General features: G+C 31.6%; 4 protein-coding genes across 4 annotated transcripts; 2 read left to right on the top strand and 2 right to left on the bottom strand.

Moving 5' to 3' along the window:
* Positions 1-5,767: 5,767 nt before the first annotated feature.
* Positions 5,768-18,806, top strand: LOC132952086 (uncharacterized). The gene is made up of 3 exons (XM_061024232.1): positions 5,768-5,944; positions 7,943-8,789; positions 18,005-18,806. Exons 2-3 carry the CDS (start codon positions 8,281-8,283, stop codon positions 18,024-18,026), a joined length of 531 nt encoding a protein of 176 aa, XP_060880215.1. The 5' UTR covers positions 5,768-5,944; positions 7,943-8,280; the 3' UTR covers positions 18,027-18,806.
* On the bottom strand, positions 10,697-11,633 carry LOC132952354 (uncharacterized). Its single transcript, XM_061024636.1, has 2 exons — positions 11,299-11,633; positions 10,697-11,215 (listed from the first exon to the last, which is right to left on the bottom strand). Exons 1-2 carry the CDS (start codon positions 11,512-11,514, stop codon positions 10,697-10,699), a joined length of 735 nt encoding a protein of 244 aa, XP_060880619.1. The 5' UTR covers positions 11,515-11,633.
* An 8,188-nt stretch (positions 18,807-26,994) lies between the features above and the next one.
* On the bottom strand, positions 26,995-31,118 carry LOC132953061 (uncharacterized). Its single transcript, XM_061025610.1, has 3 exons — positions 31,062-31,118; positions 29,073-29,386; positions 26,995-27,895 (listed from the first exon to the last, which is right to left on the bottom strand). The coding sequence occupies exons 1-3, from the start codon at positions 31,116-31,118 to the stop codon at positions 26,995-26,997; spliced, it is 1,272 nt and encodes a 423-aa protein (XP_060881593.1).
* Positions 31,119-40,490: 9,372 nt separating this feature from the next.
* LOC132952884 (isoinhibitor K-like) lies at positions 40,491-56,177 on the top strand. The gene is made up of 3 exons (XM_061025370.1): positions 40,491-41,153; positions 52,405-52,665; positions 55,878-56,177. The coding sequence occupies exons 1-2, from the start codon at positions 41,051-41,053 to the stop codon at positions 52,587-52,589; spliced, it is 288 nt and encodes a 95-aa protein (XP_060881353.1). The 5' UTR covers positions 40,491-41,050; the 3' UTR covers positions 52,590-52,665; positions 55,878-56,177.
* Positions 56,178-60,948: the final 4,771 nt, after the last annotated feature.

The raw sequence follows: 60,948 nt of genomic DNA, 5'->3' as shown, positions 1-60,948 counted from the left end.
ATTGTATTAATATTTAACTATTATTATATTATTTTGTATATTACACATAATAGTACGAATATCGTATATGAGATCTCGAGGTCCCAAATAACCGGGGGCCCCTGTGAATTGCACACCCAACACTCCCGATAATTGAGCTACTGCAAGTTACCCTGTACAGTGGCCAATTAAAGAGGTCAAACATTTTTTTTTGTCAACGTAAAGATATCCATTTAAATAAATAGTATAACGCAGTTTAAGGCGTCAAAATAAGTTCCTTCCTTTTAAAAATCTAAAGAATATAAAACCCGTATAAAAACTGTTTTCAATCCTTTTCCTAGTTAGTACAAATATTTTTGAAATTTTTTTTGCAAAATTGTTACTAGACGGTGACGTAAACTATCTAGTTTTGTTTTGAAGTTCGCTCGGAAATCCTTCCACTACAAAATTCAAAAAAAGTAAAATTTGTATTAAAAAAGCCATCAACAGGTATGACGGCAATACATAAGTTCGAAAAAAAGTAACATATTTCAAATTTTCTGTCAACGTAAAGATCTCCATTTAAAATAAATTTTAAATTAAATAGTATAACGTAGTCTGAGGCGTCAAAATAAGTTCCTTCCTATTAAAAATCTAAGGAACATAAACGTTGTATTAAATACTGTTTTCAATTCCTTAATAATTTTCTATTTATATTTTTTCCTTTAAAAAAAACTGTTGTTACAATTATAAATTATTATTTATTTTTTAACTAATTTATAAAAATAAAGATTTGTGTTTTTAAAAAATAAACTATTAGATAAATTATATTTTGATAATGCTCAAACATTAAATTAACAAAAATACGAGACCCGCTGATTGAATATTGGTATTTTGTATTTTCTAATAAATGTTTGTAGGTGGTTGAGTCCTCAGAATTATTCTCAGCAATACATATTTATTTGAAGATAGCCGCCACTGGTCAGTTGTATACATAATTTGGCACTCGGACGGTTGACGCCAACTGCCAAGAACAGGAAGTGACAGTCGACGGACATCGCACACGTAGTCATGTACGAGCTTTGGGTTTGGAAATTGAATTCGGACTTCGGAGGTTGCTCTACATTATTCGAAGGGACATATTTGAATGCGTACTTAATGTGACACCTGCAGTACTGCGTCCGTGGAAAATCATTTTTAGAAAAGTGGAAAACTTCCGAAGTTTTGACACGCACACATTTGGCACGCGCATTGTCTGCCAGTGACCGATGGTACCTTAGGTATTGAGTGGTTTTGTGGTCTTGCCACTATTTACACTACTGATGATAGCGGGCCACGATTTCGTCATGTGTACACAAGCTCTCGCTTTTGTTGTAATTTGTTTATTTCGGTTTCGTGTACTCGAATGAATAATAAAATGTTGTACAAACATTGAGCATGATCTGCACATGTTATAGCAGTGAGTGAAATCAAAAACCATATCGTGTTCTGTGAGTGCGAAATTTTCAAGGATATACTTAGGGTAGCTTTATAATATTATAATTGATATATTAAGTCAAAATCGTTGTTTTAAAGAGATTTAGGGATTTCTCTAATCAAAAAAATAAATTATTTCAACATTTCATATATGATTATAAATGTAAAATGTTTGGTGCTTCATAATAGTTTAATGCCACGAGTTATTTTAATTTTAGTAATTTAAAGCAATTATGTTAAATCATTTTAGTAAGCATGCATAGTTTTTGTGTATTAGGTATCTGTACCTATTATATTTACAACATGTAGGTACTACATTGTACATAAATATTTATGATTTTAAATTTAACTGAAGAGCACTTACAATTTTGGAAATATGTGTACTAATCTTTATTAGGTTCTGATACCTTAGCATTAAATATTTTTAGAACCTACCATTTAGCAGAAGTGGAATTTTATTTCGTCAAATTCTACAGGAATTAATTTTATTATCGTTTATCATCATAGTAAAATAATATAAATACTAAGTGTTAATTTAGTTTAACTTTTAAGACTGGGTAACTATATACACAACACACTATTGATTTATATACTTGAGTGAACACTTTACATACTTATTCATTTATCTGCACGATAATGCACGTAAGTACCTGCACAGTATTATAGAAAGAAAAAAAAATTCGCAATAAGCAATAACTATATTTAGGATTTATATTCTATGTTAACTGTTGAAAATCCAATTTTGAATAGGTACACATGGCATTAATTAATATAACTTTATCAGTAATATGTGTTTATTTTGAAGTGTCCGTCGTATATAGTGTGCGCACTAGGTCTGCATTAATTGTCTTGGTCTATCACTCGTACATCATATCGATATCACGCATTGTATCGAGAACAATTATTGTTAAAAATAAAATTTTTGAAGATTATTTGTTCATCAATCTCTTGAGTCAATTGTCAAACAGGCTGAAGCGTCTATCAATATTGCTTTTCGAAATGCTGTTGAAAATGATTAATATTTTAGTGAAGTTGTTTCGCCCAGCTTGGAATAGCTCTCCCTATAAGTTATTTAAAATGTGTTAAACCGAAATATTGCGGGGTGACAAATGTGGTGAGCACACCAATTATTATTATTTGAGTACCTATACTGTTTCAATAGTTCAATATAGTTATTAAAACGTCATATTGTACTTACCACGTAGGTACCCATACTCATTATCTTACTCAAAATAGTATCCGTTGATAACAATAATTTACATAATGTAAAGCGGTAAAAAAATAGCATAACATATAGGTATTTCTGTGCTTATAAAATATATTATTTTTAGAACTGATATAATACATAGGTAATGATATAGATATTAATTGATATTGTTACATAATACCTACACATAATAATCTAAATAATATCGTTAAAATACTGATATATTAGATTTTAATAGATTTTATATTAATTTAAAACATGTCGTCATGGTTAAGTCAAACTATTGACTACACTATAAATGTTAAGTTTTTACGATTGCGTTTTTACGATTGCTACCCTGTTATCTACTTGATTAATAAATACAATTATTGCATCGTTTATTTTTTCCAAGGTCGATCGTTGATATCCACTGGAAGTGAAATAGTTTTACATACGCAACAATCAATTTTATTCATCTGTAATAGTCAATAAAGCTAGTAGCTAAAATATAACGAATATTATAGTAGGTATTTGTTTTTAAAATTTTATTGATTGTAAGTGTGATATTATTACATTTGCAAAAATCACAAACACCGCTATATGCCTACATGTAGAGCCTAAACCTATAGGTGGAAAATATGTAATTTTTTTTATAAGTTTCTAAGCTTTCTGTTATTTTGACCTATACCTACCCTAAAACATTATAATATTGATCGATTTCAAGATCCAGTTAATCGTGAAATTATTAATAATTTGTTAACATATTAAATATGTTTTTGGGCTGGTCGCAGATACATTTATATAACATATACGTTCGTCAAATTTTTTTTTATCAACGTTCAATCACAAAAGTACAGTAATAATACGATGTTTTTATTATTTCTTTTATTTACTATTTAATAGTGCCACAATCATCTCAAACACATTTGTGGACTTCAATATAGCTGTAATTATAAAATTTGATGTACCTATGTATATCACTACCTACTGCCTAAGCAGTAGAAAATAAATTGTTAAAATACTAGGTACCTATACTGTTATAGCAATATAATAATTGTCAGTGGTCTTGTACGAAATAAATTGTGTTACTGCAATACTTGATAACGCTGGGCACTGTATTATTCATACTTAATTTTTATAAAATAATATTATCCATAGTAGTTTTCAAGTTATTCACACTGCGAGTATATCTATTTCTTATAAAATATTTTACTGTCTACCGATGTGTTAACAAATTTTAATAAAAATGGATAATGTGTGAATATTTTGGTTCACTCTGTATATTGATTAGTAGGTATGACTACTTGAAAATCGAAAGTGCACTTGTATATCCCAATTGACCGAAACTGTTACGAATGTTAGGAGTACTTATACCTATATGGATGTATCAATTATCTACCTATCTATTATGCTGATTCCACTCTGGCTAGTATAGATATTTGACAAATGTTTGCCACTTGTAGCGATACTAGAGCAAAGTGTAATAGTAGTAATATATAGACATTATCGACAAACAATATATATTCTTTTCTAAAAAAATTTTTGTATAGTTGACCCAAATGTAAAATTAAAAATATGTGTTAAGCAATGTTGTAAGTGGTACCTACGTGCGAAAAGGGACTTTTGTGGTGTTCTCTGATTCAGTATATACTGAATAAGGCTTAATAACTAATGGTCGACTAGGGAGCTGGGGGGGGGGGGGGGGACATGATTTATTTGTCTATGCTTACCGTAGGTGTAATATATAATAGCACACAATTATTCTCGTTTTTATCAAAATATGATACGTAGGTACTTACATAATATAATATGCAGACATGGAGACAAACACTGCACTGTCCCAAAAGGCCAGAACTGGTACATGTGCGATGTATCTACTATAGCTGGGTTTTTTGTATAATGGTAATGTATAACGAAGTAGGTATACCTATGCAAATCAAATTAACAATTTTTTTTTCAACATGAAAAGAAACTCATTAGCCGTGAGTTGATTATACCTGTGTTATACGTCATAACGCAAATAAGTAACGCGTTATGTACCTACGTATAGTAGTCGGATTACAATAATTTAACATTTCAACTTAATTTTTAATGTTTAATTCGTTTAGTTTACTCGCTCGCAGGCTCGTAGCTTTTTGCATTTGTAAAGTATACCGGGCACCGGCCACTTTGTATATAACCACTGTAGATGAAGTACGTTTCGGGGGGGAAATACAGACCGCCAGACCGGAGTAAAAATGTTTTTTGTTAAAGAATAAAGAGACTGTTTTACGACACGGTGTCGTGCATATTTTTGGCGAATAAAAGTGATCAAACAAAACGGTATGATAATGTAACGTCGCGGTATTACAATATTATATTACTATATGCTTATGCGATTAAAATAGACCTGCGGTACACATAATATGTCTTATTGTCCACCGCGGTGGCGAATTTCTTTTCAATAGATTTATACAATCCAAAATGCGTTTTACACGACAGACGTAATATATTATTATGACATCACATGGTGCGGCTGCAGAACGTACTAGAACGTATTGTAAAAAGTCATCCTGCCCCACAATCGCGACGACGACACTTTCGCCTTTCGGGCAAATAGATGGATTTAAAAATTGATTTATGAAATGTTGCAGCTGAATCGCTTGCAGTGTGCATCCATCGTAACGTTTTCGCATCGTCGGTTCGTGATCATAGTATTTTTACACGTACGTTTCTCTGTAGAATTGTGATGCGCAGTGAGCTGCGCGTGTGTCGTCAACCGTGTACGGACCTACAGGCACAGCAACAAGTTTTCGTAACCCTGGACCGTTGACGTCGCGCGGCGGTGCAGGCCAGTGGGCATCTGTCGCCGGTGCAGCGGTCGTTTCTCTCCCAAGTGTATAATATACATACCTATGACACACGAGTATAGGTATTATTGTTATGGGACACGACGAATGCGCTGCAAACGGGTTGAATAACTGGTGTGCGCGATGATAATAGTAATAATAATAACAATAATAGTAAAAAAAAAAAACCCGAGACGGAATGCGGCGGCGAATGCGCTCATCCGCAGTGCACTCCGTTGCACGTCGACGGTTATTACGTCACGACGCGCTCAAAACGACAATAATAATATTACAGTCGAACGAAGTCGGCCGGTCGGGAGCTGTAGGTAGGTGCGCAGCATCGGTCGGCCGACACGATTATCGTACGTGGAGGTACTTACTGTGTATTGTGATGTCATTATAAAATCGATGTAAAGTATATACGACGCGGTGCAGATGACGATAATCTCCGTGGAGAATATTCTCGGTGAAAACGGAGAAGGAATATTCGCGGTGGGTAGGTAATTTTATCTTTTATGTCTTCGGCCATTATAATAGATATCACGAGTTTTCATAAAATTGCATATTTCGCATGATATACGTTTGCCCGAAAGACGCGTCGAGTACCTATTATACGCGTCATGACCGCGTACTTTGATATCGCCGTACGGCTAAAACGCATTATTTATATTGTGAATAAGCAAAGACTTTTTAGGCGCCACATTATAATATATATATGGACATAATATGGTAGACGTAATCATACAATATATTTTGTCACGCTGTATAGTGTAACTGAATGTGTATAATATAGAGAACGAAATGAGTCATACGTTGTCTTTATAGACTTTATGTGGGTGCGAAATATAAGCGAATGTTTAACTTTAGTGCCTATATTGATGTGCTAATCAATACTAAAGTTTGAAGATCAGTAAAAATAAAAATAATAGCCATGTTTGTTCTTTAGTTTTCAATCAAGTGCAAAGTATGACGTTTACACGTAGGTATTCTTAAAAAAACTAGTGTACGTTTGGTTTCGAATGCGGTGTAGATATCAAATCGTTATCGCACCAGTTCCAGTGGCATATTTACAAATATGGTGGATGGGAATGGGTGGAGGGTAGTTCTCGATTTAGTCGTCTTGCCTAGGCAGGCAGTTAATAGATATTATCGCCTAATTATTATACCACAGAACACATTATATTATATTATTATTAAAAAAGGACAGTGGCCCCCATATTATCTGGTCTAAAAATAATTTAAAGTCGAACTTTGACTAAGAAAAGGACGCTGTGGGAAAAGTTTCTTACGAAAAGGATGCCGCGGGTCGAAAAACTTTGGGAACTACTGACATAGAACATAAACAAAAAATAATCAATGAGGGGTGAGCGATACAACACCCAAAACTTCCCCTGGCCGGGTCACGCTCGTACCTACATCTCATTTCTGTATTATAAATTGGATGCATAAAAAACACATATCTCACAAACTAAAAAAAAAAAAATCGTTTAAAACTCGGTGTCGAGAATATTCCCGGCGAGAGAATTCTTTAGATAACGTTCTTTGCTCACTTCATAGCTTTTTGGGTTTTCTTAACTGGTGGTCCACGAACTCTCCTGGGTGGCAGGTGGTTACTCGGAGGGGGGATCCAAGGACTAATTTTTGGATTAATTGGAAACACCTATTCTATGACTCAGTATATATATATAATGTAATTACGTTCGTAGATCAAAGATTTTACCTATACAAAAGCAGAATTATGGATACGTATATCATAATTTTTTAATAATTTTTCCCCTATTAACAGAGCACTAGTCTCCTGTAATAACTTACAAAACAAATTTGATATTTTTCATTCCTCTCAAAAAGCGTTACAAATTAGTATATTTTCTTTCCAACAATTTTTTCTATTTAATAATAATTTTCTATTGTATATTAAATGATGAAACCAGAGTATGAACTTAATATTGTTGTATTTAACGCTATAACGCTTTATCTATGTGTATATTTTTTGTCGCACTAGTATCAGTATTTAATTATTCTGTACTGATTGCCCTCGGGTGTGTATTTTAAATAAACAAATGAATGAATACTAAAAAAAAAATTTTTCTTGTGATGTCAACACTATATACCGATGATAATATAATTTATTTATAAAATCAAAATAAACGGCACACCAAGATTTTTGTAATCCCATTCGGTGACATTGACATCTGCAACAATCTCTATCCAAGGCAATGCGAATTTTGATTCCAATCGCCACTATGTATTGTGTATTTGTGTTATAGTATCTCTGCGCGAGTCTGGATTTTTTGTCGGGTAGGGAGGTTGGATATCGTACCTACTTGGTATCTCATAGTGGTCGCTATGTACCTACCGGAAAAGGTTAAGAACCCTTGCCTTCTATTATAGCATACCATTTTATACCACGTATAGCTGCGCGTGATTATCGAAAATCGACCGAACACAGTTTACCATAATTTATTTTATGACTATAATATTATGTACGCTGCAGGTCGCGCCCGACCGTGACCGAGACTTGAACGTCCGCCGACTCGCGGCGACAACACACAACAACAACAACAACAACAACAAACACCAACAACAGAAACACCAACGATAACTGAATAACTGAATACGGCTACGACATAGTACGATAATAATATAACCGTTTGGCGGCGGAGGCGGTGTCAATATCGTCGCGGTCGCGGCAACGGCAGGAACAGGAGCAGGAGCAGTGTCACCGCCGCGGTCCATTGTCTGCGCGCGTTCATTGTGTCGTCGACCGTCGCCGCAACGGTACGCACATCATCATCATCGTCGTCGTCGTCGTCGTCGTCATTCGGCTCGACTATGGAACCAGCGACGGTCGCGTTACTATTGTCGTTCTCGGCGCTCGCCACTGCCGCCACTGGCAAGCCGCCGGACGGCCGCGGCGCGTTCGGTTACCCGGACGACGAGCACGTGATCATCACTCAGTACGGACCTATGCGGTACGAACCGGTCACCGCGGACCAGATGAACCGGCCGTACGACGACGGCGCCGCGAAAACCGCGTCGTCCGGGCGTGGCTATTACAAGGCCGAGGTGATACCGTTGGACATGAAAACCTGGAAGCCCGCGGCCGGCGCCGACGGCCGTTGGGTCGGCAGAGCGGCCGCCGGTGGCCGGGTCGACTCGTTCGACGTGCCGCTCCGCGTCGGCTATTCGGTGCGGCCCGCGGCCCGGCGACGCCGACACGACTACCTGTTGATGGGGCACCGGCCGCGGCCGCAGCCGCCGCAGTGGAACCATCGTCAGCCGGTCGCCCCGCGCCGACGCATCGACACCATCGGCCCTTTGGAGGTGCCGATCCGACCGCGGTAAGCATATTAATAATAATGTCATACCACACAATAATAATTCAAAGTGGACACGAAAAAGTCTTGACCAGGTAACTGATATGCGCATATAGAAAACAAATTGTTTTAAGTTGACTGAAACAAATATGACTCGCACGGGTTTGCTATTTTGGTGTGCGATCGGCCTTAGACTCGATAGTTAGTACAGCTGAGAACGTCAAGTAGGTACAATAGTATTGTAGTTGATTTTCTGCGGTTAACAAACTATTATAATGTATTCAACTTTAAAGGTTAAATTTGATACGAAAAAATATTAGCCGCGTTAAGAAATATAATTACCACGACTTGGATCAAACATGACCCATTGTACGATTTAAAATTTTTCCCCGACATTCATTTCACCTAATGCACATTGTATAGCCGAATAGGTATTATTCGACGATCACGGCATGTTAAATTTTATTATTGTAATTAAACTAAACTATTAAATCAAAAATAATTAGTGGGTCATTGTTATCTAAAACCATAACTGCGTGTTATAGGTGAATTTTTTTTTTACAATTACCTCGAAAAACCTTAGTCATAACAACGGTTTGGTCCTATACTTAAATTAGTTTGGTCATACAATTAATTAGAAAATCAATAAGTTGTTAAGTTAAAAAAAAATCGTCGCAGGACCGTCGATGGTGTTCAAGCATAAATTTTACTCGGTCAAGTCGAGTGAAAATAATTTCAATATCGCCCAAACCCGTTACTTCATATTAAGATTCTCTGCGCCGACATCACGTTACAGCATTTTAAAATTATTCGCTCAAACGCATCATTATGCTAAATGCATTGCCAGTCGCAATTTTTATAAATTTCGACCAAACACGAACCACCTCCGCAGCTCGGGACCGCTTTTGGGTTCATCACCATTGCTTTCAAATCTACGTCGTAGACGACGAGCCGATTAACGTCCGCCCGACCAGTTCCTGTGTATATTTCACTTTGTTTTCAACCTGAAGCACGTACGCACATTATACTTACCCACTGGCTACGTATAAGATACGGTGCGTGGAGCCCTTCTGATTTGCCCCGTAATAATAATAATAATATAATATAATGCCATAGCGGTTAATATAATATATTATTATTATTATGTTTTGCGGTCCGACGTTGCGTTTGCGTCCCTTCCCTCTCGCGCGGTTGCCCCGCGGTATATTATAAATATGGGTACCTCGTACCTATATACATGAACGTGCGCCGCGAACTCGTGACCAACCGCGGTCCACCGCTTAATTGTTGTTATCGATACAACGCCTAGAGATGTGGAATTTACCGGTAAAAAATGTTCGGTAAATTTACGTAAAATTCAGTAAATTGGTAAATTTTGAAAAACAAAAATTTTAGGTGTAATTTTTTTCAATTTTCAAATAATGCTTAAATACTAAATTTCTTACCTTCTTCAAGTTTTTATGAACTGTTCAAATGTTGGAAGAATATTTATTTTCCTTTTTTACCTACCAGTCTATCAAACCTATTCCTATATGACAATTGAGTAATGAATATTGGTCTATACTCTAGGTATATCTAAAATTTTAAATGGATTTTTGAGTCTTTGGAAAAAAAAAACTATTACTTATTTCATTTAGAACAGAAAAAAGTAAGTAAAATAAATCATGAAACTTATATTAAACATTAAACATAACTTACATAACTATGTTTTATATTTTTTTTTGATAAAATAACATTTATCAAAATAAAACCAAAAAATGTATAGTTTATAATAAACATAAAACAACAAAACAAATAAAATATCTTTTATAAAACAATAAAACTTAAACTCATAACAAAACTGTTTGCAGAATACTGAATAATACAGCAATACATAATAATTGTTAAAAATTGAATCAAAATTCAGAACATATTAATATAATAATATTCAACTAAGCAAGTGTATGTTGAATGGAATTAAAAAAGTCATCGTCACTTGAATCTGTTTCTCCAAACTGATCACCTTCAGACTCTACTATGTCATCAGTATTGTAATCTTCTTCCTCATTTTCACTGCTAGAGCTACAAACCTGATAACTACAGGAAGGCTCTTCATCATCATTGTTAATGGTTAATGATTCTTGGTTTGTTTGTACACTTTTTACTGATTTTGACACTTCCAGGTCTTGATTATTTATATGTTCATAAATAAATAGTAACTTTTTTGCTGTTAAATTTGTTAGGCGATTTCTTCTTTTAGTATGGATAAGTGAATAAGAGCTAAAAGAGCGTTCTGTAGCTGCTGAGGATGCAGGCAAGGAAAGAATAGCAGATGCTACTTTCGAAAGACTTGTGTTTGAACAAAGGCCATTCCACCAGATACGTGCTTCTATACCATCAATATTGTTCCATAAAATATCTTTGGCCCATAATCCTTCATGAGAACGATACTCAGCAAGTTCAATTATTATCTGTGAAACAAAATAAAAATTAACTATACAAAAATATTAAATTATTAATATTATAAATATTAAACACAATTGTTCATATATACCTTTTTATATTCAATTGATGTTAGCAATTTATGAGCAACTTTTTGTATGTAAACAATTCCCTCTATATCACATCCTTGAGGTAAATCTTTCCCTTGATATTTTGGGTCTAAGACGTTAGCTGCATAGTGAATTGGATGAATAGCCATATCAAAACGTTTATCAAATGCTTCATTTAAAATATTTTGTTCTTCTATGAGTAAAGGAGAAGTAGACATTTGTAATGTAAAACTTTTTTTTATATCATTTAAAGCAGCCGGAACCTCAGACAGCCTTGGTATATCAGACTCTAATTTTGTAATCCAAAGTGTTATTGGATTAATTAAAGTAATAATACTTTCTACTAGCTCCCAGAATTCATCTGACAAAATGTTATGTTTTACACTTTTATCAAGTTTTTCACTTTTTACTTTTAAATTAATGTATAAATAGATTATAAACTAAAACATATAATAGTGTTTGCATTTTATTGATGTATTCACGTATTGGATACACTGGCTTTGGGTAAAACCACTAAAACCGTTGATTATAAACACTAGTATTTATAATTATTACCTATGATAAAATTTATTCCACTTGTAAAAACATTGGAAATGAGGGGTCACGCAATTTTTTTCAACGGTAAAAAATTTACCGGGTAAAAAAATACTCGGTAAAATTTACGTAAATTTAGTTTTACCCGTACATTTTACCGGGTAAATTTACCGAGCTCACATCTCTAACAACGCCCCGCGGTCGTCTGGTTGATCGATTCGAAATTAAGAAAAATAACAAACGCCCGGGAGACTTACCGCGAGTTGTAGGTGGGCCGACTGGTTCGACCCTCTTATGCGTTTGATGTGCTATAAATATTAAATTATAATGCTACATAATATATTATATTGTGTGCATAAATGTTCCAATAACCTTTAATGCTGTTGCGATAGCATGGACGGCGCAGCAAGCGTAAGAGAAAACTACTCGGCTTACATTTATAATATGTTCAACTTTATAGATATTTTAAACGACTTGACGTTACCCTCGACTCGCTCCTCCCGCGTTACCATAATATACCGGACCTACCGCTGCGATGCGCGTAGTTACAGCTAATATAGATTCCCCAGAAAACGGACTTGGTAATATTATGACGATGACGCGATGATGGCGCGACGCGATAGAGATAATATAATAAATAATAATAATAATAATATATATAACCTCGTGCACACCAAACGCACTGCTGAAAATTTTTTTTATTTTATAATATTATTATATTTTTAACGGGTTTAGCAGCGTTGTTTGGACTAAAAACCTTTATAGATAGGTATAGGGACATTATATTATAACGATAGTAATGCACTTAACGTAAGGCGTTCATTAGGTATTGCAAAAACTGTCAACGTTATTAAAAATATTTTTTTTTTGCATTATTCCAAGTTGTTAAAAAAAATCTAATATAAATCAAGTCTAAAAAAAATTATATTTTTATCGTCATAATTTTTTAATTTTTTTAGTTTTTTAAAAACAAAATACATTTTTAATTCATTATTCCAATTGAAGTACTTCGATGAATAAAAATCGAATTTGGACGAGTAATTTATAAGCTATAGCCTATAAGTAATGAAAGTTTTGATGAGTTATGTTGATAGTACAGTATACTGAGGTATTCCGCAAAATGTTGGTCCACTATTCCACTCATCTAAACTTTTAATACTTATAAAGTTATAACTAATAAACTACTTGTCCAAAATGTGATTCTTATAGATAGAAATACTCCAAATATAATTCTTTGCTCCGGGCTTCCGGAATATGAAATTAAAAATATAAAGAATTTAAAAAATGATAACAATAAAAAATACATTTGCTTTCTGAAAACTATAGAAGTATAGAAACTCTATATTATGCAAAAGAAATATTTTCAAAAACGTTTGTATTTTCTGAAATAATAACGACGAGTGTCTTACGTTAAATGGATTTCTCGCTCTCCTTTTTCGACTCTGTCAATGATAATAGTATGTTTGTAATGTCTGCAATGGACACCGACACAGGACAATGTTTAATCACACCGATATTCATATTTTATGATAACATAACCATAGTATAGTTGTCTATTAGGATGTTGTACAATACAAATTTATGATGCAATAATATAGAACACCGATTGCCGGTGACATTAAATGCCGTCGAAAAAATTGCGAAAAATTATTAATTCATTGTATACCGCCTATCTGCAATAAATTGTTGGTTATTAATTATCAGTTTGACTTGTTCTTATTACCTACGTATGATATTATAATTATTAATAAACAATATATGTATAATAGTCTCAATGAAATAAATGCAAATCGTCAAAACGTATATTAACGGCTGTTTGGCGCGAAAACGATTACAAATCACGGGGTTCATTGTGTGCGCCGAAATTAATTAATCAGCTTTTGAAAGAAGAACAATTTTGAGGGGAAAAAAACCTTACAAAACGATTACCCATTGTCTTGTTTTTCGTTGTATCAAATGTATGGTGTCGCGGGGGGCGGGATCCTCGAAATTCCATTAATAATACATTTCGCGGCCGAAAGCTTTGTGCTGTAATACCTTTGCACCAACCTGCGGGAATTCGCAAAAATGGACAAAACGATTCATTTGTTTAGTCAAGTTTGGGTTTTAAATGTGTCGGCAAAGGTCGGTACAATGGGCACATCTTAAATTAAGACACGGATATTATGATTAGCGGGGTGAATAAGGTACCCATAATATAATACACGAACTACTGGAGTTGTCGAATTAGTGATATCGCGTCCGTTAAAAGAACCAAAAGCGACGAATCACAAAGGCAAAAAGCGTGTAAGTGGATGTCACTCTGCTGTACAGTAGATCACAAGTGGGTCAATGTATAATGGATCGGATTAAACTTGAATTCAATGATATAACATCATTGTATAAGAAAAACGATTCTGAGCGGAGACGCGGTTTGTCAGTCTGGATATTTTATTTTGTTATTATTTATTATATCCTGTAAGTTGAATTAATAGTATACCACATATAATTTCTGTATTCGTTTCTATGGTGATAAACAAAACGTTAGAAATTAAAATCCCATTTTTAGCGGTTTTTCGTAATTTGTCGGTAGTTTTTCCCGTAACTATTGAGAAAATCGACCTCTCTAAAGTAACATCTTGATCCAATTTGCTAAAATATAAGGTACTATATGTTGAAATCGAAGCACTCCTTCTGGTAGAAATTTTGTATACAGGATATAAAAAAAAAAAAAAAAAACACCATTGTAAAGCCACTAGTTTCCTCGCTTCGCTCAGAATCTAAAAAAATAAACACAATTGTAATGCCACTAGCTTCTTCGCTCCGCTTAGAATCTAAAATTATATTATCACAATAATATAATTTTGCATATTATTGTTATTACTTATTTGTTAATAATTAGATGGCCATTATAGATGGCACGTTTTACGATTGGTTCGTAGATAATATAATATAATATATTTTATCGAAAGTCTGCTGACAAAGTGGTGATTGCTGCGATTCGGGTGCCGCATGTTTATAATAATATTGTTTATTCACCCAGGAAACGAGGATGTCAAATTAATCAGAATCTAAATTACGGTTTTCCTGATTTTCTCTTTTTTTTTTCATATTATTTTCGAGCGAATAACATTAAGAGCCGCGATGCTTTTTAGGCTATTCAAATTAATATTTAATTTATATTTTATGCTACTTATATAGACATTTTGTGCTCTATTAATATCGTTACTACTCACAAGTCTCATAACTTATCTTTCATTATTGAAAAAATTTAACTAAAATATCATAACGTCATTTCAATTATAGTTTAGTTCCTGCATTAGGTAAAAATTAGAATAAGTATACTTACCTACCTGCCTATATACCTATTGTTTAATATTTTTTAAAACACATTATCAGCTTTTCATCAATAAAGCCTTTGACCAACAATCGGAATTATATCCATCACGCATTATAATACAAGACTATAACAATGTCGATCGGCATAGTAAGTTTTTTTTTTGTATGCAATAATGAGATCTGCTCATATAACATTACTATAATAGTATTATGAAATAATGACGTGCCGCATAATATAAGTACTGTTACGATTTAATTTCCATTGGCAATTATTGCTTGCCTACAGCGGTACATACACTTGACTCGTGATTTGGACATTTAACATTTAAAATCGTTCGTGACGTATTAAAATGTATTGACAATAATATTATATATTAATATTTTGAGATTGGGTCATAGAATTTCACTATTACAGTGTACCCATATTATCAATAGCTTTAATATTACGCCATGATTTCGGTTACGTGTGCACTACATTCGCAATCGTAATAATAATATAACATAATATTTTACTCGTATAATAATATAATAATAGCTTTAGATACGCGTAACGATTCACATCAGCTGTATCGTAGACTAAATTATTTGTATTGCAGCAAAACGTTCGCATTTTCCCGCGACTAGCGTTGTACCTATGCATAGATTCGATTTAAAATCTCAATAAAAGCTGCCGACGACGGACTTTCGTAGAGCACTCGTCCGGCTTTTGGCCGGAAATGTGCGTTGGCGTAAAAAGAGATGAAAAATCGAAGTTAAACGATTTCGCGTGAGGCCGACCCAGTTATCGTTCGTATATAGGCGATGGGTACGGATTCCTCCTATATATATATTATAAATTTATTTCTACGGTTGATATAGGCTGAGAATACTTCGAGACCGCTTTTACCCAGTGTCTATATACCTACCTATACCTCCATAATATAATATGACGATCGCGTTTATTAATTATTAATCAGACGTATTTTAATCCGATTCAAAACCCATCGCTAGGCCCGAGGACACCTGCTGATGATGACGATGATTTTCTAGCACGCCTGAGCGCGCACTGTGCATAAATATGTCATATCCCGTCGCTTACCTTTACGGCCTTTGAGTGTGTGTACACACGATTAGACGAATTCAGACGTTTGCCGAAACGAACGTATAATATTCTTAACGTTGTTATCAAAATTATATTGTATTTAATCGAAATTAACATTATGATAAACACGTTCAAAGAATAATATTAATGTACGGTAACCGGGTTTTCTATGCGCACATATCATACGCGTGCATAGTCAGTATAGTTACCTCGCAGGCTATTATTATAATAATATGCACACACTCGGCGAGTACTTATATAGTTATAGACTAACTGAAAATACAAGACTTAATTATATTAAATTATTATTCTGAACAGTTTTGATTTACCTGTATACGCGGAGTTCAATTTATAATATAAAATATATTATGATGTACCTGCTACGACATATTGTAATACTGTGACGACAGTCACAACCACGTGGTGTGAAGAGTATTTTTTTTTATGGATTATTATTTATTAAAGTAGATATAGTTCGATGTTTATTCAGCTATTCCGATTATAGTAAAATCATAATAATATCTAGTGCACATCATTTTAAGTCTTAACCAAATGAATAAAACCCTCACCATAATGATAATACTACGATCGCGTTTATTAATTATTAATCAGACGTATTTTAATCCGATTCGAAACCCATCGCTAGGCCCGAGGACACCTGCTGATGATGACTATGATTTTCTAGCACGCGCACTGTGCATAAAATGTCGATCGGCTTCATATCCCGTCGCTTACCTTTACGGCCTTTGAGTGTGTGTACACGCGATTAGACGAATTCAGACGTTTGCCGAAACGAACGTATAATATTCTTAACGTTGTTATCAAAATTGTATTGTATTTACTCGAAATCAACATTATGTTAAATATACGTTCAAAGTATAATAATAATGTACGTTAACCGGGTTTTCTATGCGCACATATCATACGCGTGCATAGTCAGTAGTCACCTCGCAGGCTATTATTATAATAATATGCACACACTCGACGAATATACTTAAAGTTTTAGGCTTACTGAAAATACAAGACTTAATTATATTAAATTATTATTCTGAACAGTTTTGATTTGCCTATATACGCGGAGTTCAATTTATAATATAAAATATAATATGATGTACCTGCTACGATATATTGTAATACTGTGACGACAATTATTTAAAAACCACGTGGTGAAAAGAGTATTTTTTTTATGGATTATTAACGAAGTTATAGTTCGATGTTTATTCAGCTATTCCGATTATAGTAAAATCATAATAATATCTAGTGCACATCATTTTAAGTCTTAACCAAATTAATAAAACCTTCTCCATGACAATAATATATTTGTATTTAAATTGTAACTTCCTATTTATACTTATTTACTCTGACCCGTGATGTGAAAGCTAATTAATTCAATACAAAACATTATATTATTATTTTATCATGATTATTGCTGTATCAGTTGACTTATATTTAACTTTAAAACATTTTGTTTAATAAACATAATATTATACGATAATATCAAATACTGGGCATATTTCTTTTTAGGTCTACTTGATGTTTTGAAGTGTACTAACAATTAACATACTTAAAATAATAGTTTTTATGTACACGCGGCTCAATAGTTTTGAATATGCGACGAGGTACCTAATATTGTACTTACGCCATTTATTCCACGTCTTCAGAGTCTTCTAGAAAAATGGCATTATTATTATTAATTATTATTATCATATCTATTAATCATTATTATTAATTATTCGTCAATGGTCTTCCACTAATTTGAATATTTTTATTTTTAGGTTTTTTGAAGGAAGGGCCTGAAGCCTAACACAACGAGCCAAGAGAACTATGTGAACGTCATGTGCGGATAATATTATAACATATTACGACTTATGTGTTGATTCTGTGCAGATAAAACTCTTTACTCATTCCTCGTTCTGTATACCGACGAAGTAAATATTATGTTAGTGGTACACACTATGATATTGTGATTTCACGTCGATATTCTGATTTTCATATTAATAATTAAGTGTTTTTTTATCGTAATATATCATATTTTCGTAAAATGGAATAATATGCTTAACAATGAAAATAAAATAAACAACTTCGTCCGAAATAACACAATAATATGTTTCAATAATAACAATAATAATATAATGATTTATTATGCTAATTGCGTCTAAAAAATAACACTGTTGTACGTTTAAGTATAAAATATGTATAATATTATATTTTATTGTTAAAATACCTAGTAATAATAATACCTATATGTTGATGTCAGCAGGAGTGATCCAAATTATTTTAAATTCAAGCTATACCTATGTTGTTATTGTTGTCGGAGTACCTACAATAGAACCATGTCGTTGACGTTAATTATTCCTGACGAATATTTGACAATAGCTGATATTATAACTACAACAACTTTTCCCCGATCAGAAAATGTTCAATTTCCGCAATCCTGCTGCAGGATAGGTTATTAATTAAATGATGATTTTTTTCCATTTTAGTAAACACTAGTTTTGATAATATTTATTTATTACGGATTTATGTCTGCGTGCGAATAAAATATTTGTACGTAATATAATATACTTTGTATTTATATGTTGTGGTTATTTATTTATTTATTATTTTTTTTTTACTAATGACATATTTCGTGCGCGAAGATAACAGAATATGGATGTATAGTTTGTTTATAATATTTTGCCATCGACATTGCGTTTGATTAGATTATCATCGTTACACGCGTGCGCTTGTCGTCGACGAAATATTATATAAATGATTATTCAATTGTACAATAACTATTCTATTATATAATATTACCTAATTATTCCTATGTCATATCTTATCTTTGGTGTACCAGCAGGAATGTATAGGACGGCATATAGGTACTCGTGTATAGAAATGTATTGCTCATTAGGTAGGGTATACTCTTTGATTTATTCGGACGAAAAAACTAACAGAAAAATTCACAAAAAAAATAAAATTTCAGCATTAGGAATAAATAAACTAAACTTAATAAATAAACTCGTCAAATCGTTCCAGTTTTATCTCATAATGATAATATGCTGATGGAAATAATAAAACGCTTCATCGAGGACGGGGCGAGCAGCTGACATTGTTGTTACGGCTACAACAATGGCGACCGATCGCAGCAAACTTCTTTAGCTTTTCGACGCAATTCTAATGGTTCATACACACACACACACACACAAAAATAACGATTTGTCAATAAATCGATTTAATGTGGTGACGATTTATGAAGAGATACGTTACGTCTAAAATCTTAGATTTGGATGTAGTTATCGTCCAGTCGTTTGCGTTTTCACTGCAATAAATGTTTTCTATAGTGTCGCCGCCGCATATGATGATGATCAATGGTTACGACTGAACTCCCAACAACATAATATATCACAACCGCAGTCACCGTATAGCCCTCGTTTTTTCGATGAAAAAGATGGTAAAAGCTGTAAGCGTTTATTTTACCGAATACGTTATTATCGTTAAATTATATATTTTTACGTCGAGAGTTCCGTTATTATATAGGGTTATCATATTTTATTTGACCAAAACCGGGACAATTTTTTTTTTTTTTACCGACGATTTCTTTATTGATTTTTTGATTATACAACTATTTTGAACACTGCAATATAATATAACATTTTAAACTTTAAAATTTAAAGAATAGACAATAAAAGTAAAATTATTAATCTGTGTCCTGCAATGTGTTCTCCATCGGCAGATTAGTCCGAGTTTTCTAGTGCCGCCGCATATGTCGATCAATGATTTTTGGTACTTAGTTGAAGTATTTCTGTTGAAATTAATCTGTCATTCTTGAAATTTTGAAAGGAATACTTAATTTAAGTATATTGTAAAATTTTAAGCTGTGGGTTAACCATTTATTACCTACCTTGAAATCGTGTATGGGACACGCCCGTATCGCTTGAAATGGGTTGCAATTTATTGGAAGTTTTGTATAGGGCCAGTACAGTGGCCAAAAATTTGAACCTAACCTAACCTAACCTACCGGGACGCCACATTTAAGACCGGTACTCGAGGGTACCCGGTACATAAGAACCCCTAACTCTCTGAGCTCCGATATAACTAGTTATGTATCTAGCACAAAAAAAATAAAAATTATAAGAATATTTTATTTATATACAAAAATATTATATACATATACACGTTATTTTATGTCAAGTTTTTTTTGCTCAGAAACTGCTACACACTGGAGGAAAAACGTTTATTCAGCTACAATTTTCGTCTGAAACGGGAATGGACTGTTGGCGTCGTTTTGTGTTTGTTCATTTGTTGTTATATTGTCGTTGGCTGTTGCCAAAATACAAATAAACATAATTTATACTATTTTTGATACATGAATGAAAAATGACCGAAAAGCTTCCGTTTACATGATAATGACACGAGTTTGTTTTTAAGATGTGCATAGTAAACAAATTACTTGATGGTACTAACGATGTGTATATTTGATGTTATACATTTTAATTTGTCTTAAATTATTAAAACTATTATAAACGAAATATATAATACATAGGCGAGTACGAGCAAGTTTAACTAATCTTATATAAGTCTTCTATAGATAATATTATAGTGCCTATCATGTTTATAATACGAAAAACTTATTATTATCCCGTTCGGACACGACGTATTAACATAATTCATAAAATTACTGTCTGCACATATATTTGAAAAAAAGTAGTAGAAATTTATATCTAATATAGAATTGATAACAATAAGAGAACTATATACTATTATACAATTTAACAATAAATATAGTTCGATCGTTGATTCTATGATGGGTATTTTATTTTACATTTACTAATCAAGTTTAATAACGTATAATATAGAAACCACGAAATTAGCGTGTTAAGACGTTAAGAGTGTTTGTATATGTACTTGTGAGGTTTAAAACACATCGTTCATATTTCAGTGTAAAAATGTAGTTTAATCAAAATTAAAATAGCTCACTATAAGCCGATACTTAGACAAAACTTCGGCTTATAATTTCGCGAGAGTTATCTAAATGTTAATGTACTACCATCATAATATTACTTTTTGTCGGAAAAAAATAAATAACTAAACGGCTACAAAATGGTTATTGTTCATACATACAATGTTGTTTTTTAAAAAGCAAATAATACGTCCTATATACGTCCTACTCCGTTTAATTGATCATTATTGTTTATATTGAAATGAGTTGATAAGTAGAGGTGACGTGGATAGTTTGAGCTAAAAAAAATAGCTGACTCACAATGTGGCGACATTAACGCGATTAAAAAAAAAAATCGTAAAAATAAAAATCACGTTTAAAAGAAAAAGACAGCCTCGGGAGTCGATGACAATAGTGATGTTTTAGGCTTTGTACAGTAGAGCGGAACAGTGATTGTTGAATCGTCTTCTTGCACACGGTTCGCGGCTCCGGATCGTTCGGTTTATTAGAGCATTAATTTTGCCATCAAAATCATTTAGTTGGGCCATTTCACTTGTGCTGCTGCAGTAGACGCGGGCGACGCTTTTCCGACGTTTTTCTTCTTCGAAAAGTCAGCAGACGAAAAACAAACCGCATTATTGCGGGTTCGAGTACCATGACGAACTTGCGTCGGCCGTCTAGAAAAATTAGAAATTATTATTTTTTCGTTTTTACCAAGCACCCACCTAGACCCTAATCTGCGTGGAGTAGCTGCAGTTATAGAGCACCGGCACAATTATTATATAGTGTGGGTATACTCGACAGTTGTACATCATAAAATAACACACCTGTTTCTTACGTGGGCGCGTATGAGGTATTTGACTAAAATCAATTGTTATTCATTTCGTTTCATTCGCTATATAGATATATTATTTGAATTTAGAACTGTAAGTATATACTGCACCGTATACAACGATAATTCACAAAAATCACATACAGACATACATGAACACGTCGATACCTATATTTACGTACGTTTCGAGCAATTGAATATAATCGAATAAGCCCCAAAGTATTATAATTGAATAATTCATCTTAATAAGTTATTATGCATAGTTATAACATACCTATTAACAGGCGCACAGACAATGTGGACTGTATATTTAATGACAAGGGATTTGACTGCATAAAATATGATTCATGCATATTTTAAATACGCGTGGTTAATTTATTATGTAAGATTCTCAATTATAAGTGATAATGATAATAGTAATAAATTAGAAGACTGCTTACTGTAGTGTACTTACCTATAATTATATACGAAGATTATTATAACACGAAGTATTAAAGTTATATGTAAAATTACGATACTACGCAGTTTTCATGAATTGTATTTAAAATTTATCGAAATAAGTAATGTTTAAAATGTAATGTGATAAAGTGTTGGTATGTTTACGAAATTTCAGAAAACCCAGAAACAACGATAGGACTTTCGTGCTTTGTAATTCACAGAAATCATTTGAATTACAACTTTAAATAAACGTTGTACAGTATACGAAGTTATCATAGTTGATTTAAAAAACATAATGATTAGTAGCTATGTATAAATCGAGTTTTTTACTGTTATTTATCGTCTATATAATATACAACTTACGGTTATGTTATATAGTATGCAGTTTTCAATATATTATACGATATGATAATATAGGACAACATTATTATATTATAATGGCTAAAATAATTATTGCAATCGTTATTTATGAACAGATTACCTAAATATACCTACTGGAACTTAGCAAATCAAAATCAACACATAGACGTGTTGACTATGTTTATTCAAACAAATTGTTTCCAAGAAAATCGTACGCATACCATAGATCTCACGGTCGAAACGTTGTAAGTATACAGTAAAAATGTCTATTGTTTTTGGACTACTACCATAAACGGTCCACTAGTAAAAATACATATCGTATTAAACACGTCGCCACAGTAAAATAAATACAATTCATTAATATTTGTATTTTTCGAAAGAAAAATGATGATACTTTTGGAGTTGCTCCACTTCGAAAAAAACGTCAAATTGATTAATCTCAAAGCGAAAACTAATTTCTTCAAATCAATACGAGGTACACACAATCGTAGTTACACCGGTATTATTTTCCTAATATTCAATATTCTGCGATCGTATAGCAGACCATTATTTTCTAGGGTTTTTGAAAAATATATCATTTTATGAACGGACGTTTTTAAAAGTAGACTATATATATATATATTTAGTACCTAGTAAGAATAATATACGTATAATATATGTACATTGGAGAGAAATAATCAGTTAACAATAGGACCGGGACATTTATTTTGCGATTATTATATATGTGAAAGCCGAGGGTTCGGAGTCCGCCGTATTGTTTGAAAATGATTACGACGATAAGCCAAATTTTAATTAGGTATAAGTTTTGAAAGTTTTCTGTGCGCACATTCAATTATTCCGTCATAAAATATAATTATAACTGTAAGTTTTCGTTAGTAATTTGTAATGCAATACGTCTTTGCGTTATTTAGTTGGCGTTCAAGTATACATATTATAATCGTAAACACATATAAAATATTGTTAATTTATATAATCATCGATGGTAGTTTTATGTACGAAATGCTTACATTTGACGTCTTCGTTTCACGATCCACGTATAGCTGCAATATAAATGCTTTTTATATTTTATTTATACTCGTGCGTAGGTATATCCTCTGATCAAATTTTAAATCGTCGATTGAATAAAGTGATCAGTCGATGAAATGTTTAGCCGAGATTACTGTTTTAAGTTTTTCAGCCGAGTAACAATTTGGGTCGTTCTCTCTCCGTATAGCTTGTATACGTGTCTTTAAATAATTCAGGTGATTTTCAGTCTTCTTATTCGTTTGTCATCAGCTTCAGAAGTTGAAAGATGTTTTGTCAAATGCCAATTAAATTATTAAAAATTTGAAAACTTTTTGACTATGCAATAGAAAACAAAATTAATTTCATAACGGAGAGAGTTCTCTTTTATGTGGAAATATCATCAAACATCAAAATGAAATAGAATTCACTGCACAGTAACATATTATAGTAGGTAGGTATTTATGTCTTTCAGTGATAAATAATAAGCGAAATTAAACTGTTCGCTTTTCTATTGTGTCATTAAACTTTGTTGATTATAATTCCATTTGATTAAATAAAACCAAGTATGATATTGTTTAAAACTTTTTCACAAAAGTAATTCTTTAAAATTAATTATCAGACCGAAGTTTGGTTAAACCGAAAAAGAAAAAAACGAAATTGTTGCTATTTTAGGCATTTGTTTTATTACGTGTAACGAGGTTTAGCTATTACACTCAGCTAAATGGACTATATAGTCTCCGATAAAACTCTACCAAACATTAACCACTATCCAACCATATCTTGTTATTAAGCATTAGGTTTAATTTAGTGTACACAAATTGTAAATTTACGATTTAAATAAATATAATAAAAAATATATACGTATATATATATATATTGGAGTATAATGATAGGCGTATCTATTTAAGATCCGCACCATTCGTCAGAGTAATTGTTTTTGAATATTGCGCTGTTGTGAAAACAAACAACTTTCATTAGTACCTATTGTACCTATATTTTGTTAACGGAACATTTACAAAAAATATAAAATTCATATCACTGCGGACCACCACGATGCATCATAATAAAAAAAAACCCTCACGCATTCATCGTTATCATAGTTTAACGTTCTGATGTCAAGACATGTCGAACCAATGTTTCCACCATAATTCGATATTTCCAATGTATCACACTATTGTGCATCGACACGTCTTGGGCGTCTTGGGCTGCGTTATTATTGCTTTAGATATTCCAAACGCCCATTGAGTTTGTCTAAACGATCTAATCGTACCAATTTCGCGACTGCAACTATAACCGTAGTATACAACTAATTTTAATAGCTTTCTAAGACACATTTAAACAGTTTCAAGTGTTGATATAATAATAATATTATATCGGGTAGGTATGACTATATCATTGCACAAGCTACGGATATATAATATGTATTTGAGGTGGCCATATAATTATTCTAAACAGCCTTTGACGTCATTAAATGTGTATTCCTCTACCCATCACACACTGTAGGGCCACTGTGAATATAGATAGACACAGTTGTGGGGGGGGGGCAAGCGGGGCCCTCCCCTTGATGAATAAGTCGTGTAATAGATCTATTCAGTACATCACATATTTTGTGCATCGACACGGGGCGTCTTGGACAGCGTCATTATTGCTTTGGATATTTCAAACGCCAATTGAGTTGGTCAAACGATCTAATCGTATCAATTTCGCAACTATTCAACAGTAGTCTACAACTAATTTGAATAGCTTTCAAAGACACATTTAAACAATTTCAAGTGTTGATATAATAATTTAATATCGGTATGCCTATATTATCATTGCACATAAGCTATAGATACGAGGTGCCTATTTAATTATTCTAAACAGCCTTTGACGTTATTAAATGTGTATCCCTCTACCCGTCGCACTCTGTAGGGCCACTATGAGTATAGATATACAAAGGTAAGGGTCCAGAGCATAGTTCATGGAGGGGGGGAACTAACATGGATCCGTCGCTGCAGGATAAAAAATAAGTCATGTGTATATGGATTATAATTTAAATGAATAAAATAAAATAATCTACATAATTTGATGATAGGCGTATCTACTTGAGATCATCGAAGTAATTTTGTTTTCGAACAATGCGCTCTTGTGAAAAAAAGCAATTTCCATTAGTACACATCGAAGCATTTACAAAAAAATGTAAAATGCATATCACCGCGGACCATGATGATAGCAATCACGCAAACATCATTACTATAAACAGTCAACATATCGAACCAAAGTTTCCACGAAAGGTCCATTCCCACTGCTCCGGGACGTGTCCGGGCCGGGCCCGTGCCGGAATCCCTCCGGGTGCAAGAAAACAATTACATATTGAGTTTTAAATACGACCGTTCTCACTTATCCGGGACGGGTCCGGGCCGGGCGTCCGTGCCAGATCCGGGCCCGAAAATTATCGTTGGAGACGATTCTCTTTCCGGGTTCCCGGACGTGTTCAGCCCGGCACTGACATGTCCGGACCAGTGTGAACGATGAAACGGGCCGGAGACGTGTGGTCTCCGGGAATTCATTCATATTTTGCCACGGTTGAAAAAGTCATCAGTAGTCAGTAGTCAGTACCATAGTACCAATATTTAGTATATTTTTTAAAAATAATATGGATTCTGAAAAATTAATTGAATTGGTAAGAGAACATCAAGGCTTATATGATTTGAGCCATCCGAAATATAGCGATGCAAATTGGAAAGACCTAAGATGGAAAGAGATTGGCCAAGTTCTTAATCAATCTGGTAAGTTGAGTGTATATAATTTACTATAATGTCCTTAAATATTACACGAAATATTGTAAATTATGTTTTAATAATATAAAAATACAAAATACCTAGGTATATGATTGTGATAAAATTATATGGATAACTACTATAAAAATGATTATAATGTAGTCTATTGATGAGTTAAGAAGTATACTAGTAGAGAATTATTTACTAAACTAGTTCTGGTATTTTAAGTAAGCTATTGAGTAGTTAAAAATATTAAGTATTTAATAGAATTAGAAATATAATAATATATTCAAACAAATAATAAAAAACAAATTTAAATATTTAATTATAATGATAATTTTTATTGACAGATTGTAGGTATCCCAAAATATATTTGCTTAATGCTTATAGATTATACTAAATACAAAATTAATTTTAAATTAACATAATAGTTAAGTGAAAGTGTAAAACTTATATGACATCATCTTGCCATGAAACTGATCCAGCAGTAGAATTAAAAAATTCTTTGAAAAGTTCTCTCACCTGAAAGGCTGGTTGACTTGCATTTCCACCCTGTATTGGAATATTTTGTAATGTCAAATCTACTGCTGGATTGATATTTTCTTCTCTATTGTATGTTATCCTTCCTTCATTTATTTTAATGAAATTATGCAAAACACAAGTTGCTAAAATTATATTGTCAGCATTTTCAGGTTTTGCTTGGATTCTTCGGTTGAATATTCTAAATTTTTGTGTCAAAATACCAAACGTATTTTTAACAACTCTCCTTCCTCTGCAATGACGATAATTATATACTCTTTTTGAACTATCATCGAGCTGTTTTCCAGGGTAGGGTCTCATAACATATGTTTTTAAAGGGAATGCCTCGTCTCCTAAAATCACAAATGGTGCCAAATTTTCAGTTCCAGGAAGTTCAGTATCTGAAGGTACATTCAGTTGTTTACTATCTAAGCTTTTTCCTAGTTTCGAATTCATTAGAATACCTCCATCACTATTCCTACCATACGCGCCTACATCTACCACAATAAAATTATAATGAGCATCGACGAGAGCCATAAGTACCACTGAAAAGGTCTTTTTGTAGTTAAAATATAGTGACCCACTATTTGGCGGTGCTTGGATTACTACATGCTTGCCGTCCAATGATCCAATACAGTTTGGAAAGTTCCAACATTTCCAAAACTCATCTGCGATGTCTCTCCATTTTTGGCTAGTGGGTATTGGCATTACTTCAGGCATTAAAGTTTTGACTAAGGCTTCGCAAGTATTTGTCACTATTTCATATACTGTCGAATGCCCCAAACGATAACTATATGAGATCGTTTTAAGCGAATCACCCGTTGCTAAAAATCTGAAATATTAGTGGATATTAATATATATAATAATTAGACCTCATATTTTAAAGCATAGGTACCTACTCTTCTTTTTTTTATAATATATGAGATATAAATCTAATTTTTATACATAATTAAGTTTCATGTCATTATCTGATTCAATTATTTTTTTGTTTTTTTATTGTTTTCTCTGCAATTATTCTAGCTGTGACTGAATGTTTATATGAGCAGTTTCTACACACCATAACGTTTTCAAAATATTTTGACTTATTTTGCTTTAATTTACTTACGGACATTTTCAGTTTCCAATCTTTTTAGTATTTTTTTTTTTCTATAAATATCAATAAAATTTTATTTAAAATTATTTAATTTTATTATAAGAATTTTAAAAATTCTTGAAAATTTAATAGAAGGCTCCTAATATATTGTTAGTTGTTACAAAGGTAGATGAATAATATTAAAAATCTGTAGTCACAATTTTTTTCTAAGCGTTTAAAGTTGAAATTTAGACAAAATACGTAATTGACAAAAATTTGCAAATTATTTTGAGATAGAAATTCATAAAAATTTTTCTTTTTAAATCTAAGATTTTAAAATGTTATACAAGATTTAACATAAGTTTTTCTACTTTTACCAAAAATAAAATATCTAAAAACAAGTCAAAATAATTTTTTATGAGCGTTTGAAGTTCATAATTTTATAACATCTGATATTCACTTGATTTCTCATGTAGCGATTTTCTTTTTTGTTTGTAATTCAAAAACGAATAGTTTTAAATTTCACTGAATGTTTATATTCTTATTTTATATACACCATACAATTTTGAAAATATTTTGATTTGTTTTGAGCTGTTTACATTTTCAGTTTTCTATTTTTTAAGTTTTTTTTTTTTATAATTATTGTCAATACAATTTTATTTTGTGGGCCAAAAAGTCTGAAAAATTAAGGTTCCTGATACATTGATAGAATAGCAGTTGAAAAATATTGAAAATACATAGGCATGATTTTTTTCATAAGCATTTAAAGTTCAAATTTTGACAAAATTACATACTTTATAGTATAGTTTATTATTTTGATTTTGATTATTATTATTATATTTTTAAAATTGTGTACTAGAAAATAATAAGACAAAGTTGAACTTAAGTTCATACCTATAAAAAAAACAATATGTTTATTTATTATTTATTTCTTTACCTTAAACATACAGCCAAACGATGCCTAGGTGGTATGCATTTTCTAAAATTGGTGTCCTGTTTTTGTAAGTCATTTTCAACTGCTTTAAGTAAAATATCGAACGTATTCATTGTCATCCTGAAGTATCCATGGAATTTGGTTTCGTCGTCAATAAGTTCTTTGTATAAAGTTTGAAATTCACCTTCAGTTTCACGCTTATTCCATGCTGGGTGAACCCAATACTTACGGTGTGCTTGATTTTTTTTTTCTTCGTCGGCATCGAGCAGTAGAGCTATTATAGCAAGTTCTTCAGTTGAAAAATCCATTTCTATTGACTAAGAAGTTCAATTTAAATTAACTAAAAATTGTCACACAGGGTTGTGTTAAGGGGGGAATGGGGCATTTGCCCCCGAGCGCTACAGTATTTTAAAACTAATATTAGTAACGTTAACTTATTACTTACTTGAAGGTTTGAAATTAGGTTTTTACTTGTTTTTTAAACAAAATGTTCAGGTTAATTTCACTTAACAATACCTAAACAACTAGCACGTGGTTACTAACTTCGATGCCCGACTTCAACTGATGATAAAATATTTTATTAACACGGACGGGGCCCTGAATAGTGTGAATACTTGACCGGGCCGACCCGGACGTGCCGAAAACCGACACGGATCCGGCCCGGACACGTCCCGGAGCAGTGGGAATGGACCTTAATAGATCTTTTCAGTGCATCACATATTTTGTGCATCGACACGGGGTGTCTTGGCCGACTCTTGGGCTGGGTTATTATATTCCTTTAGATATTCCACAGCTACCTAGACACTGCTGAACACCCGTTGAGTTTGTTAAACGATTCAATCGTATCAATTTCGCTTCTACAACTATACAGTAGTCTACAACTCATTTTAATAGCTTTCTAACAAACATTTAATCCGTTCCAAGTGTTGATATAATAATAATAATAATATAATATCGGTGTGCCTATGTCATTGCACAAGCCACATATATATACGTGGGAGGGGGTGCCTATATTATAATACTATAAACAGCCTTTGACGTTCTTAAATGTGTATACCTCTACCCGTCGCACTCTGTAGGGCCACTATGAGTATATATTATAGACACGGGTACGGATCCAGAACACAGTTCTGGAGGGGGGGCTAGCGAGCCCCTCCCCTGGATCCGTCGCCGGATAGACAATAAGTCGTGTAATAGATCTTTTCAGTGCGTCACATATTTTGTGCATCGACAAGGGGTGACTTGGGCTGGGTTATTATATTTCTTTAGATATTCCACAGCTACACAGACACTGCTGAACACCCGTTGAGTTTGTTAAACGATCCAATCGTATCAATTTTGCGACTACAACTACTACAGTAGTCCAAAAGTCATTTTAATAGCTATTTCTAATAAACATTTAAACCGTTCAAAGTGTTGATATAATAATAATAATAATAATAATAATATTAATACTATATTGGTGTGCCTATGTCATTGCACAAGCCACAAATATATACGTGGGAGGGGGTGCTTATATTATAATACTATAAACAGCCTTTGACGTTCTTAAATGTGTATACCTCTGCTCGTCGAACTCCGTAGGGTCACTGTGGGTATAGACTATAGATATAGACAAGCCGTATGCGTATATTATACTTACTTCGGAAAATTGTTTACCTCAGTGCAAAACATTTTCTCGGTTTCGATTCTCATCCACGGCTCATTTGGGTCTATTGATTCCTCTCGGTTTGCCACGACCGCATTGATTTATACGACGCGCAAACACACAAAACGCCCTTTGAAATGCTCTGATTTCTTTCGAAAAATATCGTAATTGATCGCACTTAGTTTAGCATAGTTAAATAAGTAGTAGCACTCGAGTAGGTACTCAAATACCTACGTTTTGAGATTCTTGGGTTGTTGTCCATTGCTGATAAAAAAAAAAAATATCCCATTATCTCTCCTACTAGTATTATACGTAGAAGTGGAAATGCTGTTCGAATAACTTACCTTCCTGGTCTCTCCGGGGATGGAAATATTATTAGCATATTCATCGTCATCATTCATTCCCGATTTCAATTTTAAATTGAATAGGTATTTCTTGACCTTTTCCGAGTCTCGTCATAGGCAATTATAAGCAAGTAGAAAAAAAATGTTTACCGACAATTGGTTCTCCTGTAAGGGTTTGATTTACACTCCACGTACACAGGGTGATTCTTTTAACGGAACACTCGTTACATCGATCGACGTTTTTGAAAATATATTATAAACTTTTTTATATAGATAGTTTGAAATCATTACAAAACAAAATTTATGAAAAAAAAAACTATAATTATTACAGTCAGACCTTGTTAACTCGACTTTTTAACCCTAAACCGACGATACCTGAAATTTTTTCCCGGTCTCTAAAATGTCCTATATTTTTACCTACTAAATTATCCTTGAATAACTCTAACTTTTTGGTCAGCCTTTTCAACTTCGAGTTACTTAAATACGTAATTACTATTTTTTTTAAAGCATTTAACATGTTTTAATGACCAAGTACACGTTAAACTTAACATTCCAAAACAGAATATTTATCTGATAACTTCGATGTGTACCAATCAAATTTTAAACAAACCAGTATAGTTGATTAATTATGAGTATTTAAAGTTATGCTGAATCGAGTATTGATAAACTAGTAGACTAACAAAATTCTGTTGGGTAAATACTATGCCACTCCATTTAGCTCGTCAAAACGTTAGTACGATATTACATTGAGTGTTAACTAACATAACCACAAGACACTCAGAGCAAAATATTTTTACTATCATGGGAAAACATTGGTTTAATTTCCGAGCTAACGTGATTCGGTGAACTCAAAAGTACTTTTTACTTAAAATACAATTAGTTACGTAGACATGAATAATGAACAAGTATAATTAAAAACATTACAACTAAAAAAAAATCTGAAAAAAATTACTTCTAAATATGACCAAATTATATGATGTAGGGAGGCAATGAATTTTGTGAAAGTAGAAAAATAAAAGTACTTATCTTAGAGATAATATGAAAAATTAAAATTTCATTGTTGTATTTAGATATGTTTAATCCACTCAACTATGTATTTGCATTATTATAACACACAATATTATTTTCGTATATTTATACAGAATCTGCTTTAAAAAATGTAACAAACAATATAACTCGGGCAGTAATTTAAAAAAATACAATTACATTATACTGTTAAAAATAACAACAACAACAATAACTGTTGACACGTTGCCTAAAACCGATAAGGATTTTATACAATTTCTATAGGAATTTTAATGAGTTTGTAGATTAGGTATATAATGAGTAGTACACTGTTCGTCTATTTGAATGGCGATCCTCAATAAATTGTTGTATCTAGGAAAATGTTATTTTATTCGTTATAACATAATAGTATCTATATTATATTTTATCGACATTTTTATTGTGTTGGTATTTTAGGTTCCTTACACTTTAAAAGGACAATTTATATTAAGCATTTTACGTATTATTGATTAGAGTATTGTATTGAAACGTAAAAATAAACAGTGTTGAAGTAGCCGATTTTTATTTATGAGCATTTAAGTTTAGACAAGACGAGGTGTAAAACGGCAGAGGGTATATTTTGTACAAAGAAATCGTCATGAAAGTATTCTTTTTCGTAGTAATAAATTAAAAATATGGATTGTCATTAAAAAAGTAAAAGGATATTAAGTGATGCGACTTGTAAATATATCAATTAATATAAGAGACGAACAAAATATATTATAAATAAATATAAAAACTTGTTTGGGATAATGGAAGTCTTGTGTTAAAATAATCATTCTGCGCAGTACAGATTATACATTAACGTGATTGATATTATAATTGTTAACTTATGTTATTTTACATTATATCTTAATGTACGTGCCTACATCTTAACATAATATCGTACTTTACATTGCGTAACCTAATTGTTTACTCTAAGTAAAGGAATAATGTTATTTGGTTAAAAGAATGTTACCTTCCTAATGTGTTTCGGCTATGACACTATAACCGTAGGTATAGAAATACTTTTGTAATAATAATAAAAAAAAAATGGTTCGCCTATATATATTGTGTATTTTTATTTAAGGATATTATCTAGAAGTAATTCATTACTAACGAATTCGGGCTGAGGTCACGATAAAATGAAGACATTTTTCTGATAAATTTATATCCAAGACTTCTAAATTGACGAAGAAAAACAATAATTGGTCTTACATTTTAAATGTGAATTTTTCGTCGAAAATACTATATACGTACTATTAATATTAACTTTCCTATGTAATTTAATTCGTCCGCTTGAATTATCAATTTAATCATAAAATGCGCCAAGACAACGAACTCCATATTAATAAAAATCATATTGTTATTAAATATGATAAATTGTCTCTCCTAAATAAGCTGTAATTTTGTACATTTTTCCCGTAATATCTAGATAGATAAGTGTTCGCTCGTGTTACGACATATATTATAATATTAAGTTGTAAGACGCAAGAGTTGAAGACTTTTATCCCGAGTATTTCTATGATAATTTATCGTTTCAGTACAGTTGATGCATACTAGGAATTTGAACTAAGGTCTAAATTTGAATTTCTTCATGACGTATACTGTCGTGTACGTCATAAACGGAGCATTTTAGAATCAATACGTATGGTTTCAAAGTTTAATTAATATTCATGATTTATGAGAATAGTGTTATCTCGGTGATAATATTATTATTATGTTTTTGCCACATTTCTAAAGACAAATTTGAATGATTTTTAAACATAAATATATAATATAACATAAATATAAAATATCACGTAGCATAAGGACATTTAAGTTATTTTTGTTTTAAAGTTGGCTGAGAAACATAATGGGTGCTAAAAAATGAGAATAATATACATTGACGATATTCAAAAAAAGTACTTAAAAAGTGAACAATTAAAGGACATCCGGCACTAAATTTTTTTTTTAATCTTATAGGTATGTAGTACTGAAGTCAAAATAATGAAAAACGTTTTGGTAAAAATCCGAAGTTAAATAATGATGATTCGACGAGATATGAGAGTTGATGAATAGCCGCGTGACGTCATAGAGCCGACGAGTGAGCAGCCGGCCATGTCTTACGTGTAAAAGTTGTTGGATTTTCACAATGGTTTTAATAACTTACGATATTATTTCAGAATTTTTTTTCAAAATCCTTAGTATATTTATGTGCTCAAGACGATGGTGTGATCTAAAATTGAATATAATAACTTGTTATTGTATACAAATTATAAATTATAATTAAGTAAAATTATTGAGTTCGGGACACGCGTCGTATTGCCGCGTATAAACCAAATTTTACGAAATTTACTTTAATTGTTTTATCTACTATGAAAAAACTAGAAAGTATATCAAAATTATTATAATCACACCATTCTCATGAACACAAAAAAACACTTAAAATTACAGAAAAAAAAAAAATATATTATCTTTAATGACTGAAACCGTTGTATTAATCTAGACAATTTTATACGTAAGACACATACACCGCCGTTCAATACTTCGGCTTTGTGACGTCATGCGCATATTTTCAATATCGCCAGTACCTCGTCGAATAATTAGTGTTAGAGTGTGAGACCCACACCATGTTTCTTAGATAATGACATACTTTAAATCTGAGCAAACTTGTTTTTAGTGTTGCGATGTTCTTTAATATCAATATTAAGTTGAACGTCTTAGAAACATAATGCAATATAATATATTATATTTTATTCGGCAAGTCAAAAAAAAGCCCCTGACAAAAAGCCCAAAAAAAAAATTCACCGAAAAAAATTTAAATATAAATATGAACGCATGTATTATACATAATATATATTGTGTTATAATTTATAATCATAAATTGTTTTGTTTAATTAAGTCATTAAGTAGTTATAATGATATATATAGCACATACAGTGCCAGTGGCGTAATTACATGGGGGGGGGGGATTTGTGTGTCGTTTCCCCCCCATGACTTTTTTTTGTTAAAGACGTTAAACGTCTTAGAGATATATTTGCATATAATATATATTTTATTCAACAGGTGGATAAAAAACTAAAAAGCTCCTGAAAAAAGCCCAGAAAAAAAAATCCACCGAAAAAAATGTAAATATAAATATGAACACATGTATACATAATATTATATTGTGTTATAATTCAAAATTCAAAATTGTTTTATTTAATTGAGTCATTATAGATAGTTAATGATATATTATGGCACATACAGTGCCAGTGGTGTAATTACGGGGGGGGGGGGGGATTTGTGTGTCGTATCACCCCATGACTTTTTTTTTTAAACTTTGAAACCATATAATTATGTACTAAGTACTTATTTAATTATATAAATATTATTATTTATAGGTACTATTGTACTAATAATATACTTAGTATATTTTAGTTCGGGATTTCGTTTATATTAAACATACGCAGATTACTCTACGAATCTCATAGAAAATGCAGTTTAGGTCACTAAAGCGATTTTTAGTAATTTTTTTCGCAAATCTATAAAATATTTCAAAGAGTTAAGTACAATGGTGCAATCAGAATTTGTAAGTGTTCATATTTATATTTAAATTTTTTTTGGTGGATATATTTTCCGCGATTCATTTTATTCATATTAATATTTAATATTTATCCAACAAAAACACTCCGTCATACTCCATGTAAAAAAAAAACGCTAAGTATATAAAAAACACGGCTCTAAAATTTGTGACATAATTTTATAGGTAGCTAAAAAAATTGATAATACAATCAAGCCAAGTTCATTTTTTTAGCAGATTATTTTAACATAAATGATATCTATAGTTCAAAGACTTAGCTCCCTATAAAAATACATCACAACTTTCAGAGCCATTTTTTTAGCGTTTTTTTTACACGGATTATGGCGAATTGTCTTTGTTGGGATATCACTCGTTTTTTTGTTGATACGTTATTATTTTGGGAACATACTGGTTTTACAATGATGTTTTTTTTTTTTTTGCTTAAAATAATAAAATGTTGAAAATAAGCTACAATAATTTCCAGTTAAAACTCTGTTGATATTTTTCAAAATGATTTGAAAACTGCACCATGCACTCCAACGTACAATTTCCAATTGGACTATTATATTTTCAAATTTCATTATTTAACTAAAAAAATTGCTATGCTTTCTCAAGAATATTTTTTCGTGAATCTTGTTGCTTCCTGTAATATTATTAGCAGTTTTCGCGTGTATTTTGCCTATATGTGTATTTTAAGGCGCACTTTTCTTTTTGTACTTAGCGCTACCCTGCCTGGTCGTTGGATTATTTTGTATACGTATCATCAATGGTTTTACAAACGCGTAGATAATTCAATTTTTCGATGCTGTATTATTAGAGCAGATTTACAGATATGAGTAAGTGATTTTAATTCGATTCGTGATTGGTCTATGTTTAAAAAATTATATTGCAATTGACAATATGCACATTATGTCTGAATTCAATACATTGCTGATTTCAATGCGATGAAAAACATGAATGTCCAATATGAATAATTATCCAATATGACGGAAGAAAATTGTAAACTGAATAAATTTCAGATATAAATTGCTATGTAATAAATTGCGCTCAATACATTTCAGGAATACATTTCTAATGTTGTATATACTTCGGCCTGCGGAGGATATTTTCAAATCATATTATTTTTATGATAGAAATTTAGAATTACCCAGGGAGGTGAACATCACGACTGTCCCCCAAAATGTTTTTGGTTGAAATGAGGAAATTAATAAAAACGATTTAAATTAAACAATACGAGTGTATACAATATGTATTAAATCACGTATTCAATTTTTTCTTAAAGTTACATTTTATAATATAGAGTAAATAATAATAATAATTTTATGAATCATATCCTTATATCACCATGGTAGTAACGCGACATAATTTTCATATAATATTGAGCCCTATCATTTTTTTAACTGTTCGACAATCTTTTCCATCAGTTGAAATTTGCCACTTTGATATGCATTTGCCTATACCCGTTTTAGAAATCTAAAAACGCCAGCCGCAATTTACTATAATACTCTTTTTACTACCTGTTCACCCTGGGCGCAATTTACAATCGTCCGGAATAATTATAAAGCACGGACTTGATCCCTTGAAACTTTTTTTTATTGTGTATTATTATTATTATTGTATTGATTAATATTATCGGTAGTTATAAAAATATGTTCGCATTGTGTGAAAGTTATCATCCCTTCAAAAACTTTTTGTATACAATTGCTTACAGGCGTATCGTTAGACGATTTTTTTCTGCCGATACTTTCTGACGAGGTCGTAATAAATTTTATTTTAGCCATTGAAAATAAATTGTTTTTATATATTTTATTTTATTTTTTATTATTTACTTTCATTGCTTTAATTAATTACAATACTATATGATTTATTGCACGTAAATTAACAAAAAAAAAATACGATTTTAAATTGTATAGTTTATAAAATTTGAAAGAAAATTACCAAAATGGATATGCTACGTAACTCCGTACAGTAATATTGCTCACTGCTTTAAAGTCATGTTCACAACGACTTTATATTATAATACTATAAATAAGTAATATTATTATGACCCACGTACTTCAGAAAATATTGCTAACGAAAATAAAACTATTCAAACCTTATCTAAAGTGTAATATTTTCTGAACAATAATATTGTAATACAAATGAATTGAAAATTTTTAGATGTATTGGTAATAATTGCACTTATCTAATAATCTAAATTTGTATTATTAACTGCATGCAGTTTACAGTTTTCTGTAGTATTTTAAGTTGTACCTACGATATCGGTCACTCAAATTAAATAGAGACAATTTTTTTGTACTTTTATTATATTTTTAAGGTGTTTTGTATATTATGACATGTCAAATGTCGATAGCATTACAAACATTTGAACCAGCTCTTTCATTAGAACTTAATTTAAGATTGTCACCATAAATATAATTCTTTGAAAAAATAAAGTTTTATATTCGTAATCGTTATAAAATAAATAAAAAAAACTGGCATTGTAAAAATTATAATAATTTTTAAGTGTTTATAAAAAAATATTATATAAAAAAAATATAAAGTTATACGATTTGAATTGAATAAAGTATAATATTATTTATTAAAAATAACTCGTAAAACGAAATCCTAATTTGGAATATTTAAGCGGGGCTTACCAGAAAATCGACCAGTGTGTCATCAAAGGTCTAATCTAATAGCAACCTATGTTGGAATAGGTACTTAAAATAATTTAATTTTTATGTGCTTTGTTATTTTTAAAAATCGACCTATTTTCTCGTGAATTTTCTTTTCTTTGATATGAACTCGTTTTTTATAAAATGTTTTTTTTTTATCATGTAATACACCTGTTGACCCACATCTATTATTAATGGATTTTTTTTTATAATTTTACTAGAACAGTTGTGATTCACTTTATGTGAATCACTTATATTCAGTTTGTATGCACCTATATTGGTTCTATAAATCCATGCATGAATATTAAAGTTTATTATTATTTTCCTTAGATACTTATAGTTTTAATAAGTTTTAAATGGACTGACTTTCTTGTCATTTAAAATTTCATATTGATAGCTTGTCATTAATAAATTGTCCATAAATACTTAAATGTAAAGAGCACATAATATTTGGAAACGTTCAGACATTTGTTACTACATGGCTGCCTTGGAAACACTATTGTTTTGTTTGAATATGAGTACAAGTATTATAAGACATAATCTATTTATTCAGCTTCAATTTTGTTTCAAACAAATAAATATGTTGAGTAGGTAAAAGGACAATAATTTCCGTCCGGATATTCCACTGCCCCTTGCTATTTTAGGCGGAAAAGGACATTTTCCCGCTATTAAAAAAAAAAACATTTTTTTTAGTATGCCATTTTTTTTGACGTGTATAAAAATAATACAAAATAAATCTCCAAATATATTCCAATAAATATAATTATCCATAAAAGAATCACCTATATTATATTTTTAATGTTGGTTGAGCATCTCAATCTCTATTATCTTATTGTAAAAAGTAGTATTATAGTAATAAGTAATATTTGAACCCAAATGTAAGACATAAATAAGACAAATTGTCAAAAAATTTTGTATAGGAGATGTATAAAAAAAAATAGCTAGTTATTTCTGCATAAAATCAATGCTTCATTTTGTAAAAAGTCTTTGATTTGCGATTATTTTGTTATCACTTAGCACAGTTATTTTCTTGTAAACTCCAACCATTACGATGCGCTTGCAGGATATTTAACAATTTAATAATAAATAAGTAGGTAATGAATTTGTTCTCTGCGCTATTTCTTCGGCGAACTTACGAATATTTGGATGCCGAGTTCTTACCAAGGCTTTTAATTTATTATTGAAACTATATTATTTGTTCTACCTGTGGTTTTCTTCGGAGCATTATTTACGTCTCACAAATATGGAGGAATTATCACTAAACGACACTTGAAATGCCAAACGATTTGGTTAAAGTATTTTATATACAGTAACGTTTATTACCTACCTACCTATATAATACTGGTTTTAAACATTTTTTTTTTTATTACCTACTATACATTATTACTTTTGTAAATGTATTTTGTTTTACTTATTAGTAAACGTAAAAAAAATAAAACAAGAAAAAAATGTCATACTAAAATCCTTTTTTTTTTTTTACATAAAAAATAGCGCTGGGAGGAAATGTCCTACTTCGTCGAAAATTGTCGTGGGGAATCGTCCCGAATTCGTCCAGGTAATACGTCCTATCACATCGTGTAAAACGTCGATAGAAATAAATATATATATGATCGAAGAATATAACGTCATTAATTATTTTAAACAAACCGATTGGCTGCAGTTCGTGCAGTCTCGTGTGGAACACACGCGTCTTCGATCAACTACGAAATAATAATAATACAATCGCTATAGTGCATCACGAGGACTCGCCCGTTACCCATCCGCCCAGCCACCCACCCACCCACCCACTGCCGGTGCCCACCCCGAACGTGTTCGACGGTCGCGTGTAAACGTTTGTTGTTTGTTTGTTTGTTTGTTTGTTTGTTTTGCCTTCCGATTCCGAAACGTATGTTTCGTTTTGGTTTGCCGAGGCAGACGAACGGAGAGGGACTCGGAGGCGAAGACGACACGAGCACGCAGACACAACACAGTGTACCTACCTACAATACTTCGATTAGCAATGACGCAACCCATTTTCGGGATACCTGCGGCGGTACCTAACTATATCTAATAGGTGGGCTATACACGCGACGGCGCTGCGGTGGCGTCTGTAGGACGTGCTTGTCGTATAACGTATAGATAAAGACCAAATAATAATAATAATAATAATAATAATGATATATAAACCGAATGGTTATTCGTCGAGATTAGATCATTTTTTTTTTTTTTTTTTGGACGAGTTGCGCGTGTATATACTTTATAATTTTATCATATTATAATCGTCGTCCCCCACCTCGACGGCGAACTATATGTACCGCAAATGCAATGCCGTCAGTGATCCGTTTGCATTGAAGGTACCTACCGTACAAAACCGACCGAATATTAAATTTATTATTGTGTGTATAAAACAATTGCAACTCAATACGACGACGACGACGACGATATCGTATTACTGTTATGTATTGATATCATCGCAGTATCGCATGCGATTCATCATCGGCGGACCATCGTCTTCCACCCGCGAACATAATAGATATTGTAATATAATAATATTATTATTTATCACAAATTATTAGACGAATTTCCAACCAATTTTCGTGTCCGCTTGACCACGGGGCCACTACGACTTCACAGACCGTGTCGGTAATATAGACACACGCACACACACGCACACACGCACACACACACACACACACACACACACACACACACACACACACACACACACACACACATACTGAACACATTACGTACAGACGAGGCGCATACGACTCACCGCTATTGATATAATGGACCCGAGGAGACGTAACAATAGTTATTTGGTTATCGCGTGCACGCTGGCCTTGGGTATCCTCATCTGTATGCCTGTCACTGCTCGCTCGTTTACCAGAGGTAATAATTATATCATTATACGTACAATGCTCTATACTTTCGGTCAATTGGTAACGGCCGACGAGTCCGAGCATGTTTCGTATAATAATAATATTATGTGTTTTTATTTAATTTTTTAAATGTTATTCGGGACGTATAATAATAGTATCTGGTATCTGCATAGTAGACTATTGGACGTGCAAGGTGTAACAGAAAGACCTGACCAAAATGATGCTGTTTAAACGTATGACGAAAATTGTTAAAATTATACGATGATTAAAAAATAAACTACTTGACTTGGATAAATGTTTTTACTATCGAAATTGTTCTTATAATCGGATTCACGAATTGGCTATTTTGAATGTATCCAAAAAAATTTTAATCAAATTTCGATTTTTTTTATTTTCAGTGTTAAAATATTGATTAGAACAAAAGTTATTCTAAAAGCCAGTTCTATCTGTTACACCCTGTATATATATATATACCAGATATATCCGTGTTGTCCTCGCGGTAAGGATATAATAATAATATATTTTGTTGGCTTGTTGATTTTTAGCGATACCTACTTACCACCACATTATATTAAACGCAAACAATAACTGTTTTAATAATATTACAAAGTAATCATCAAATCATAATATAGTATACTATTATAAATACAGTAAAAAACACGTATCTATTTAATATTATACTATTGTATGAATTGCTTTTTATTAGTTTAAAAAAAACTGTTAATTTTAACTTGTGAGTTTTATACGACTGTTATAGCTGTGATTTGTAAAATATACATTGTTTTTATGGCGATTACTGATTAATTTTGGGTTTTTTCATAAAAATTATCAAATGTATCATTTTGATGTACTTAATGATTTTTAAAATACATTTTTATCATTACAGATTTTATATAATGTAATAATATACATATAGTGTGCCTGTTACAATCGATAAATTTATCTGATATAACTGTCGACGTTTTTCCCCATTACGTTTCCTATTCGTTTTATCACCTTTGATACATATGATTGCGCAAAATTATAAATGCTTAATAAATTTACATGAAAAAGTGCACGCAGTATTATTTATTCATTCATAAATTCCTCGCACATAATATGACGTATAATAAATGAGTCGTAAGTGATTTTATTGGATTTTTAACTTTAAAAAGATTAATTTCATTTAAATATTTTTCGTAGACAATTGATTTAGATACCTACCTAATAATAATAGTTTAACACTGTGGTATCTGTATCAACATTATCGCTGAGTACAATATTTAAAATTGCTTTTGATGCTTACCATTAGGATTTGTATTGACCACTCAGTGGCGTACACAGATATTTTCAATGAGGGGGGGACCTAAAAAAATGATGTAAATATAATATATTGAAATATGTTTTATGATAAACATTTGTTTTTACAATAGAATAATTATGTCTAGTTTCCTGGGTTTTCTATACCCGCAACTCGTCAGTAACCTCTTCAGGACTCTGGTCGAGTTAAAGGGGTACCTATACCGATAATGTGGTCAATCCTTTTAATCTGTCCTGTGCATATAATAATCATTCTGTCAAAATTCAATAGATTCATAATATTTAAAAGTACAGCTGATATGCCTGTATAATACGCAGAGGTATAAAATGTATTCGTCGATTGGATTGGTCAATAATTACACACTCACGACCAATCGGCTCGAACCTAATCACTAATCAATATTGTAGTCAGTAATCTCTACCATAAATTGCGTTGCTTATATTATAGAGTATAATATTGATTTCAAACACTCGATGTCTAATAATAACTTCAGCTGTGAAGGTCTTCGCACATCGTAAAATCGCGAATTGTTTATCGAAATTCGGCAGTGACGGTAACACGGCGCAATTGGTTTCAAAAATTGTATTTTTATTTCGTCTTTATATTTTATAAATTAATATATTACAATTTGTTATGCAGATAAATAATTTTGAATTTTCAATTTATTCATTTTTATATATCTGTACGTATCTGATGAAAAAAAAAAACCAAGGCGCCACTGTTTGCAGAACGCCCAAAATACTCTCGCGTGCGTACGCCACTGCAGCTAATAAAATAATTGATAATAATAATTCAACCATTTTGGTCACCCATTCGAAACTGTTTAAAACCTTCTTCAAATTGAATATTTGAAATATCTTGTCATAATTTTCATTTTTTAAAAATATATAAACATCAAAGATTGCCTATATAATACCCCTTGAAAATCGTTATAATTGAGTTTTAATTAGCTGTATTATTATTATTATTTTGAAATGTTAAACCGACTGGCAGATTTATTACAAATAAATAGGAGTGGAAAAGGATGACTCGTAGTTATTCTATAACTGAAAAATTCAGCTTTAATAGCAATTTTGAGTGAAGTTGATGACGGTGAGATAGAATTTACAGTCTATGTACCACCATGTATTATTTTTAGTCTTACAACCATGTATTATTATCTATTATTAATTTTGGATCAACAGGAATAATTATTGTCGAGTAATAACTAAATTTCAGTTCCGCAACATTGTATTACTGTAATTTACAACACGATATTTTGTAAATTTTATTTTTTTAAATAAATAAAAGTGATGTACTCTTAATTAGGTACCAATTATCTTGCAAATGTACATATTTTATTTAGTTTCATTTTAATATTTCAAAAATTATCTTAATTTAAGAATTTTGAATAGAAAATAATATGTATTGGTTGGTTTTTATTAAATTTGTTTTTTATGGACAGTTGTACATTACTTTTTAATAGAATTGTTCGGACATTTGTTGTTACTAGAGTACTATAGATTTGAACAAATAAACATAATATAATTTTTGTGACTTAAGAATTTAATTCTTTCTACAATAAAAATAATTTATTTGATTTTAATCGCTTTTTATTTGTTTCTATATTTTATAAATTATAACACTACGATTACCTATGATTACATAAAAATGTTTTTAATTAATTTATGCGTTTTTAGTATCGTTATCACACGGTGTACGCCTAATTTTCAAATAAATATTTGACAATTACACCATAGTTATACACACAACAAAGCACGTTTTATATTATATTTTTTTTTTATCAGTGTTTGGAATGTTCACTTGAAAATCGAATTCGCCCGCGTTCACATCCAACGCGTAAAAAATACGACAAAATTATTTCAGAAATGTTGTTGGTAGGTATTCCTTGTACACTTTCATAAACAATATACACAATATTATATGAATTATTATTTTCAATATAATTAATTCGTCAACACTTGAGGATGCGCCCGAATACGTACGCCCCCCCCCCCCCCAGGGCCCGTTTTACAATAACGCGTTACACCTCGTTTGGAGTTTAAATTTAAAATGGCGTATTACAATATCTTAACCGTGCTGGTTTAAACCGAAGTCAATTCAAACCACCGTGTTCAGTGAGTTAACCGGGGATTAACGTTGATATGAATGATATGCAACATGATTGGCTGCCGATTAATGTCGATCACGGGAATTCCGTCGAATTTTTCGATAAACGTAAAGCGACACATTAATTTCGTTTGTTTGCACTTTGCTGCTACACTTTTCGACTGTGAACTTTCCAACGACGATGGAAATAAATTAAAAACCACGGACCCAACTTCTTATCACCGATTATCTTATCTTAACCGACAAGATTATCTATTAACATTATCAGTTGTAGATAATCAATGATCTATTAACCTCACTTCAATCATAGGTCAACTGAACCGAAACAAATCTTCGTTCTGTTCGATGTAATAATTTGACCAATATTCTGGTAATGTTTTAGGCGAATGTACGAATTGTAAGTTTCATAAAAATATAAAAGATATTGTAATGACATATGTTCTCCGAATCTAATATTTCTATTTTTGTGCCTTCAATTTTTATCAAATCTCCCAATTCATAACTTACATTCAATAGTATACTCTATAAACAGTCTACATTCATTTTTTTTAGTGAAGTCGTTCAATTATTTTTAGAAGGGACATGATACCTGTTCGCTGCAGATAATATGTCATTAAAATAAAAAAAATTAGGCCGAGTAGGTACTTGAAGGGTGCTTAATGCGTATGCCGTATAGGTGGTATTTATGTATTTATTACATTCAAATTGGAAACTCGTTTTATCCATTTAGATAACATTTGTATTATAAAAATATACACATTTATAATAATATTAATAATAATAATAATATGTTGTTGTTGACAATTTTTTAACGTACCTACACAACATGGTGACATTATAATAATTGCGGATGTAGACGACCGTGCGCGGCGTAAGTTAAATTATATTTCATATTTTTATGACCTACATCGTGTACATTGTACTCGTACCTACGGTAATGCAATGATAATAAATTATTAACATTATATTAGTTTAAGAATTAAAAGTAAAAACGTACACTAAACGCGTCTATTATAACAATTTTTTTTTATTTTTACAAGAAATATACAATCTATACAGTTAAGCACATTAAGTATAATATGTGAGATTAGGGTAACAAACATTATGGTGTTACGTGAATAAGAAGCCACCCACCAGTAGCACTTAGCTTGTTTGATTATAACATAAAAAAATAATTAAATATATTAAGTTAACCTTCATTGTTATCGACTCGAGAGTTCTGAATCGCGTGCATTAGGTATCTATGCACATCGATTGCGATTTCGTGTGATTAACATAATAATACAATACAAAAGACGTATTCTATTATTATTATTATTGTGTTCTATACGCAACAGCTCAATACACTGCGCACGAGCTCTGCACAGCTGTAAAATGTTAAACAAGTCGACCTGTTACCTTTTACACTGACACGTACTAATCGTCTGTTAATATCTATTATATTATTTTTTTTTTACCGTGCGTTGGACAAAAAATGAACGGCACAATGACTTGTTTTCGCAATCGGTTTTTAAACAGGGAAATCATATTATTATTATTTTAAAACGCCAAACGGTGCAGAAAACGACGATGGCGACGACGTCGACGCGTTCCTCAATATTGTTGTGGTGAACAATAACATAATATTATTTTCCCCGTTAATCGAATAACGAATGCGCGCCGAGTATATAATAATTATTGTAATCGATTTCGCATAATATCATATATGACTTTTTAAACTATATTTCAATACGAGGTTGTATCGTGTAACTCGCTCAGTAGGCGTCGTCGGCATTAGGCGACTCGATACAATACGATATTATTAACACCGCCCCGAGTAGGTTCCAACCCTCCCCCCCGACGACAAACGCACCGATATAATAGAACGACGACGACGACGACTATAACTGCGGACACGAAAAGTTTTTTCGGTTCTATCTATTCTATATATTATTACCTATTGTTATACCCGTTACCGCGTTCGATTCATTCGCTGGAAACGCGGTAACCTCGCCGAACTTTTGTAATTGATTCGTTTGGAACTCTCCGCGCGCGTTTCCCGCTGCACCCCCACACCCGCGGAGAGGTGCTACTCTCTGTATCGCATAAAAAACGATTACTGCTGTGATTCTGAAGTAGCGAGAAAAAAAAACAAAGAAAACCGCCGTGACCGATTGGCCACGCAATACTATATATATATATATATATAATATATAAAAGCCATAACCGATAGTTTCCCGTTGGAATTCCGGCCCAAAGCTCTTACAATACGAAAATCATTATTTATATATATATATGTATACACGCACAGTATTTTTTTTTTTCCCGAAGCTCGATTGCTTAGCGACGCTTTTCACTTCCGCCCCACTCGTTTTGTCTTTGTAATACATTAATGGAATATCGTGAACCCCCGCGACTCGAGGGGGGTGGGGTGGGTGCGTGCGATCAAGATAAATCTTTTAACGACGGCCGTGGAATACGGAAACAAATTGTTGTCACTTATAATGTCTTAAGGACGACAGATTTATTCCGAAAGGAATAGATAAAAAAAAAAAAAAAAAGAGGACGGAGGACGACGGGGAAAACGGCGGCGTACACAACTAAAATAACAAATACTTTTAGTTTTGTACCATTTGCGAGAGATCGTTTTCAAAACAAAAAATAAAATATAAATAATAATAATAATAATAATAATAATAAATAAATAAAACAAGGGAGAAAACCATTCGTCTTGCTTAGAAAACCCTGCAACGGCAGCAACCTTTATTTGTCTTGTGTTGATCTTACGCAGTAACGCGTGATAATAAAACAGATTATTTAATCTCCGAAACGTTTACACAATGCGCGAATCGTACGTGACGACGATATAGTTTTGTCTAGTTTTTTTTTTTTTAAATGATTTTTTGACCTAATGATTAAAACAGAAGTATAATATAATAACTACCTATTAGGATGACTATGTGCGTGATAAAATTACTGATTACTTTTCATTGTCAGCCGATGATAATTGCAATTTTTATTTCCTGATCAAGATTACGTTTTTATTTTATTACATCGTATAGAGTTTTAAAAAAATTAATAGCTTTTTTAAATTTTTTTATCGATGTATTTGGGTTTTATGATGCTGTTGATTTATGTGGTATAATACTACGACGTGTGTTCGTCCTGTTATGTGTGTTATTATTGATTTTTTTTTCATATAGAAGCCACACAACAATCCCGCGCAAATATATATCTTTTGATTGGAAAACATACGAATGGTGTTTTGAAAAAGGTTACGCAGGACCAGTTTCCAAAAAAATTCGTGACAGACTATCAAAAAGTCTGTGACAATTTTGGGACACCTATACATGAAAAAAAAAACCCATTTCGATTGTATTTTTATACTTCACTCATGCAAATTTTTAGCAATATTAGATTTATTATTTTTAAAAACATTTTTTTTTTTTTTTTTTTTAACTTGTTATTATCTAATAATATACGTTTGAAATATTTTTGTGCTCTATAAGTAAAGAATTGTACAAACAAATCTTTTCACTGGCTTTATTTTATAAAATTTGCATTTTTACATTTTCCGCATGCAAATTAATTGAAAACTGATTGAAATAAAATATATTATTATGAAGGCACATTATTCTGGTAAAGGATGTTCCAACGAGTGTATTGGACGTGGTTGTAATTAAGGTTTTAAAATTACGTTCGATTTTAGTTTGATCGATGTTGCGGTCAATATTTAATTTTATAATATTGCGACAGTTCCCGATGGGCCCATAATTTTGTTATTTTTGTACAGATATGTATGATATCACCATTCTAGTTAAAATTAACGTTTTGATTCAATTTTACCGGGTTAGTGAAAGTAACATAAAATATTAAAGTTTTTGTTGACAAATAATGTATTCTATAGTCTAAACTCTAAAGAAAATGGGTACCTCAAGTATAGAAATCATTACTATGATAGAAATGTGAGTGATATTATCTTCTAATTTATTACGGTTATTATTTATTAATTATTTTTTAATGAAATGGTTTGTTTGAGATTTGAATGAATAATAGTAATAGTGGACGTCAATCATTTAAAATTATTTTCACTTTTTATACAAAGTTAATATTATTGTAAGAGAACTGCTAAACACGATTATAAAAACTATACTAATAAAGTTCAACTATCTGTCAAATTAAACCCTAAGTCTCTCTGGAAATATGTTAACAATCGTCGTAATAATAATTCAATACCAAACCTCCTTACGCTCGACACAACGTCAGCTGATAATGGATATGATATTGTTAACTTATTTGCTAAGTATTTCTTTAAAAATTACCCTCAGCCAGACAAACTAACCACTTTGGATCCTTATATTAAAAATTCTTTAAGTAATAATCATTCATTTTCCTTTTCGTCTTTATCTTTCACGGAGGTCGATGTTTTAAAAGAGCTTACCGCTCTCCCTATCAATTTTAACGTCGGTCCCGATAACATTCCAGCCTTCTTTCTCTATAATTGTAGATTTATACTAGCGCCAACATTAACCTATATTTTTAACTTATCACTCCTAAACGGTATATTCCCCGACCTATGGAAAAACTCTTTTATTTATCCTGTTTTTAAAAAAGGCGATCCAACAAATGTTTCTAACTATCGGCCAATATCAAAAATATCAGTTATTCCTAAACTTTTTTCAAAACTAATTTCTACTAAAATCAATAATTATTGCTCCTCATTTCTCACTCGTCATCAATATGGTTTTAGACCTAAGCGATCAACAAATTGTAACCTAGCTATCACTAAACAAATAATACTTGACTCTTTCGAAGCCCATACGCAAACCGATATCATTTTCACTGATATGTCTAAAGCATTTGATTGCATAAACCATGAAATATTATTTATGAAATTAAAATTGTTTGGGTTCTCTGACCCTCTGCTTTCATGGTTTCGCTCTTTTCTCTCAAACCGTAATATCGTTGTTAAACATTTGAACTTTGAATCAGATCAATTCAATGTACCATCCGGGGTCCCGCAAGGAGGTCACCTCTCTACTCTACTTTTTAATATTTTTATAAACGACATTCCGGATGTTATAAAAAATTCTCGTGTTTTTCTTTTTGCTGATGATCTTAAACTGGTAAAAATAATTAACAATCAAGGTGACGCTCTCGACTTACAAAACGATATCGATAACATTCAATCCTGGTGCTCAACTAATCGCCTGTTATTAAACATTAACAAATGTAAATTTATGCGATTTAGCCTAAGTAAAAATGTCATCAATTACAATTACAACATTTCCGGCACTCCTATTGAATTATTAACAAACTTTAAAGACCTAGGTGTCATTTTCGACTCTAAGCTAAATTTTTCGGCCCATATTGAAATGATAAAAAATAAGGCAATGCGCAACCTGGGTTTTATCAAAAGAACTTGTGGATCATTCAATGATCCATTATCTCTAAAAGTTTTATTCTGTGCCCTTGTTCGCTCAAACCTAGAATACTGTCCATTAATTTGGACTAATAACACTTCTAAACAGATTGATGCGATCGAATCAGTTCAAAATAACTTCCTCCGTTTCATTTCCTTCAAGTTTAGTATCTATAGACCACCTCATAGTTCCTATGATTCAGTTTTATCATTTATCAATCTCCTTCCGCTCAAAACTAGACGCACTTTACTTCTATCAAAATTTTTACACAATTTACTCTTAGGGAATGTCGATTGTGATGAGCTCCTTTCCCTTATCCGTTTTAAAGTAAATCACCGTAACACAAGATGCAATGATTTATTCCATCCCGTCCCATATAAAACAAATTATATGATGAACTGTCCTTCTAATACCCTAATGGCTGCGGGTAATTCCATTACCTTTGATTTTGTTTAGCATGTCTCGCCCTACTTCTTTCTTTGTTGTTATTTACTCTTTTAATATTCTTGTCTATATTTGTAACTTGTAACTATATAAGGTACCTATTATTATTACCATGTATACACACAAAAATTTGTTAAGGACTCATGTCCGTTTATAAAAATAAATAAATAAATAAATAAATAAATAAATGTATAACTACATATTTAACGATATGTTTGTAAATGTATAAAAAAGTAAATTATAATGGTTTATTTATTTCTGTTGTTGAAAACTGTAGAAATCGATTGATTATGTTGAAATTTTAAAGTGTTATTTCCAAGGCTGGGCAAGTTAATGATTTTTTTTTAACTCAGTTAAATTAAGTTAATATTATGCACCAATAACAAAAAGTTAAAAGTTAATTTAACTATAGGTTAACTCCGTTAAGTTAAAAGTTAATACACACTTTTTGTTAATTTTTTTATTAGATTAAAAAAAAGTTAATTTGTTTATACAACGCTAGCGTACTTAATTTTTTTCCAACCCAAAACTAAATTATAGGACATAGTGTTTATACTTCATACAGTATTTCCATATAAGTTAGATTCGAATGATATAAATTTTTAGCTTCAAACAATTTACGATACATATTTTTTGACATGAAAACAAAATAGACTGAAATAGTGAAATATTATAAACTCTTAACTTATAGCTTACTTCTTAAAATGAAAAATTAACTCGTTAATTTCACGTTAATTAAGAAAGAAATTTAGTAATTTAACAGTAAAGTTAAAAATTTAAAATAAAATTAACTTTTTAACTTAACTTTAACTTTTTAACTCGTTAATGCTCAGCCTTGGTTATTTCATAGTATAAAATAATGATAGTTGATTTAGTTATCCTTTGTTTTTGAAATCCGTTATCGAAAAAATCTACTAATGTGACTAAGAAATCGGTAAATATTGTACTATATTTTTTATGGTTTCTTCGATTTAGCCAAAATTTGTTCCTATTTGATCCGTCAAAAAGGTCCTGATCTATAATAATAGAACCTATGGGCTATGAGCAGAATATTCTAAAGTGTTCACATGAAAAGTATACCAATTCATTTGTTTCATTACTATTCAATGTTCGAAGATAAAAAACAATTATGACCAATATTAGGACCTAGCTAGGTGGCTATAGGTATGGAATTTAGATGTTTTTAATGATACGATTAACATTTGTTACTATCTACCTATTACAATATCTAGGTATTACATTTTTTACAGATTAAATGTTGACTTATTCAATTTTAAAGATATTTACAAATAATAAAATTGTACGCTCAATTTTATTACACCTAATGGCTAATATGACGGTAGTTATTATCCACGTTAGATTTCAATTAATCATTATTGGTTTAGCACAATAAAATAATTCGCAACGTTTTACTGTTTTACTTTTAATTATTATTAAAGGTAACGCGTTAAACCATTAACGGAAATAAAAGTAATCGTAATTGATGTACGCAGGTACCAGCTATAATATAAGTAACTGCTTTAGACCTTTTTGATCTCAGATAATATTATATAATTCAATAGCACGTCGAAAATAATTATAACGGTCTGCGCAAATGTCTTTGGTTATTAATCATTGTAATTTAATGTGCACAGGTAGATAGGTAGGTAACAAAAATCAACGTACTTCATAAAGATAGTGTGATTAGTGATTACGTATGGCTTTTGTGCATTGCCAAATCGTATAATATCATCAATTAATAATATTATAATATCGACCTACTTAAACCCTTTGTAAAACGAACGATAGATAGTAGTAGGTACATAATTTTAAGGAGATAACTGCAGACACGGACGTACCATATTTGATGACTTTTATTTTTTAAGATTTGAAAAAAAAAAAAATTGTTAAATCAATTTAGTTATTAGTTTTTGTTATCACTCACCAATACTCATCGCAGTGCAATCGCACTTTAAATAATTGTCGAATCAATATTCACCTATTGTTTTTATATGTTATACCCGCAGGTCGCTGTTTCTTGCCACCAGACGAAGGCAGTTGTGGAAATCGATTGACTTTGAGAGTAAAATACTACTTTGACTCAACTAATGACGACTGCTCAGAATTCATTTACTTCGGTTGTGGTGGCAACGATAATCGATTTGACACATTCGAAGAATGCGAAAATGTATGCATATTCTATGGGTTTTAAAATAAGCCGTCTTAGAATATTGGATCTTCTGTGTTGGCAACCGACGTTTTACAATTATTGTCAATGAATGTTACATGTGAGTCACACACCGTACCTACCTACTATAATGAAGTTTTTCGATCAAACGACTTAAACCATACATAATAAATTACTTATTCTGTAGCTTTTTGTTCGCAGTACATTATTAATTTGGCACATTTATCCAAGGCCGTAACTGGCAAAAAATTTCTGGGGGGTCCAACATTTTTTTAAATATAGATACTAAACACTTCATTTTTACGTTAAAAATATAAAATTGTATTATTATCATTATTAAAAACATATTAGGTCATTATTATAATATTCAATTTACATAAACATAATAGTTGATTGTTTATATACATATATAGACTATTTAACTATTATTCACATTACAAAAGCACAAATCAAAAAAAAGATAAAATATAAAATACAATTTTTTCAATATTAAATTTACAAAATAATTATTAATTTATAGTCTATAAGCATGCAATATGTCGAATATTTTATTATAAAATAAACTATTTTACTAATATAAAATTTTTATATTAGTAAAATAGCTCTATCTTTTTGAAGTGCAAATTTATTCAGGACGTCTTCGGGATCCACTTTAATATTTCTATGAACACTTAATAATGCTAGGCCATTTAAACGGTTTTGTCCAATAGCGTTTCGCAAAAATGTTTTCGTCCGTTTCAGCGTTGAGAACGTTCTCTCGGGTGTTGCAGTTGAAACTGGTAATGCAGCTAAAACTTTTAATAAAAAGTATATACACGGAAACAAATCAGAATTGAATTACAATTGGATTTTCTGCGCCCGTATTTCATATATAAGTTTATATCACTTGTGAGTTGTGACAATCACATTTTATTGTAACTAGTACCATTGATTATAAATGCTAGTACCTAATCGTATCTATTGATCCTAATCTTTATTACGGCGTTGAAATAAAATAAAATGATAAATTTAATCTTATTTTAAATTACTGTTTTAACAAAAATATACAATTATTATTTAATACAATTTATAGTTTATAAACTATATTCACCGCTAAAATGTTTCTACTTTTAAAAATTTCGGGAGGGGTCCGGACCCCTGGACCCCCCCCCCCCCCCCTCAGTTACGGCCTTGCGTTTATCAATATATACTATGGGTAGGTAATACTAATCGTTTGGAATTAAAACCGTTCTGCGAGCATACCAATTAAACTTAATTGTACGACGGTGAGGTATTAAGCACGGCGTTGTAACGACGTCTTATTTAGCAGAGAGTCGATAAGGCGTTAAATATGAACGCCATCATCATATTATTATATACGTCTCATAATTATTATAATACGTTCCATGCAGCGAATACATTGTTACATTTTTGGCCGTTCGTAACGATAGGTACCTCGACGACAACGAGAGAAAAAAAAAATATTTAATTATCAATAGCGAAACAATTTAAAATTATTTATTCGAAAGCACTCGAAAGTCTCTCACCGTTCACGCAGTTTTATACCTTCGAGTGAGGCGTCTGGTAGCAGTGTACAATAACGCACCACTCGGTTGGATATTATTTTAAGGTATAAGGATGATTATTTATACCAAATATATACAGGTACACGTACAGTATATATAGGTACACGCCAAAATGCAATAATAACACTACGATCGCTGAATATCCTATATTGGAATCGCTCCACTCGGATTTATCACCATTCTTTATCGATTTTGATAACTTTTTGTACCATACGTGTGACGTGTTGTAACGTGTTTCTATACCAACATATCTTATGCATGTCTGTTATCGTTTTAAGTTTAAGTATCGTGTATACTCGCGGTCCGGGGGTTTTAGATCGGCGAACATTCGACATGATAATCGACGTATTATTACACACACGCAAGCACCCATCATGCACATTGCATCAGACGATATCTGAAAAAGATGAGCGAACACCGTATCAATGACCGTGATAAAACTGTCATACTGCAATTATTAAACCAATAGCATAAAATATTAAGTACAGTTATTAGTTTTTTTTAGTGTATATGCAGTATGCACTCATAAAGTGCGCACAGAATCATACAGGTTCCTAACTTTAACATCCGATTTTGACATGGCTACATTGACAATGTGCAGTCCTTTTTTATGTGTTTACCTTATTTTTACGTTGTTACAGTATGCACGCAAGACAATATTATAGCGTTGACGAGTTTTGTCCTATGATTATTTTTTTATCATCGCATAATAACATTATATTATTGATATTTTACTCGGATCGATGTTATTCAAATGCTTTTGCAGTAATATAATATATTTCAGTCAGTGTCGCCGCACGAATGCACGGAAACCGTTCGAATAGATGTGATCCATTCGTTAAAATTTGTTTGTTTAGGTCGTCGGCATATTCTATTGTAGAACCTAGTGAAATATAAATTAATTTATTGTGCCATTTGTGCGTTCATAAAGTACCTATATATTATAGTAGGTACATGCGTATGCGTTCATTGTACACGCGCATGCATACATTTATTAACGTTTTTTTATTTTACATATTCTACGGTACATCTAATATGATATTAATTCAATATACTCTCCGAAATTCTGAGTCATATTTCTGATTGTGCATTCGAAAACAACAAAACATGTCAAAGTCGATTTTAAATATTTGGCATCGCTAAATGCTTTTAATTCTGTGATTGATGAATATTAAATAGTTTTCTGAGTGTGTGTGTGTGTGTGTGTGCAGGGCAGTGGCGTAGACATGATTTCAGAAAGTGGGGGGGGGGGGGAATCAAAAAAAGAAAACGACATAGCTAAATTGGAGGGGAAAATTGGAAAATCCCTCACCCTCTCAAAACTTTTTAAAAAAGGTAATAAAAAGCCGATGGGGGGGGGGGGTCTGTCCCCCCACGTGCCCCCTTGTCTACGACACCACTGGTGTAGGGTTTCCATATTATGGAATATTATTCAAAAATGATGTATTATTGTTAAGTAGTTATTTTTGTTACACATTTGATTTCAAATGAAACACAAGAAATTACGTCACTCGCAATATTTTTTTATAGCTGCTATTTTTTTAATTTGGGTACCTAACTGATAATTATTTTTTGCTCAAAAATGAAATGTTTAATACATATTTCGGATAGTTGGCTGACATAAAGAAATTAAGAAATACGAATAAGAATAAAATGTTTATATGATATTTTCTTGTAATAATTACATTAACTTAAGTAATCATAATTTTGTGTTCAAATAATACCTAAACATATTATTATTTTTCAGATAAATGGATGGAAAAAATATCAAGACATTATTATGTTTTGAAATATTGGGAAGAGTGACGTGTATAATAATATGTGAACAGTGATCATTTAATAAACACATATGTTAGCATAGTTAAATTTCAAATGTAATAAATTGTAGTAGGTACCTATTATTTAAGTTACAATAATTTTTATATTAAATATCACAAAACCATATTTTGTAAATATTTAAATCTGAATAATCTTTTAAATTTGTATTTGTATAAAATGTACTAGCTACCTAGAAAATAAACGAATAGAAATATTTGACTTGATATTATGTAATATTACGGTTTTATTCGCAATATTTAAATCAATACTGCCGCAGCTCGTGTCGGCAAATTCACGTGGTGTTTTGTGAATTTTTTTTTTTTTACAAGACTCGGGTTTTCGGACATGCAAATTTCATTTGACTTGTATGATTCAAGACGCGAGGATGGCGTTTGATATTACTAAATTGTACGGTCATTGCATATATATATATATATTCCGAGTTGAATGTATTTTAAACGTTTCCGCTGCGAGACGCGATTAAGTGGACCTTTACGAAAAATGATTGAAACAACAACGGCGGCGACCACTACAACGAGGAGAAGAACATAACCGCAACAACGGAAATCAATCATGTCGCTTTCGAAATGATAAAATTATATGCGGGACGACGCGATGGGGGGGGAAAAAAAAAATGAAAAATAAAAATAATTTTGACGGCTGTAGATTTATGAGGAAACACGTCGTGTAGCGCAGAGTGATAAAACTGTTTGACTGGAACGGTATCAAGCAGATGGCAAGATCGTTTCATATATATTTATTTTTTTTTTTTCTTCACTTTTCTCCTCTTACTTGTGGCGGCACTACATCACCGGCATTTACCCACTTGTGATTGATGACTTGCGGTTTTTGCGAAATATTATTCGTTTTAAAAATAAAATATATTCATTCGTGCCCGCTGACAGCTCTGAGTGTATACGTGCTCAAAGACAAGGCTTATCGTTTCTCCTGTTCATACGTGCGCGGACAGCCCAATGATAATACTACCTATGTGTGTGTGTGTATGTGTGTGTGTGTGTGTGTGTGTGTGTGTGTGTGTGCAACAATGAGCGCGAAATTGAAATCTACTTAGTTTGCCGGGAAAAAAGTGAAAACTAAAAGTTGTGAGGAATTCTATTTTCGCGCACCTACCTATTATATACCTATACGGCTATAAATCGATAAATTACAATTTACGGTTGTGGTCTTGGATTTTTGTTTGAAGTTTGTCATTGTTATATCATCGGGCGGCTTTTGTTGAAATAAACCACCGTAAACAAATAAGTAATAACCCCATGCCATGCTATTGTCGTCAGAAGACAAGTACACAATAATATATTATAATATTATTATACTTCCCGACCCCCGCGAGTATTGTTAATATTAATTTTTACTCGTTTAATCATGCGAATAATATTTAAAATAAGTAACTCTATTCAGTTTTGGTAATCCATTTTTTTGATTGGAACCTCTTGATAGTAATATTCAATTTTATTATTTTTCAGTTGGAACTATTATTCGTGCGACAATATTTTGGTCCATAACGTCATATTATATACGCCATGTAAAAATAAATCGTAAGAATTATATCGCTCTTTAGTTATTACTGTAGAAAGAAGTATAAATAGTTACGAGTTACGCGTTATTGTCAACATGTAAAATCAAATATTTGTAATAAAATTTTATAAAAAGAACACGTCTTAATAGATTTATCGAGTACCTACATAGGCGCGTAATTAATTCGTTTGTATAATTTAAATTTGAATTTAATTAGAACACCTCTAAATCGTTATTGATAAATATTATTATTAAATTGACTTTCTTTATCTTTAATTTCTGTCGGATAACATCTTCACGGTTCAAGAACTATTATTTGTATCATTAATGTTTTAATCTCGCGTTAAAAAACGCCGTACAGTTTGATAGTATACTATCATATTAATGTTTAATTTAAAATGTATTGTAATTATACGATAAAGAATTGTTCTTTTTGTTCAATCGTACTGATATAATATAACAACTGCAGTTGGAACAATATGAATACTTTTAGTCTCTATTAGCCGTTTTCCTCTCATTTACCGTTGTATTTAATCGTATAAATGAATGTTAGCATGAGTAAATAATAATAATAGATTAGAGTAACCCGTATAATACGAACGTATACAGCTTCATATGCGTGTGTGCAGGCCACTAAGTGCAATAAGAAAATTAAATTTAAATTAAATTTTCAGACGATTACGTAGGTGGCCTATACTCACGACTGACATTGATTCGTTCAGCGGACAGTACCACGGACAGTGTTTTAGTAATAATACATTTTTGGAAGTACCTTGGTACTATATTATAGTATACCTTGGTATATAGCTTCCATTATCATACAATTTGTCGTTCATCAGCTGCAGCTGCTGGTACAATATTATAACTAAAAATCAGTGCAGTACTATAATAATAAAGTAATAAGGATGCGAACGATCACATCATTTTACGTAATATCGAGAATGGGGAAAACGAAGATTTTTAACCCCATAGTAAAGTAGATACATACTGTTCGACTTCATGTTTTACTTATTTATTGGAATACCGTCAATTACTGATGTTCAAAATACGGAAACTTTCTAATTTTGGTTGAAAACTATCAACAATACTGTTCGTCCGACATTTTAATACACCTATATACCTTATTGCACAACACTCTAGTATAATATAAGTACCTACAAGTATAATTTAAAACCGATGCTGGAAAAAACGGATAGGGGTGGTAGGATGATCTAATAATTTTTTTTCGATCGAACTTTCCAACGTTACTACTCTTCTGGTATGGTATGGGTAATACAATCAGTAATACTACGACTCGAGCAGTTAATAATAACTGTAGGACACTAGGACGTTATTCTTTGTTTACGCGGGTTTTGGTTACCGAAATTATCCCTCCCCCGAACCTCTCGAACCAGTCAAATATTTTTACTCGAATAAAGGCAGCGTCTCCAAAAGCTGTTTCCGAAGTTTTTGCGATTTTATGGCTTAATAATTAATTCAACGATATAATCAAATATTATCACTGCAGTATAATGATTACATTGACGTGGAACTTGGGTTTGTTGTAAATCGTATGTAATTTGTCGGGCATTATATAATAATGAAACAATTTGAAAATCGATAAATAATGTTTGCATTGTAACTTGGTTTCTTCTGCGACAAAGTCAATACTTCAAGCACGAGTTATATTATGTCCAATTTGCAATTACCTGTCATATACATTGATATACACAGTTTTAACATGTTACTCCAATCATTGGAATTTTATTTGTTTTGAATATTTACATTACCTAATTGACAGAATTACTATTTTCTAGTTACAGTTGTCTACATTTGTCATCTACTACACGTATCAGCTAACAATCAAATCGACGAGATTCAATTATCACAATAAATTCTAATAAAAACGGAGATAAGTATAAAAACTTACATTAGATAATTTTAGTTGAATTCAAACGAAACGTTGTTTATTATCATCAATTACATTTCTTTAGGATTAATTAACAAATATGACTCGATAAAATAAATAATATTAAGGTAGAATTAAAACGTTATTATAGTACAGAATTAATATTATATATTTTTGAAGAATTTTCGAAAAAATAAAGACCGAGGAAGTCGATTTTCCGTATCGGTACAGTTGTAAGTGTTGAGTGGTAATTGAGTATAAGGTAGGTTACTGCAATAAATGTTTTTGTTATTTTAGTTCAACAATACAATATATTTGTAAACGAAAAACGATTCAGAGTACTAAGACAGTCTTAATTCCTAAGGATTTTTTTTTATCATATTATACGCATACACTTATGTTGTCATTAGAAATTAATATTTCTGCTGGTACTTCACGGTGGACAATTTTTTTTTTTATTATTACTAAGACGAGTCTCGGCGCATCTGTGTATCGCATCATTTGTTGACAATGATTACTGTTTATACTCGTGTTTGAGTCGTGTACAATACAATAAATATACCTATTACGATAATATACAATCAGACGATTAAAACGTGTTCGGTGTTATCAAATTATTCATATTGATATTTCTTTAACGAGTTTTTTCTGTGTTCGATTGTTCCTCTTCTCGACCCATATATTATAATAGTGGTCGATGGGGAGGAATATTCGGGATTTATCGTTTTGATTTCTGACAGTTGCTGTCGACATTGTTAAGACGAGTCTCGACTATGTATCGCATCATTTGTTGACAATAATTACTGTTTATACTCGTGTTTGAGTCGTGTACAATACAATAAATATATTACGACAATATACAATCAGACGATTAAAACGTGTTCGGTGTTATTAAATTATTCATATTGATATTTCTTTAATGGGTTTCGTTTGTGTTCGATTGTTCCTATTCTCGTCCCATATAATATTAAAATAGTGATCGACGGAGAGGGATATTCGGGGTTTATCGTTTTGATTTCGGACAGTTGCTGTCCATATTCAATGATAGGCACTTGACGGGGCTGGTGAAATGTACGTACTTGACGGTTAATATTATATTGTACTTTAAAGGCATTGGGTTGGGTCTAATTTGCACGCGAGGTAGCCGCACATGACCCTATTATTGGGTACTTTATTAGAATATGACAAGTCTTTATACTTTTTTATTTAAACGGTCGTTTTTTTTATTTTTCCAACGTTTGGTTGCCCATTTTAATTCGCCGAGTTTGGTTTCTCTACTCACATAATTATAGTTTTATACCTATTATTATATTTATATAAATCATTATTGTATGAAGCTTTCGTTCGCGCAACTTTTAAATTAATTACGTTCTTTGGGTTGCAAAAGCTTGTCGACCAAGCACAGGAAATTCATGGAAAAAAAATAAAACTAATTTCAAAATTTCAAATGTCTATAAATAGCTTTGAATTTTCAATGAAAATTATATCATGTCTATAAAATGCTTGTATAAATATTTGATGACAATTTCATTAGTTTTTGAACTACCTACAACGAAATAACATAATCTATTTCGTT

This window comes from Metopolophium dirhodum, chromosome 9, assembly GCF_019925205.1.
Source record: "Metopolophium dirhodum isolate CAU chromosome 9, ASM1992520v1, whole genome shotgun sequence".
Taxonomy (NCBI): domain Eukaryota; kingdom Metazoa; phylum Arthropoda; class Insecta; order Hemiptera; family Aphididae; genus Metopolophium; species Metopolophium dirhodum.
This window is presented reverse-complemented; position numbering and strand designations above follow the sequence as displayed.

Excerpts from the sequence above, each read along its gene's own strand:
- LOC132952354 (XM_061024636.1), bottom strand. The coding sequence starts at position 11,514 with ATGTCTACTTCTCCTTTACTCATAGAAGAACAAAATATTTTAAATGAA. Across the intron at positions 11,216-11,298 it reads CATCAATTGAATATAAAAAG|ATAATAATTGAACTTGCTGA; the intron begins GTATATATGAAC and ends TTTGTTTCACAG.
- LOC132952884 (XM_061025370.1), top strand. The coding sequence starts at position 41,051 with ATGGACCCGAGGAGACGTAACAATAGTTATTTGGTTATCGCGTGCACG. Across the intron at positions 41,154-52,404 it reads TGCTCGCTCGTTTACCAGAG|GTCGCTGTTTCTTGCCACCA; the intron begins GTAATAATTATA and ends TTATACCCGCAG.
- LOC132953061 (XM_061025610.1), bottom strand. The coding sequence starts at position 31,118 with ATGAATGATGACGATGAATATGCTAATAATATTTCCATCCCCGGAGAG. Across the intron at positions 29,387-31,061 it reads TCCCCGGAGAGACCAGGAAG|TCAATAGAAATGGATTTTTC; the intron begins GTAAGTTATTCG and ends TGAACTTCTTAG. Across the intron at positions 27,896-29,072 it reads CGTTTGGCTGTATGTTTAAG|ATTTTTAGCAACGGGTGATT; the intron begins GTAAAGAAATAA and ends CTAATATTTCAG.
- LOC132952086 (XM_061024232.1), top strand. The coding sequence starts at position 8,281 with ATGGAACCAGCGACGGTCGCGTTACTATTGTCGTTCTCGGCGCTCGCC. Across the intron at positions 8,790-18,004 it reads GAGGTGCCGATCCGACCGCG|GTTTTTTGAAGGAAGGGCCT; the intron begins GTAAGCATATTA and ends TTTTATTTTTAG.